This window comes from Galendromus occidentalis, unplaced genomic scaffold (assembly GCF_000255335.2).
Source record: "Galendromus occidentalis unplaced genomic scaffold, Mocc_1.1 scf7180000077419, whole genome shotgun sequence".
In the NCBI taxonomy this organism is placed as follows: domain Eukaryota; kingdom Metazoa; phylum Arthropoda; class Arachnida; order Mesostigmata; family Phytoseiidae; genus Galendromus; species Galendromus occidentalis.
In genome coordinates, this window is record NW_003805407.1 from 48,966 (window position 1) to 117,349 (window position 68,384).

The window sequence follows — 68,384 nt, forward strand, 5'->3', positions numbered from 1 at the left end:
GCGAGCGTTCTCGTAGGGATGCGTGGCACGAATCATTAATAGGTGACAACAACGGTCTTTCACAAAAGGTCACAATACTGAAATCTTCAAAGCGAGAAGAGAGGATCAAAGTTTCCATCTCGCGGGGCCCAGCGCTCACCCGGCAACGTCACTGATGGCATATCGTGGAATCGTGACAATTTGAGAGCGACTAAATTTAGTTCACGAGGTCGCGCTTCTATTACTTGTCCCTATTCTTCTGGGGGAGAAAGCGAGATCCCGTGAATTAGAGGAACTGTAATGATGGTTGTCCTCATTGTCGTGTTCGTCGTCATCGCTGTCCCCCATTAATTCATCGCTGTCGATGCTGGATTTCAACTTCGTCGCGACTCCGTCAAATCTGGGGGGCAGCTTCCGCGAGCTCCAAGAATCTGCGATTTCCGGAAGAAATTCCCCGGGTACGCCGGAGATCCTCCGCGAAGGAGTCGAGCGGTGAAGCTTCCCGAATTCGAACGCTTCGACGATCAAAACGGTTCGCGGAGATAGCGGTCGCCTGTGGTGACCGGCGACGTGATCGTGCGTTTTTGCGTCCAGCCACAATAATAACGATCACAGTCGATCTTATTCGTGTGGAACACTTTCTTTATTTGTACAGCGTGGGCGATGGCGGCTCGGGCGGCCGCTTCATCGCTTGGTCGCGACTTCCAAGCGACAGGACGACAGCTTCTAAAGCTGACGGAACCGATTCTCTCTCTCTCGTTGAGTTCCTGCTCGTCCCTCAGTCGGTTAGTCAGTCAGTCGATAGCGGTCGCTTCAATCGCCGCTCTCTACGATATCTTCCGAAGTCCCAGAGGTCTTTGATCCGAAGAACACTCCATAATCGGAGTGTTCGGCTGGTTCCGTCGTTTAGCGCACTTAATGAATGGCTTCTTACGCCGAACGACTCTGTTGTTGCCTTCGACATTGACTCTCTCAGAAGTGAGGCGCCCCTGGACTCATTTTACAATGAATCGACGAACGGAACAACGTTAAACGCTTCTACATACAGTACGCGACGTGATTCTCACTGCTGCCGCTGCTCACAGGATCGATCGCCGGCTATTTCTCGAATCACGTCGATACGATCATATTTATTTGAAACGGGTGTGCCAAACAGAATTCGAGCTGACGATGAGCGCGAAGCTACGACATGCGAGATAACCCAATGAGCGTCGACGTCGACTCGAGAGCAGAAAGAACGGCTTAGGGTGTGCTCGCTTAATCGCATTCGAACGCGGGTTTCCGCCGACCTGAGCGTGTACGTGGATTCGATCCCGAGCCGGAACTCCGAGATATCGGGGCAGCACAAGAGACAAGCGTCCGCCTCCCTTAAACGGAGAGCGAGCCAGAGTCGTATTCCGCGGATGATTATTTTTCCGAAGGATTTTGCCGCAGGACGCGATCTTGGAAGATGTCTAGCGGAATGGGAAATCGGCCGCGAATGACATTCCCGCGCCTGATGGCAGTTCACTGTGAACTGGTGGGCTCGTCGGGCGTTATTCCCATGGTTTCGAATTGCTCACTTCGTGAATCTGTCTTTGTGGATTGAGGAACTGACGACCTTTGAAGACCACGCGAAGGTCACAGGCATCATTTTAGCGGAAAATGATTATTTTCTTCTCTGCTTCCCGAATTGTGCAGAGTCAAGTCTCACCTTGCGCGGACGGAAAAGAACTAGACAAATGGAAAGAATCGTCGGAAAAAAAGCGCGATTGGTCACTCGAACGGAAGAGTGAACCGCGTCTTGCCAGTTAATGTCGAGCGACGTCACAGATGTCGAGAGTTCTGAGAATGTGTTCATGATAAAGATCGCTCATTCGTCACAATTGTTCCTGACGCTTGGGCAGACGGACTGACAGAGAGGCTGTCGAGCGATTCTGCGACCCCTCCGCGTAGAGAACAAATTTCGCGGCGCGGCACCCAGTCCCTAAGCTCGCAGTGCTCTTTTCGGGCCTAATTTCTTCGGGAGGAGTTCCCTAGCCTAAGAATCGGTCGTATATCGCGAGGCATCCGAGCGAGCATGGTGCCGTCTGCCGTGTCCGCAGATGAGAATCGGCTGAATGGAAACGTTTTCCCGGGAAACTCCTCGGACGGAAGGTTCCCTGGTCTCGGCTTGGTATCAGGCTAATCGAATTGTCCGGTGAGTCAGCCTGAAGATCGTTGAAAACGTTCTATCCCCCGCCCTTGCATGCCGAGGGAAAACCCGTCCGGAGGTGGAGCGGAATTGACTTCGGGACGCGTATACCCGGAACCTGAACTCCAACGCTCATGGTTTCCATTCGTTGGTCTCGACACTGCATAGTTCTTTGTGTCTGAATTCCGTATAGTCGTCGCTCTGGGATCTTCGTGAAGCGGCAAACAGGGCAACGGCACTGTGTTCAGGACTTTGTCGAGCTGTTGGTATTCTTCGGTGTATTCTCAGGTGTTTCTCGCTTTTCATGTTTTATTTCTTCCCGTTGGCTATATTTTGTGAAACGGTCGGACTCGCTCATACAATGAACGAATGAATCTGGCGGGATGATCTAACGCTATCGTAGCACCCATTTTTGATCAACGCACGCTTCTGACGTGGTGTCCATTCTTAAGAAGTCGTGAAGTTCCGTTTCTGCTACCGCGGACGGGAAGCGATTGAAGAGAGAGGTTCTCGCTCGAGCTAATCGGAAAGCTCGCTCGGACACGAAGAAGAGCTCTGTCGGGAAAATGTCCAAGTCCGTGATTTCCGTTTGAAGCATAAAAACACGAACGTTCGGCAATAGTGTAAAGTGAGCCAGCCTGCCTGAAGTTCGGGGGGAGCGAAGGGCTAGAAGATGGAGGAATTCCAAGTATAGCTGAGTACTGCCAAAGTTAATGCGACGTCAGAGCTTTTGAAGCGGAAATTGGGGGGATCGCGATTCGATGCAAAGTCGACAGCTACGCACCGCAGAAAGGCAATCACGGATAGAACGTATTGTGGGCCACCCCTGGTTGAAGGAGTCGGCGAGCCTGAAGCGACGTACGAACTTCGATTTTTCTTTTTCGGGATGCACCGTACACCGAGAGGAGATCCCTGGAAGAGAGGCGAGACGGGACGAAGAAATCTCTCGTGATTCGAACAAAGATTCGATGTCGGACCGAATATCTCAGCGTTTTCCGAAGATCTCGCTCTTCACGTGGCTCTTCTTGATCTCTCTATCAGGAAAGATGACGATGAAGCCCGAATAAGGAGGAACAGAGACAAAGACGCGGCGGACTGAAGAGGATAGCGGTGACAGAGATGATGCAGCGCAGAAATACGTGCACAGAATTTTTGTGTCAAAATAAATTTTGTCATAATCTGGGTCCGCATTCTCGTCGATGGTCTATTGGTACGCCTCGTTCACTTCGGCGTTCACACGAGGCGGCCGCTCCGAGATGAATTCGTTTCTCAGAGAACCTGTTCCGAACGGACCGATGATGATACGATGAAAGTCTCACTGAAAACATCACCGCCCGTATATCGACGAATCCCCGCTTTGCTCCGAGACGCACGGCCAAGATTTGCGGCCTTAGCGACATTCTGTCGCGTGGGCGGCCCCGTCGTCCACGTAGAACAAACGGTGCTGCCAATTTTCTCTCCCTGCCAAAGTTTGCGCTCGACAAATCCGGCGAAGCATCATCATCAAGTGCATTGTCGCATCTTCCATCCGATGAGGATTTCACCTCGCATCTTCACAAAACTCGCATCACGAGAGAGAACTGAGAACTGATCGGGGGAATTCCAATCTTTATCTTAAACACTGCATTCAGTCAGCCTTTGTCCGGCATTCGGCATCGAGTCGCGGATAGACGGAGGAGAAGACTCCTCATCCTCTCGTGGAATCCGTCCCTGTTGCTATCATCGCTGTTGTTGGCGCGGCGGATGAATAGTTGTAGAAAGCGATATTTCACTCCGATTTCGACGCGCGCTTCAACGCCTTGACCGTCGACAAGAGAAAGCCAAGCGAGAGCCCTGAATAATATTTTGCATGCCTTCTGGAACGCCGCCAGGCAGGCCGGGCATCGCCGTGGTACCCTTTCGTCGCTACCGTCACCGTTGCGGCCGCCATGCGAAGCTACGATGAGTAGACTAGAATACGAAACTCGGCTGTGTGCTCAGAGTGAGTCAATTCAGTACTTTATTGATGTCCTGACCGGCAGGCGAGCGGCCGTCGGTAAGTGAGTCGACGCGCAGCGAGTCGACCATATTTCCATCTGTTCTTGCACGTAGGTAACCGTCTACGGTCTACTCTACAAACCTGGGGATCGGGGAGCAGGGGAGCTCGGAGTCGCTGTAATCTGTTGATTTGATGCGCTGAAAACAACATCCGACGCTTCAATCAAATTTAGATGCACTCCTCGCTGTGGGCTTCTCCGAGATACATTCGATTCCTCGATTCACCGCTCTTCCAAATGTGAAAGTTCCATCCGGAAGTTGCTCCTGCCACGATTCGCGGCTTGGAGCCCCCACAGAAATTCCCGTTCGCAGACAATTTCGCATATCGGAGACATTTCCGCGGGATGGACCGCAGATCAATGAATCGGAGGAATCGCCTCATAGAACGAGCGCAGCAAGCAAGGGTAGGCAAGATTCACGCAACCATTTAATGGGAAGAATTGGATTCTCGGGTATCAAACGAATTATAAGAATCCCGGATTGGAAGATTTCTGATCTACGAATCAAATGGAGCGATCATCGATTCAGATTACGTTCCGCTGACATGGCCTAGGCCCAAGCTCTTATTAATAGCGTTTGTTGTGAGTTTTTCGTCGGCGACCGTAAACAGAGACTCTGGCGGGGATCGATGCGAGAGCGGCGACGATCATATCGCGTCTGTTTCCGAATTTTCGGAGATATTATTCGTGAAGGAATTAAGCCCCCGAATCCTCAGAAAAAAGAGCGGGGGAGGGGGACAATATAAACAAGGATAACATCGCCGCATGGATCATTGGGGAGCCGAGGGTATCGGACCATTCTCCGTTGCGTATAACTAATTCGTCTGCATGTGGAGAGAAAAATGTCGTTCTGATTCCCCGGAACGCCTGATACGGGACGGTGAGTGCGACGACGGAGCATCGACATGTCGGTGAGTCATCCTCCGTTTTTTCCCGGCGATATCACTCGACCTCGCGGAGAACAAGTGGTTTGTGAGTCGACAGTACTCGGGAAAACGCCAGAAACGCTCGAGTACTCACGCTCTCACCTAGAATCCCCGGTATCGTTGATCATCACGAGTCAGTGTCGAGTGATGTCACCGCGCGAACGTATCAACAATGATAAAATTCACATTTTTGGAAGTTCCGTGAATGTTTTCATTATCAGGCAACTGCTCCAGGGCTCATGTTACGCCGGGCCGACCAGCGGCCTCAGAGACGCACTATAGGTCTATGGGTCTATGCGTCATGGTTTCCTGGTAACAGGAGCATTTTGATCTGTATGTTCGGTCTCTTACCTAGCGACTGCGGCGAGCGTCGCAACGTTGACGGGAAAAGGAAGCGAAAAAATCGAGATTGCCATCGAGGGAATCGAGGAATTACCGCGCGAAGCACCGTCTTGGAACGGACTTGGATTTCTCTTGTCTCATCTGCCCTGAAGCTCCCGGACATCATACTCGTAGCCCCATTCGGAGAGCCGTCTTCAACGAGCTTTCCCCTGAGAATTAGCGGCGAGTTTACGTCTTTGGATGTTGCGTCACTAGTAAGCCCAAATCGAAGCATCATAGTACTCGACCGCGGATTGCCCATCGGTTCGCTGGCCGCAGTGTTATCGGGCTCTCGTTTTCTTTTCTGCTTTCTCGTCTCCAATTGCCTCTTACGCAGTCTTATCGTCCGCGCGCGTCGTTTGTGTAATAGCCACGATAATCTCTTGTCGAACAATGTAATCACACACTGGGTTTGGAATTTTCGCCATATGATTTCCACCACATCGCTTCGGGTGGATCTCCGCTTTTTTTCCTGCCCCCGTGGAGCATTATTCGAGAAGTTCCGCTTTGACGATTCCAGCAACGTTGACGCAGGGCTGAACTATCGAATGAGCTCTCCGTTTCCCTCGCTATTCGCCGCTAATAATCGTTAGCTCAAGTTTCGTACTCAGTGTCGTTTCTCGCTTCTGGTTCTCGTCGGGGCTGAAGTCCCGTGTGACTTTTCCGTCGAACCTCACTCATAATTCGGGCTTCCAAAGGGAGGCGTTTTGACACCCCAGCAGTCGATCGGGCGCTCCAACTTTTTTGGCACAGTGAGAATTCCCAGCATGACGGTATTTTCCGCGGAATCCTTGCGTAAACAACTCAATGTTTTTATTTCTCTGAGTTTTTTTCCCCTCCTCCTACGATTCGCTCCGCGGCGGGCTTCGCTTCCGTAGATTCGCGAGATCTCACCATATTCACTGGAGACGAGAAGTGACTTCGAAAAATGTTCTCCATGCTTTGCTATTGCTCTGTGTCCTCGAGCAGGGGCTGCGGGTTGGCCCTGTCTAGACACCTGTTGGTCCATTCCGACGCTTTCCCCGAACTTATCATTCGTCCAATAGGGAGCGTAAATTGAAGAGAAACCAAAAGAAACGGATATGCTATCTTCTGACGCGCGCATTGTGAGCATGAGCACTCATGCTATTTGCGGAGACAGCATGAGCTAACAAGCAGCAGCAGCAACAACGACAGCACCACAAGTAGCGGCATCGACCACCTCCTCTCTTCTCTGGACATGCAGACTGACAGATCTCTCTCCCGAGTCAGTCACCACCATGCGGTCCTCGTAGCACCGCCGGTGAAGCAGTCGTAGTCAAATCTTGGAAAGGGATACTTGTCGCTCGTGAGCTCACAACATGTTTTGAAGGTGCTTCCCGAGAAAAAGTGTTCCTCACAGATGCTCACTGACAGAACATTCCAAGAGACTTGCGCACGGAGTCTTTCCCCGGAAAGCATTCGGTCGTTCGGGAAACTCTCTCTAGAGAGAACTCTCAAGAAGATCGCTCGGGCGCGCACAGGGGAACTCGAGTGATTCCCTACATGTGACCCCGCAGTGTCGAGCGAACGGCGTACGGATTATGTGCAATCGTTAGGATTACCGAGGACGATGGTTCTGTGTGGAAGATTAGATTCGAGCCACAAGAACTGGCTGGAGAGAGTGGTGTGTTTCTTCAAGAAGAGAATCCACAACTCCAACAAGGAGGCGCTTGTCTACGATGCGAGTGACTATTTCATACGGAAATGTATGTACACACTGATTCTTGATCAGAAGTTTGTTTATTTTCAATTATTCGTCGAGAGATCGAGTATTCATCATGATCGGGTGCTCAATGACCCTCGCACAGCCGACTCGTGTCAGGGTCCTGACGGTCCGCGCGGGTCTGCGCGTCGAGACGAACACCGCCAGCGGAGACCTCGTCTCGCCGAAGGTGATTCACGTAGATGTAGAAAGATCGTCGAATGTTGCTGTTTGGCAGTGAATTCGTCGCGTTTCCACCGAAACGCTGAGATATCGCGACATTTGGAATCGACGAATTGTCGAGACAGAATCGACGGATCACGACGCTGTTCTTCTCATGGTCGGGAGGGTTCTGTGTTCTGTCCCGTTCGACGAGCGTCCGTGACGAAAATGGAAATGATTGTCGAGACCCTGTAGAATCGGAAACTAATGTTGTGCATACAGGGAAATCACATGTGTCCGACATGCAGACCCGACATCCAATAGAAAGAAATGTCCGAGATATTTAAGTCCGGCAACATTGAGAGGGGCGCGGAATTCTGACACGATGAAGAATGAAAAGATCGAGAGTTTTTCGTAGCGAGAGCGAATCACGACCCTGATACACGAGTTTCTGGCCGGACCTAACCGTACCGGACCCTTAGGACGCCGTACTTGGTTTTATTTACATAGCGAGGGTCGCATGCGCGACAGAGGTTCGAACTCCGGTCGAGTCGCCTGCTGACCCACTGCCAGGGCCGCTACCGGCTCGTCATGCAATGACGACAGCAGTCATTAGAGCGTCCGATCAGAAAGACGGACGGAACGAAGTCGGCCCGTATGGGGGCCTGGTCGACGGCTTGCGCAGCTAGAATTACATGTCAAAGAACACGGATCGCATCGTTCCAGGGCCCTCATCGGGCTTGACAAATCCACCAGCTTGTTAGTGCCGCTTGGTGTTCGTTCGTCGCGAGGAGGAAATATGAAAAAGCGGCTAAAGCGGAGCGTAAATTATAGACATGCAGCGACTTTATCTCGCCGAATGTCTCGCTGAAATTGGAGCGGCGTGCGGGCAATAGTGTCAATGATAATAATGATGATGATGACAATGCCGATGATGCCGAAGCGGCGACATTAATTGTCGTGATGCCCGAGGAGAAAGACGACGTCGCACAAGGCTCCAACGGGATAGGAACCCCAGGCTGGGGAAGCATAAGTCACACGCAAATGGCCCGGCATGGATCAGAGCACGCTAACTGTGTGCTCAACTTTCGTGCTTTCTTTCAATGACGCTGACGTCGGGGATTGACGTGTCCACGGCTCCATTAATAATCTCGCTCATTCGACGGCCGGAACGACTTGCCGCGTTTCCAGTTGTTCGCAGATGTTTTTTTCTTCTCACTAAACCCTCGGACTCTTGACGATCCAATCGAGAATCCGGGAAGTCTCCAAAAGGTCACAATGCGGAACTTCACGATTGAGGACGATCTCCCGATGTTGATCTCCCGCGTCGACCCTGCCGCGGAGAGCCATTCCTTCATGAGGCATCGGCCGTCAGTGATTCGACGTCGCGTGGACTCCGTGAGGCTGAGCCGACACCGTATCCGATTGAAGTCGTCCGCCACTGATCGCCGAATCGATTGCGGCTTGCGAATCTCTTTCAATCGCCTACTGATCCGCACTCGCGAATCCGAATTCGTGATCGGGATCCACAGCTCGAATTTGTGGGTAGGGATTCGCGCTTTCGTGCGAGGTCTTGCGACCTCGCCTAATCTGCAAGATGTTCCCGAGGGTTTTCGATTAAGCGCAGAATGAGGGTTCAATCAACTTCTATTGTTCTGAAGTGCGGCTTCAGAAGCGCGCCCGCTCGCTCTTAAGGTGGTAATCGCTTACGAAACGAGAGAACGCGAGTGAAAGCAACGCTAGAGAGCTCAACTCGCAACGATCAAAAGCGATGACACCAGATGTTTTGGAAGGGGTCACTCTTTGACAACCGTCACCACCTCTGGTACCGGCAACAATCACCAAGAGCGTTTGAACACATGGAGGAACGGTGTCACAATCTCTGACTGACTGACTCACTCACTCAGCGGCAGAGCGGAGGACCAGACGGCCGACAGCGAGTGAATGGCTGTGCCAAGTTTCAAAATATCGAAGATCCGAACAATATCTCCTGTAAACAGCGGGATGACGTTTACAGCTACCGCGTCCCCGGTCAGGACGTTGTTGATTTTGCTGCTGTGTTGTTGTGGTTGCTCTCATTGTTGCGCTATTGATTCCCGATGGTCCGAGGTAGACTATCAAGGGCTCATGGTTATTTGATTGAGATGGAAGGCAGCTGCTCGGAAAAGATTCGGGGCCCGGTAGAGTGAGGCATTTCGGAATTTTCTTCGAATGGTTCGAATATCTCCGGGGTTGAAAAATGAGCGTCAAGTCAGACTTCCTGACAAGCCAGCGCCAAAGACGTCCTCTCCTCGCCGGACTTTCTGGATTCTCGCTGATGGTTGCTCGGTGAGAAGAAGCGAATGGGGAAGGCGGTAGGAAACAATGATTTTTGCTACGATACATCTTTCCGATTTCGATCGTGGTCTCGTCCGGTGGAACCGTTTCATCTCTGGTTTTTTGGTCCTTTGGTCGACGACGAACGTCATGTCCATCCGCCGGTTCCGACGATGTCAACGGCAACATTTAGCGGTGTTTTTTTATCGGCCTCAGATGTCAACACGATGATTTGGGCTCGTATAAAATGTTGTTGCGGTGCCCGGTAATTCGGAGTTTTCCGTCTTCCGTTCCGCCGTTCCCCATTGAGAATCTCGGCCAATAAGCAGGGAAGGAATGACGACCGAGATGGGGATGGAGCCGAAAGTTGCGTCGATATTTTGGACGACGATCGGGTTGATGACGAATGCGTCGTCGATGACTTCCAGCGGACGATCCCCTTGGACCTCGAGTCGGTGACCAGGGACAACAAACAGTGTGGACGGCGCCGAGGAGAGAATACTGACTGGGATCGAGGAGAAGGAGAATTCCATATTCCCAACACAACGTCAAATTTGTGCGAAAACGAAATTCCGACCGGTGAGCTTCATTTCCGCCGTCACGTAGCTCCAGCCCGGCGTCAAGGAAGTTCGAAAATTTGAGCGAGATTAAGATATACACACTTGCGCGCACACACACAAAGACGGTGTTGCTGACTGGCCGACTGACTGTCCGTCAGTCAGGCCGTCAGTCCGTCAAACCACTGTCAGATGGAGCGGTAACCGCACACACAAAACGTTTCTGTTCATGATTTGTTTGGTGCAACGGTTTCGCTTCCTCTTGAGTTGCGCCGTTCCCCGATCACGATAGCGACAACGGTGTGGGTCAATCAAACTTTCGGCAGAAAGAAACATCCAGAACGGGATGTGCTCCTTCGTCCCTGTCCGCTGAGCCGTAAGGGAGCACGTACGGATGATTCCTGCGTTAATTACTTATTTTCCTCTGCCCCCTGTTGCTCCACCGCAAAGAGCTTCTTGCGCGAGGTTCGGGTACCAGATCCTGGCTGGCCGTGGCCCTTGACCTCCTTGAATTTTCGTGCGAGGAGAATGGCAAGCATCCTCGATTCCAGACGGAGGCAGAGACTCGCTGAATTAAATCATGCCACCCTCTACAAACACGACGAAACGTCCTTGCAGTTATTGTAAATCGTCGTATCATGGGCTAGCTGCTGACGCCTCTACGATATACGTCTGGTTGCTCGCCTTGGAGATTTGGAGACTGATGGGAAAAAACTGGATAATATCAGTTTTCGCGAACCGTCGTGCCTTCCGGCGTCGCAGCTGAGAAGAAATATTCATTCGCAATTTCAGTGTTTTCATGAAGATTGAATCACGGGATTCGGGGAGGAGAGGCTTGGGAGCTCGGCGTAATTACCGCCAGACGCCAGATTGACATTAGCCTCTATCGAAGAATAAATTGACCGCAAGGGGGAAAGTGGGAATTACAAGATCCTTCCGGACGTATTTCTGGTAAAGCTGCTATCAGAATTTACTGCTCCTGCCCTTCCAGAAGAAGTCGAATTAGAAATCGTTCCGTTAGCACTCGGTTAGATCGGACGGAGAACAAGCCAAGCGGAAAGCGTTCGAAGCCACCATAAATCAAGAACCGAAATTAATCTCAAGTTCCCCGTTCTGAGATTCGGAGGCGGCGTTCGCATGGTGAATCGATCCATCGCTCGTTCTCTCAATCGATGTCTCGACGGAACGGATCGACGTGGCCGAGAACTCGAATTCGGGATTTCCGTCAACGCTACTGCGAGCTGCATTGTTGGAAATCCAAAGGTGATCGCCTGATGAACTGATCAGATTGACGCGATGATCGATACGTCGAGTGGAAGAATGTTAACACCGATCTCCCGAGACGACAACGTTGATCCAGCGTCGGAGCACGAGCGGCGAAGACAGCGGACAGAATCATTGCCCCGAAACTTTCGAAGTGCCTTTGCGGCTCGATGCGAAGAGCGTGAGTCCATTGTTTTTCGAGGAACAGGAGACTGACTGACTGACACATCGACCAACCAATAAACCGATGGAATGTTATAATAACAATGATAGCCCCCGACTCCTTGGACGTAGAAAAATCCCGATACGTTGACCCCTTCTAAAATTCCCACGATATCACTGACAATATCACAATCAACATCAACAACTGCGACGACAAAGGTGCTCTCACTGTTTGCTGGCAGCAGTGCATGATGCCTCCGACGTGGAATGGCGAGTGAACCTTTTACGGTGCTTTCGCTACCGACGACGCTGAGAATCCTGTCGAACTGACGAAGTACCTCTTCGCCATCGCAAGCGAGATTTTGGTTCTGGTCACTTTCGAAGCAGGAGCGGGTTTTCCTTCCTGGAAGCGAAGGACAAAAAGTGACTTCCACCCAAGCATCGTCGAAGACCATAAAGCAACCGGAGCGGAAAAATGCAGAAATGGGGGAAAGACCAGATGCGATGAGTAACTTGCAGCCGAAGACGTTCGAGTTGCGGGTCGCTTCGAGCAAACTATTCCACTCATGGATAATCCCCGACGGAGAGATGCGGAGCCCGATCTAAGGAGGAAAAATGACGCCGAAAATCGGTTCATGGACGGATCTTGGCGAGTGAGAAGGGAAAGAAAATCTTCCATAGGCTTCGTGTCTTGGCTGGCGCTATGGCACTGATTCGTGAGGAATACGCGACGATTCATACGGGGGAAAATTAGTTTGGAGGAGGGAGTGACACGTAAGGAAAGATTCCGATCTTTCAAGAGCCGTGCATGGAACGAGGACATACGCATTTCTGGTCGTTAACACGCGATCAGACACATTTCCGTATGTGGTTCGCCTGGAAAAAAACGAGGAGAATGACGAGGAGATCGAGGAAACGAAAAACACATTGGTCGCGGAACGACTCGGTGGTTCGCACGGGGTAAGACAGCAGAGCGCTCGATGTCGATTTGCTCCGGAGACATTTAGGCAATCGATTGTTTGCCAGAATTCGTTCTCTACTTCGACGCCAGCGTTCAGGCTATTTGTATTGACCGCCAAGAAAGCGCCTTGAGCCATGCTTCATTTACGACTCCATCATATCTTCCATTAGACCGATCTATCATCCCGTTATTGCTGTCGCTCTCTGTGGAAGTCTCTGACGTGATTTCGCGAGTCCCTCGAGGGACTCCGAGGCATAGATTCACTCCACTCGAACACCGTGGGAATTGGGCTATCACTTTTCCACGGGAAGTCCACTGGGTTCATCATCGTTCCGATTGATATCGTTAGCGATAGAAGCGGATGGGAGTCACATCCCGAATCACCTCGTTTCAGTCGAGCTCAGCTGTTGCGGAACTCCATTCCATCGCCGATTCTCGAGTTTGAGGGGTCAAGAATCTTGACTGTATCCCTTCGGTGGCTCAGTTCGTCCATGGATGGAGAAGTTATCCCAATCGACGCCCGAAAGCGACCCTGGGTACACCGGCGGCAGAACACGTTACGAACTTCGGAAGACAACCTTCAACCGCTCAAATTGTGACCAACTGCGTGCGTTGTGTTTGCGCGTGAATGTGCGTTCGTCCGGGTGTTTGTATGCGAGCAACGGTTTTCAGTGGATGAGGTAACGCGACAAACGGCGGCGACTGTGTTTTAGTCCTTCCAAAGAGCTGTTCGAAACCTAAGCGGGCACTTTGACCACCGAAACGTGCACCAGTCGTCGGGCGGGCGGGCGAGCGCGTGTCCAGGTAGGCAGACGGTCGCGCGAGAAGACCGATGGAACGCAGCCCCACAATTCAATACAGTGTCTCACACTTATGAATGGGAATGTCTTTGTGCCGAGGTCGAGAAGTGAAGGCTACTGAAGATTGATACCCGAGCTAGCGATAGAGAAAAGTGAAGAAAAAAAGATCTTAAACAAAAGCCTCAATTCTTATTCTCAACTTGGTGGACGGCAGGGAGCCGAAGACAGAAATCATGCCGAAGAAACCACGGATGGCAAGCGGTCGGAAATTCGGTGATCAGCCTCGAATAATTGAATAGAAATCTGGATGTGCTGGATTGAAGGGATAGGTGGATGTTCGTACAGAAATGGATTGAGCCCCCGAATGGTTTCTGTTTCCTCGAATGTGGAAGAATGAAAGGCCGTCCTCGCGGAAAATTCGATTTCTTTGCTCCTTTTCCCGAATGCCAGCTGTGATCCGGGTACACGCAGAGACGATTCGTTCGCGGCGACTGTGGATTCTGCAACGACGGATCAAGAACCCAAAACTGCTCGGCTTTTTCGGTGACCATTGCCGAGTGTTGACACCTTTCAATGCATCCGTAAAAAACGACGACTTCTTCCCGCCCTTATTAACGATTTGTATTTGTAAAGCGCGACTCGGTTGTCATTATCGCGGAGCTGTGAAGTTTTTCTCACAAATTCTATTCCCCGCAACAAATGCGAGACTTCCCATGCAATATGTAGCTGTAACGTGTTGCATGTTCAAAAGGAATGACAGCACCCGTGCTCCAACGATTTATTGTTACGTTTGAGCGAATAGAAGAAATCGCGGGGACCGAGATTGCTGAGGGGAACTACCTTCTACTAAATCCATTCAAAACAATTGAGTCAGATGATCTTCACGGGAGGGAGTCGAGAAAAAGAAATCAAGCGACGCGACTGCCCATGTTTAATCAATGTTTGTTTCTGGTCGTCCACTGCGGCGGTAGAATCACACAGTCTGACGACTCGCGTCGTTGGTTTTTCTCTTCCTCTCGTGTCAAAGGTCTCGACCAGGGGAGTGTCGCTCGCCCTTGACGTGACCAGTTCTTACAAAACGTTCCTTCGCTAGAGGCTTCCGTTGTATTCCCCCGTTCGAAACTTGGTTACCTCGTGTGTGTATCTATCTTTCTCCCTAATAGGCTACCCCTCTGTGTCTTCCTCTGATCGCTCCTCACTTGATTCTGTGCTCCGTTTTTCTCAGGCAGTCACGATAAACGAACCATCAGCTCATTGAGAGGAGGGAGAAGCCTCAATTCAAGCAAACGCCGATAGCATTGAACATATTATCTTGATATTTTTTTCTATGATTCCCTATGCCCCCTGTGCTCCTCTCGGAGGTAATCTGCTGCTCTCACGATCAGACAGACCCCCGCATTTCGAGGGTACTGTTAGGAATCAAAATCATCGCTCAATCTTCCAGTCGTCTACGCGCATGCCTCTAATTCACAATCATCCGCATCATCAGAGCCCAGTTCATCCTGGCTTTCGGGGAACATGAAGTCATTATGGGCGTTGGTGTTCCTCGGGCCGTGGCTCATCCCTTCTTTTCCATCTTGTGCCTTTCCAGCGTTTCTTGTTTTGTGCAATCTTTTTCTGTTTCGATGAAACGATGTCGGATTCCGCCTAAATCAATTACATGGATATCAACAGACGACCTGGACAGCGCTGGCACGGCGGATCCGCTTGGATGACTGTGCGCGATTAACAAACTTCCATTAGAGCTCAGAATCATTATACAGAACGACTTGAGACATGCGGGGGGATATTTAAGACTACGTTTCCGTCAGATCCGAAGCAGACATGCCGGAACGGCATCGGGGCTCCTGACGGAGAGTCCAACAGGATGTGTATCGGAAGGGCTGGGCAGACGCGGCGGACAAATGAACCAGATGACTTTCCAGAAATCACGGAAATCGGCTAGTTTTTTTCTCCGCTTGTAAATGAGCTTGCTTCGAGTTCTCACCGACTCAGAGACTCGTTCGGCGTCGGAGAAAAACATGAAGGGCACCTTCCAGAGCCCCGGTCTTCGAAGCTGAATGGTAATGACCGACGACTTCGGCGTCGCGTCCTTTGGCTTCACAAGTTCTTTCGAATTACCTTCACGCAGAAGATGCTCGCTCCTTCTCTGTCGTGGACCGCAGCAAAATTATTTCCCCCTACTTCGGCTACCCGGCCGCTGCAAGGGTGAGCCATCGTAATTTGGAATCTGAACCCACAATCGTATCGCGTATCGCTTGAATTTCCGCGGAATCACCGATCGATCTCGCTCATTGAGCGAAATTCTCTTCCAAATCGTTTGATCGAATCTTCACTGTCTGACCGAGACGTCACTACTACAAAACACGGAGAGTATCCCGGGCGAAAAGACGAATCTTTGATGCCGTCAGGGAAAATCAAAAATGAGAGGGAACAGATGCTCGTGGGTTGGAGAGCGATCGGATTGCCGCAGAAAGTATCCGGAGGCGACACGAAAGACCTTCTGCCGTGTGGTTTGCAGCCGCCGTACGCTGTCATAGATGATCGTAGACGACCGTACGAATAAGTCGATTTCGGGTATCGTTCTCATACCAAGCCCAAAATCTAACTCACTGGCTGAGCGCTTCGGCAACGCTTTCCGAATGGGCGCTGCCGAACTGAGCAACACTGACTGAGTTAAGTCTGATTACCGACAAGTTCACCTGCTCGAGCTGCTTTTGTGACTGGCTCTGCTCGCTCGATGGAACGATAAGCGAACGTTTCAATTAATTTCGTTCGGATATTTTCCTCTCCTACCGCTTGTTCTTGCTTCACCTCTATGGCGAGCCTCACACGGCACCGAGAAGATAGACGCCGACAACGACAACAGACGATCGATAAATTGGCGAAATTTGCCAGCAATTTTTCATCGGAATCGCATGATATTTTTCGCCTTCTCTCCCCCTCATTTTCTCTGGCATGATCGGCCAGATAACGAGATATCTGCTCGCGCCCAGGTCTCGTGGGTGCTTCGATGATAGAGCCGGCGGCCGGATCCGATATTCGCCGATATCAGAGAACTCGATTTCGTTTAATTTGTTTTCTCGCTTCTAATTCGTCCAGTGTTCCGCTCGGCGAATCCATTTATCGCGCTCGTTCTCCTTGTGGCACATGACGTTGATCCGGCTCATGATTGGAAAACAAATACGCAGCGTCGCGTCGTGCTTCAGCTCAATCCTGTTTGAAACAAGTATACTTCTCGATGGATGAATCACGTTCGCTCAATTAGGCATGATCTTCTTCTGAGACGATCAATATTTGGAACGGCGGGAGCTCACACCATATGCCGTATCCCATTCGGAGTCCCTCAGAGAACCCGGCAAAGAAAATGTGTCTCTAGATAGCGACGAGGAATGAAGGATATCGGGGAGGCTTCACGAGTGATAAGCTTTGAGATGGAGTTTTTGATCCCCGCCCCGCCTTTCCCACCGAGTTCCCAATAAATACCTCCCGAGGATGATATGTTGCTTGAGACCCCGCTCCGATAACAGCTCGAGTAGGATTCGGCCGATGCGCCGCCTTTTTCTTGGACAAATATCATATTCTGAATCTCATCGAAGTGAGACGGACGATTCCGGAGGAAGCCATCCGAACCGAAATCCGAGTATTCGCGAAGCCCCTGATAAATGTAATCTCTCACGTCTCATGGAAATTACAAAAAGGATAGCGTGTCAACAGCACAATCCTTCTCTCGGAATTTCTCCATTTCGTAGAATTTATTCCCGATGATGTCTCGTTTACGATACTTCTCGTGTCGGACATTGCCTCGTTTCCGTTTGAAACCTAAAGTCAGCCCATCTGCGCAAGCAGCATTAATTTGCGAATGCGGAGTTATTAAGACCGGTCACGTACGAACGGATCGGGTGTGGCGTGTTTTACCCAATTTTCCCACCGAGAAATTTCTCCCCAGGCGGTCCCTCTGCCGCAAACTTGTTCGTCCATCTGATGTTGATCGGGCGCTCGAAAAAGGCTTGAGAAAGGTCGCCTAATCGCTTTTCCCCGGCTGTGTACCAACTCTTCAACGGGCAACAATTGGCACCGACAATAGCCATTCGAAGCGACGAATAAAGCGCACGATTGCGCGTGGGCGTCACCTGCGAACGAAGTGATGAAACCGATCCAAACATATCTCGTTACAGCGCTTCCCATCGGATTCTGTAGTTCAAAAGGTGCCTCCACGTCGAGGAAACAAGAAACAGAGATCGCGGTGGATCGGAAACACGGACGACGCATGCCAAAACTAGATCTTGCGTGGAACTCGTTCCCGGAATCACGTCCGAGCCTTCGACGGGCTTTTCCAAGAACCCGACGAGTGCTCCGAATATGTCCGATGCGTCGCTGACATTTTTTCATTCTAAACTATCCCGATGCTTTGCCGATACCTCCTTGGAATTCGTCTGGTTCGTTGGTTCTTTATTTAATGGCTAATCAGCTCCCACGTTCCACAGATCGAGACCCGGGCCTCGTCGAGGCCTCTCGTGTTTAGAATTTTTTTTCCAGTAGCTCCGTTTCTCAACACTTCGCGCCAGGGAGAATCGGAGAAACAAGCGCCGGCCACATTTTGCCAAAATATACCGACGTTCATTCGGAGGGGGAAAAGCCAGATGATGCTTTTCTGGCGAAGTCGCAGCGGATACGACCGATTTCCGAGGATCTCATGATGTCGATCCGCGTTCGATCCGTAGCCTCGTTCAGTCCTGCCATATTTCTGTCTCATCATACAAACAGTCGAGAACGGAATTTCCCCGAAGTGTTCCCGATGTCGCTTGTGCTCCAGCAGGAACGGAAATAGAGGCTCAGCAAAACTGTTCTGAAGATGAGCTACAGAGGATCGGTCGGACTCGGTGTACGTCATACCACTCCGTGATCGTGTCACTCACAGTCTCGAAAGTCTGCGCGAAAATCAATGGGAGACTCTTGAGTGGGACGAGTGCACTGCTCGGTCGGGCGTCGCACACGATGCGAGAAACATCTTCTTTCAATCGATTCCGGCTCTGACTGTGTGAGACCTTGTGCAGCTATTTTTGCCTTGACTCCTGACTAGTACGTCCGACCACACAATCGGAAACTTGTCAAATCCACCAGAGATAGCTCGATAGCTCTTGACAGCACTCTTTGAACGTGCGTGCATTGGTGTGGGTCGAAGCAATAAAGTGAGCGGTCGCTGGCGTGAGGTCTTCTTGGAAAACCCTTAGATTCCGCCTCATTCTGTTTCGCCGTTCAGTTGTCGCGCGAAGCCATCTGCGAAATCCGACATTAAACGATAGAGGAAACGATGGTCTTGTCGCATTCCATGCTAGTGATTTCTTGGCTCATCGAGCCGGATTCGTTGTCCAATACCGGCATACGGGTCGCGTAGAATGTAATCGCCCGTGTGCGTATGCGCGTCTGTCGCAATCGGAGTTCGATATCGATACCGGTTTCTGACGATCAGCTGTCGGAAGTGTCGGTATTTTCAGACCGTCTAATTCATTCAGTGGAGTGTTTCTGCATCCATGCGGCTCCGGGATGATTCGGGCAATTCTGGCTGCTTCTCGATCGGAGGAGCAGCTGAGAATAAGAATCGCGGCTATAATGATCGACGCCAAAGCCTTGCGGACTGAAGACAGTTTACAACCTCAAATTAGCGGGGACAGGGACAAAATGAAAGCATCGGGAGAATCGATTACAGTGACACTCAATTCCTTCATCTCGAATCGCTGTCGACGAGATCATGGAGTTTGTCGGTCCGCAGTTGGTGTCGAAATCCGGTACGGTAGACGGCTATCGGATGACCGAGATCAAAACTCGAGGAAATTTCGACGAATCCCTTCAATATTGTTTATTTCAACATATTTTTGTGAACAAGCTCAGAGAAACTCGATTCTTCCGAAGATTCATAGGAAGTTGATTCGCTCTGGTGAACTTCCACCCCGCGCTTCTCCTTTTCCTCCAGCGGGTTCTTCCACGAGCATGACCAGCTCCACTGATCGACTCGACTAGTATTGCCAGAACTACTAAGAACAAGCGAGCGCAGTCAATCGACGGTCCGCGACACGAAACCATCCTCGAGCGGAGGAAAACGTGGCTTAGCGCGAAAACAGATGATCGTAGTCATACGTATCGACATCTGATGCTGGAGCGCGTCTGGTCCTTTCTATGCGAGCATACATGCGTCAAACGACCGGAGGAACGGTGAACCGAGACGGGGGGCTGGTAAAGCATGCACCAGACAGTCGAGCGAGAAACCCGCCGATTTGGAGACGACAGATGTTCCGCCCGATGACCGACTGAGAGAAAGAAACCGAGCGCGTGTCTGACCGGTTCGCGTGGATTCGGTGAACGGACTACTGGCTACAACTGAGCACCCAGGCGGACGAGCGAACGGACTATGCAAGAGGTTCGAAGTGACTTCGTCTTCTGGCTCTCTCTTCGCGATCGGCTCGGGCTCACTTACAGGTCATGAGCGAGTCCGCCGGTCGTTCAGTCAGTGAGTCGGACAGATGTTGAGGCCGCCTTACGTCTCGATGCCCCACCTTGGTGCACATCTCGTTACCCCATTCTTCGGCTGTTGTTCTTCGATGATACGGAAAGACCAGTTGACTCTGTTCGCTCTTTCTCGGAAAAGCTTCAGCTGCTTCGCTTATCGCACGAATAAATCCTCGGCACCTTACCCCCAACTATATCTGGGCCTCGACGGCCGAGCAACAACGCATCTCGCCACGATGTCTCGTTCGGTCGGACCACGTATCCAGAGGAAAAATTCACTGTGCGTAGATCTGAAGCCTGGAAGGTCTACCGAACCCCATTCGACAACGGAATGATCGAGCTCCTTCTGTGATCGCTCCGCATCGGTATTCCGGACGGAGAGAGCAAGTCACTCGACTCTCGTTCCACTTGAGTAACGACGTTGACGGTGGTCGAGGGCTCGAACCCTACGAAAATGGTTGAAGAATACTTCCCGAACCATTCGCCCGCTGGTTTACTTTTTGGTTTGTTGGATTGCCTGTCTGACTGCCGGTTCCAGAATAAAATGTGAAAATACAAAGACACTCCACTGAACCGCCCTCCAGAAAACGCCGAACAGGCATTGTGTAGAACGAGCAACGTCACGAAGTCGTCGTTGTCGTCGTTATCGTATGATTGTCGTTAGAAACCCTTACCGCGCTGCTCGCTTTCTTACTCACTTCGACGGGCTGACTGACTGCCTACCTGTCTTTTTTCGGTTCTGACTTCCTTTTCGTTTGACCGGTTTCTGACTAAAGCAAAGTCGTGAATGCGTCTCGGTCGCGTGTTTTCCAGGGAATTTTCCCGTCCGTCTCACTCTTGCCTGACTCGCTCGGGGTGGTTTCCATAGTATATTCCGGTGAACCCAGTCTCTTCTGTATTCGCTTCGTCGTCTTCTGCTTCGTCATCCCCTTAATTGTATCCGCTGACGCATACTTCGCCCGCTCCGGCACGAGTCCGTGAAAGCGGACTGAAAGCGCGGACCCAGCGTCAGGTTTCCGAAAACGACAGCTCCGAAGGGCGCGAGTCTAATTTTATAACCTTTGATTTAGCGAGGTGATCTCTCCACTTGAGATGCTATCGTTCGCTGACACAGGTTTCCACACAGCTGGAAAAGCTCTCCTCTTATCAGATGGTGGGGAGCGGCACCAATTCGGCTCCGCACATATGGCATTTAGGGGCGAAATGTAACACCTCGAGAAGACATTCCACGAATTCTTTTTCGGGTGGGAGGCCGAGGCACTCGTCCTTTGTCTCTCTGTCGTTTTGGCAGGCGATCACGCGCCGCGACTCGTGGATCATGATTTCTCTTGAATCTCCGTGCTCCTCTCTCGCTTTCTCCATCCCCTCAGGAATCCCCGTTTGTTTTCGCGTCTGGACCTGTCATACGGACGGGGCGCGGGCATCGGACGAAACCGATCAATAAACATCGAATTACGAGGAGTCGTAAACACTGTTTAATATTCAGGTGTTTTGTTGATGATTTCGTAATTAACGGCGATTTTCTGTTCTTCCAGGGGCGTTCACGCAACAGCCGGCACGATGCAACAGCGAGAGCAACTTGGCGAACATCGGAAGAGCCACGCCGCAAGCTATCACGGATTACAGGGTTCAACACAGCCAGGATGACTTGCAGGTTTGTACGACGAACAATGCCCTGCACTGTGGGAATCTCAGAGTCCTCGGAGCGTGAATTTCCACCGATCTCTTCAATTACCTACAATCAGAAGGAAAACAAAGGGAATTGATTCGGAGCAACTTGGATCGACTGCCGCATTGTCGCGTGACTGTGCGACTGCTCGGAGCGGCTTCGATCCGAGTCGGAACGTCAGATCGTTTCGACGTGCTTTTCGGATCGTTTTCCGAGGAGCAGAAGAAGTGCTCGATGCATCGGTTTTCAGCCCGACATCGTCCTGCTGAATGGCCGACCGACGTTATCAGATCTCAAGTGAACCATTAAAGCCGTCGATCCGTCACCGACTCAGTGGACAACACTAGTGAGCTCAGTCTCCTGCGGCTCCAGCGCCGCCGTTTCCCGATCGGAACAGCTCGGTTCTCGAGCGGGCGCAGGCTGGACAGCTCCTCGTTGATGTATGTGCTCATCAGACGAAATACAAAGCTGCCTTCGCTTCGCTAAAACTCGCTCTTGGAAGCTCGACACGATTGGCTCCGTTGTGACCGGTCGCCCGGTCCGTTGGTTTGTCGGCGGATAGGCTGGACGTGACGTGTGATTCGCCTCGTTCCGGAAAGCCCACCAACGAACTAGGTTATCGTTTTGTTGTATCTCGGCGAACACGGGTGAAGTTTGACGACTTGCGACCGACCATGCTGAGACCCTCTCCGATTAGAACGAACTCTTCGTGATTCGCAACCGCACGGAGTCATCGCGAAACGCAACGCGATTCGACAGAGAGACTATACGCGGATCCTCTGGGGAAAAAATGCGGATCCTCTCGGGAAGAAAAATGCGGATCCTCTGGGGGAAAAATGCAGATATCGTGGATAAGCTCCGGTGAGGATCATCCTTGAGAGCGCGAGTGTTTACCTCGGGGAGCGATTATAATCGCTAAGGATAATTATTATTCTTATCGCGGAGACGGTCTCCCCCAAGCGGAAATCCAGGATGATTAGAATATTCATAGTTGCTCGTGGATATTTCCCTGGTCTTGTTACGCGGAGTGGATCTTTCGGGACTTTTCCCGTTGACTAAGTTCGACTCCGACGCTATATCTCCAATGCGTCGGTAATCGGTGAATGTCACTGTTCTACCTGAATCGGCGTGGAATGAACTCGCGAGTAGAACAGATCGTGAGTTCCAGTTTCTGGGGATCTCCACCGAGAGTCCCCCATGGTTTCCGGTGCTTTCCTCGCTCAGAAACATTGCCCGGCCAGCTGTGACGGCTCTCCCGGTATATCGAGCAAAGAGCCATCTAATGAGGCGGATAATTTATCATTCTCGACTTTGTTTCTCTATGGAGTAAATATTCATCTACTTGTTCCCCAATTGTGGTTCATTCGACGACTGACATTCCCCTCTATCGCTTGGCGTTTCGCCTCCCTTTTCGCGAACCACAGGAAATTGTGTACACAAAGCATGGTACTTGCGAAAATATTATGGTTACGTGGACGGCGGAGATTCGACATAAGTGTTAAATTGATCACCCCAGAGCGTATTCTGATGACTGATGAGTCTTCGTTTCAACAGAATCATTTTCTCTACCATTCCAGGTAACGATATGTGATGAGTACCAAGATCCTGTGGATCTGATCGCTGAGCTGAAAACCTCGCACGCCTTGACGGGTAGCGATGGATGTCTTGAAGATATGTATTCGACTCCCTACGCCTCAATGAATTTGGGTGAGTGTCTCCGAAGCATTGTCTCATGTCACATCGCCCGTGAGTCAAGTCACGTTAGTCACGTCGTCTCTTCGCTCCGGCAAGTTTTCTGAGCGGACGGATCGCCGGTTCTGACGGTAGTCAGCTTTCTCAGAAGTTCTTTCCATAGAATGACTGCTCATTTTCTCCGGAGCCGAGATCTGTTGTGAAGCGAAATTCGAATCAGAGTGTAAGGTTGAGGAAGCGACATGGAGGGAGATCGAAAATCGCGATCGGCTTCCACCGTTTTTCTCAGTCAGAACTCCGCTACGGGGCGACTATTTCAACGGGAGGCTTGCTCCGCCCGGGGAGACGGCGAAGGAACGCGAGTTTGCGCGCCGCTAACAATTTGATTACCGAGGGTCGTTGAATTCTCTCGGTGTCCGAATCCTAAAATGCGAGATGAATTGAGTCTTCTCTCTGCCGGATGATCGCACGATCTAAAACAGGTGTCCGAATTTTCAGCTGCGTCAGCCAAAATCGCTGCCGCGGTCGCACGCAACGGCAACGTCGTACCTCCGAGACCTCCGCACATTCGACGAGCGAATTCCACGAGAGCACCTGCTGCGAAACCGGCTCTGAGCCCGCCAAGACAAGCTCCGCAAGCCCCGATTTCTCGGCAAGTGCAACCCGTGTCTGCCAGAGAAGCTCCGTCTCAGAAGTCGGTGTCGCCACCTGGACCTCCGGTTCCAGCTCCAAGACATCCCCGACTGGGCACGACGTATCAGAACCTCCCACCCGCCGAAACTCAAATCACACCGCCTCGTACAACTTCTAGACAAGCTTTCCCTCTTCCTGTCGACAAGAAGGACAAGGTACGGTCCCGTTCCGATCAAAACCTTCGAAGAGCTTCTCTGCTTCGATTCCTCAGTCACTCGCTGAGCCAGCGTAACGATCGATTTAAGAGTTCGTTCCGCTTCCAGGTGGTTCAGCAAAGCCCATCATGTGATAATCGACCAGAAGAGGATTACGACTCCCCTTGGGATCTTCCCAAGAGCGGACAGCCCTCAGCTGTCAATGCACCGTCGCGACCACCAAAGACTAGCACCTCGTCGGCAAGCTCGACGAAAAGTAGTGATGCCTCGCCGAAAATGGCTCCGAAAGTTCCCGCTCATAGATCCGCTTCAGCGGCCGGCGATAGACCGAAGCTCTCGGAGAGATCGCAGGATCTTAGCAGTGAGTAGACCGCCCACAGATAAAGTGCGAATTAATAACTCCAAAGATTGATGGAGGAACCGTGTAATGTTCTCTGAGATAAACTATTCTAGTCATCTCCAGTGTGGGACATGTTTGTGGGCTCCTACCTCGGAATATCGTCATGCATATTGTTAACTGGATTTTGTTTTATTCTTCCCAATCAGGTGCAGGCGAGCAGAGCTCTGCCGCTTCACGACCATGTCTTCCATTGAACCTTAATGGATCGCCAAAACGTAGTCGACAGAATATGGCTTTGAATTTCGGGTGTTCGTCTCTCTTGCCTAGCGGCGAGAGCGTCGATCCGAAACTTAGTTTGGAAAAGCAGGGCTGGTATCACGGCGCGATCGCCCGTCTCGACGCAGAAAATCTCCTCAGAGCTCAGAAAGAAGGCAGTTATCTCGTTCGGATAAGCGAAAGCAGCAAACAGGACTATTCCCTGTCTATCAAGTGCGTGAAGCGAATCCAATAGCTGAAATGAATTCTGGAACGAATCCTTGTGCTATGCGGAGTCTGCCCCTGTTGTGAGAAAATAACAGAAGGTTTCTTTCCAGGAGCGCTCGAGGGTTCATGCACATGAAGATTGTCCACAAGCCAGAGGGACGATATGTGCTCGGTCAATTCAGCAAGCCATTCGAATCAATACCGGAAATGATCCATCATTACTCACTGAACAAACTTCCTATCAAGGGCGCTGAGCACATGAGTCTCCTCCATCCCGTCATAGCCCAACTCCTATGAAATGCCAATGTCACATCCCAAAGCATTGTCCCTTTTCTTGTCATTCCTGTGTCCGCCCCTATCTCCTGCATCGAGTTATCCCCATTATTTCCCCACGTGAGGCGCTCCGCATTCTTCCGTGGTTCCAATTCGTCTTATATCCTGCTTTTCCTCCTCCTGTCCTCCACCACAAACTCCCCTCAGAGATTTCGGAAAGCTTTTGTTGGCGATGATACGAGTTGTAGTGTAGTCGCCAACGTAGAGTCGGATGTCGCCGTCTCCTTGTTGCCATCGCTATCGGCGGCATCGCACCAGCAACAAAAACTGAGAAGCCACAGCTTCGATAATTGTATGTATATACGAGTCGAAATAGTCAGTCTCCCCCAGAGTAGACGGAGCGTGAACTTAGCATGTGACTCTTTGAGGACAGAAAACGAACGAGAACCCAGTCCACGGGCAGAGAGGTAATTGCTCAACTACGCTGAGGAGACCAAACACTCACACAGACAATGGAAGCATGAATGAATGATCGAACAAACAAGCAGACGAAAAAACACAGATTGGGAGTCGGTCAAACAGAAGTAGACATATTTCGACGAGGGAACGTAGAAATGTACGTTGGAAAACGTGAATCGCAATCGAGTGTCGCTCGACACCCACAAACCAAATAGGGTTAATGTATTGTAGAATGTCCAACACGGTCCCATTCGACGGGGCCTGATGTTGACGGTGGGGAAGGAATAATGAATTTTTGGGCATTTTGCTAATATATGTATCTTCGAGGACGACGTCGAAGGGAGAAGCAGCATAAGGTACTCGAACTGAATGATGAGGACCGTCTAGGCACTGCTGGAAAGGGAAGCAGAAAACTGAGAACCCCGAGTCGACCAAATGCGAATTTTCCAAAGGAGAACCCCGTAGCGATCGATTTCGTATCAGGCAGTCAGTCACGACGTGGAGTAATAAATGATGGTGTATTTCGGAAATCCATGTCTGTTTCTTAAGAGAATCGAATCTCTCATCTCGTCATCGCATAATTTATTTCGATAAGATCAAGGTTTGCATCTTCCCACGAAGCGAGGGTACAGCACGACGTCCCGGATGTGATGGCGACCCAACATCCAAGTCAGGAAGCGCTCAAACCCGAGACCGAAGCCTCCGTGGGGGCAGGTTCCGAATCGACGCTGATCGATATACCTTGAAGGAGGCGAATCAGGCTGTCAATGTGCTTCCAACAAGGAGGATGAAAGTGAAACTTCATGAGGAATAGGACTCCGTTCCCTGGCACCGCCGACTCACCAATCATAGTTAGCGGGGTCGATGTTTTCCCGTTTGAAGCCGGCCATTAGCTCGTCGATTTTCCAAATCCTCATCGATCCCCCGACGATTTCCCCTACTCCAGGCATGAGCACGTCGACGCTCTCGGTCACCCTGTTGTCTTCAACGTCTCGCTGTAGATGCAAAAACCTACGTCATCAACGATCCTATTCCAGCTCCGCGATCATCAGCAAAGAGCTCAACCCGAATGGGAGCGAGTATGAGTCTGCATCGAGAACGGGTCCAGTATCGTACCGGCATGTAGAAACTCTTGATTTCCGCGGGGAATCTGTTCAACATGATCGGCTCGTTGATTTGGTCGGTCATTTTCCTCTCTGGCATCTCGGGAATATCGTCGCCAAACTCAAACTGAGTGCCATCTTCCTTCATGATCGCATTCTGTCTACAGTACTCGATGGCTTCGGTGTACTTCATTCGTCTGAAAGGTTTCTTCGGTGGGACGAAGCTCGGGTTGATCTCCCGAATAATATCACCCGCTGGTGAGTCCATGGCGCGTTGCGACACGTCTACGATCATGTCTTCAATCCTACAAAAAAGAAATTCCGAGTTCCTTAGGATATCGGGAAACACGACCCGTCCTACGCTGATCGCTCAGACGGATAACTTCTCGGAAGTACCCATGTATAACTTCGAGACTACCGATTCGCGGGAGCCTTACCGGTCGAGCAGGTCGTCAAAAGAAATATTCACGAACTCGGCTTCGACGTGGGTGTACTCAGCGAGATGTCGTCGCGTTCTCGATTGCTCTGCCCGGTAGGATTGTGCGACGCAGAAGACATCACCTAGAACGAGGAATACATGCATAAATTTAAGGAAATTGAACGAATTATTCTTTGATTGATTGATTGATTCAGATGGCTCGGGAAATGTAGGCACACCTAACACAGGGAGCATGGTTTCGAGATAAAGCTGTGAGCTCTGGGTGAGGTAAGCTTCCTCGCCGAAATAATCGAATTTGAAAAGGGTCGACCCGCCCTCCACTTGGCATTGGATCATGGTGGGAGGAGTGACTTCGACGTAATATTTGCTGAAGAAGTGGTCGCGGAAACACTGCATGATGAACTGAAAGGGAGGGCATGAGTTCATTGAGCACATCCTCAAGATGTCTCGACTCGACCTAAATCGCATTGCGTGACGATGTCGAATCCGATATCATTCCCTCCGAGGACTCACCGAGCGTGCCCTCATGATCTTGCTGAGAGTTTCTCCTCGGAGGGCGAGATGTCTGTTGTCGAGCAGAACATCGACATGGCTCTCCTCGTTCAGAACATTATCCATGCCCCCCGCCGGTGAATCTCCGACCAACTCCCAGTAATCGGCGGTCAATTCGATACCTCCTGGCGCTGTCTTGCCCGCGAGGACATCCTTCACAACTCCCGTGATCAGTATCTTGAAGAGAAACACGCCTCCGTACGGATACTTTGCTCCATCGAATCACCGATTCCAACAGAACGTCGAGGAGCCGTCGCTCAATCGGATATCAATTGATCAATCATAGGTCCTACTTAAAATCCAGGAAATTCATGGTCGAGCAAAAATCGGGGAACATACCGTGCTCTCCGTCGTGAGTTTCAACGCGTCCAGAGTCAAGCAGAGCTTGTCGTTCATCACACATTGGAGGAAACCGGTACCGTCTCGAAGGACGATGAAGAACATCGCTTTGCTCTGTCGTCTCAGATGATGAATCCAACCGAAAACTCGAACTCTCCGGTCCTTATGTCCTTGGAGCTCTCGGATTTTAACTTGCTGAAATGATTCCAAATAATGAACATGAGCTGGAGCTAGTGACTCTGGATTCCGAGCCCCCTGCTCCCTGTTCCCTCCCCCTGGTGTCCCGGGGGCCCGAGAGCATCTCATGATGGGAGACGTCGCACGCTAGGAAATCTGGGTGGGGATCGAGAGCTCACCTTCGCCGCTGGTAATGATTTGTCTTCCTCGATGGTGATCTTCTTGGCTTCCTCGAAGTTCTTCTCGCGGCGTTCGGCGTCTTCAGCCTCACGTTTCTCCCTGTCAGCGTTCTTGAAACCTTCACGAGTCCAGGCTTTCTTGATTTTCTTCAGTTGGGCAGAACTGATAGGCTCGTACTTGACGTCATCCTTTTTTCCATCGACGAATATTGGAGGGAACGGCTCTTGCTTCGCGGATCGCATCGCCTGCAGAACCGTTTTGAAAGGGTTCTCCTGAGATCCTGGGGGGAGAAGCCTATTCAATGCGAAATATTTTGCTCCATCGAAATCGGAATGAAAAAAAAGGTTTGGTCATCTTGTCGATGCTGTGATCAACTCCAGAATGGAGCGGGAAGATTTTGATGGGGTTCGAGCAGCAAGAGTTCCGAATGATCATGGAGTGAATGAGATAGGATGCTCACTACGAAAAGAACATGAGTCAGATAGGAAGGATGGAAACTCAACGCGTGGTATTGTTTACGGCGTGTACGTCGACTACTGCGTCGCCGTCATCCCCATGACGTAGGGACATGCTCGAAACTTATCGAGATTCGCTCATCCGCGCTCAGCGCTGGAGCGCGATCTCATTCCTCTAATGAACTTGGGAAAAATTCGAATCGTTCCCTCCTGGTCTCGACAGACGCGAATTCTCCGTTACTTCTCGAGGATCCAAATCCTCGCCCTCTCCGGATCGAAGTCCTACCTATACCTCGAGACCCTCTGATAATTTGCACGAGAGGGGAAAGTCCAGATCGCGACTCGGGATGGACGTAACAGCGTTCAGCCGGCGGTCGACACCCGGCTGTTGCGTCAGCCGTGTTCCCGATCCGGCGCGGAATATCTGCTCACTGTGAGCGGGAACCTCTTCATAATCCGTGATCTTTAGGAGCGCAGATTCGAGAGCGAGAGATACAGACTCCGTGCCAACTACGGATATGGTTTCACTTATGGTCATGTTCCCGCGAGCGCTACCGGAGTCTAAATGGACGAATAGGTAGCCGGGGAGCAAATAATTCCCGCGCGGGTCGATGATTAAACGACAACATTGAAGACTTCCAGGCGAAACGGCATCCCTGATCTTAGTCTCACTCTTAGACGTCGTTCTCACCAATGGAATAAACGCTCACCATCGCCGGTTTCATCGTTGCCATTCTTCTCTGAAGTGTATATCGGCGCCGCGTCCCCGCTCATGTTGACAGCTGTTGAAAAGTTGGGAATCAGAAATGCGCACTCCTGAGCGATCTCCGTTGGCGGCTCGAGCCTCTGAAGATCTCCTCGGGTAACGTGTGTTCTGCGGGCTGCTTTTCTGCTAGCTTTTGGGGACCTCCTGCACTCACGACTCACGACTACCGGCTGCTGTTGTGGTTTGGTGGTGAGAGGAGAGTCCCCACGTTGCATCGGGTGTTACGATGAACGCATTCCTGTTATTCGTTCCACTTGGGTATGACTGTCAAAGTATTTGGTTCGACGCGTACGCTGGAGCTAGGGGAAGACAGGGGGGAAAATTGCAGTTGACGGCAAGGACTCCTTGAACTTGTGAATCAAGAATTTCCCGACGAAGCCTCTCCCTTCCAGATTCGATTTCCCTGTCCATCGAGGCCCCACATCGGTGTTCTGTGGGGGGAAATCAAATAGGAGCCATTCTTCGTCGATCCGTCGGCTAGGAACTCCGTTCATCTGACTTGAGTCGAAACGAGTGCTCGTAGGAAAGACTCGATCTTTCGCGGTATCCACAGTAAATCGGGATCTCGGTTCGCTCCAGCAAGTCTCCCGGGCCATTTCCACGCGCCGCTCTTTTGACGAAACGAGAGGGTGTCCTGTGTTGTTTGAGTGGTGCATGCTTGGGACTGGGTACGTGTGTCTCGGCTTCTCATTCAAGAGCACCGATCAATAAGCAGAGCAGCCTACGTTGATCGCCTGCTTGCCTGCTGCAGTACGTCCGTTCGAACAGAGTACTGACTGAGTGGACATCTAACAGTCCATCATGGTGGGGCGACTTCCGGCAATAGTGATCGACAACGGCACAGGGTTAGTTTCACGACTCTTTTCTCCCAGCCAGATTCCAACCCCGAGCTTCAGCCAATCCGCCGGTCAGGTTTCTCGTCGAAGTGACACATGCCCACCGAAGTTTCGAATCCCGGTTCCGACGTGACATTTCGCCAGTGATGATCAGTCGAGGGAGTTGGGAGTTTGAAACAGGGCCAGAGCCCCTCGAGTGTTTGTTAGGAGCTCACCTCTAAGGAGCGGCACCGGAGTCACTGAAGGCATGCCTCGATTTGGGAATTGGGCGGAGCTGTCATTCCATTGAGCGGGGTTATGAGAATGCCGCTTCCGAATGTATTCTTCTTCGAGACTCGCCTCATGTTCGAAATGATCTCTCTCGATATTCTGGAGACGTCCCGTCGGGAGCTTAGAAACCCTGAATTGTCAAAAGTTCGTTTTTTGTCAAGAAACTCGGACGATGGCTCAACACTGTTGTGACAGTTCACACCTCCGAGCCGAATAATGACAGTAAGCTCAGTGGTCCAAGGTGCCGACTAATGCAGAGTCAACATAGTGCTCGGAGAGTTCGAGTTACGCTTTGCCTCAGGCTCCGTCGGCCTCAAGTAGTACTGGATTCGTGGTCAGAGTGGCTGAACTCCATCAGACGGAGCAGCGTCTCGTACGATGACTAACAATAGGGTCGTATGGCAGGGATTAGTCACTGCGACAAGCATTCTATCGAGCCCTTTACAGCGAGAGTGTTCAATGCTTGATCTGAATGAAATCGACCAAGATCTGGACTCCGCGAGGTTATTTCTCGAAGGATTTGGGGTCAGTGAGGAATTCACTTCGGTCTGTCCCATCCGTTTTAATTTCGGAAGGACTTCGGCCGCGACAATTTTTTCCCCTCTTGCAGCCGAACTGATCGAACCAAGAATGGAATTGACTACAGCGATATTCGATCCTCTGTCATTGCTGATCATCAGTGCTCGGAATCGGTCCGACAGTTCGGTGGGGAGCTTCGAAGAGACGGAAGCTGGGATAAGGGAAGAGCTCGAGATTTGAGAAGCCGGCTTCCGCCACCTGGAGGAAGTCCAAACGGGGCATACATTTGTCGAGGACTCCATTCTCTCCATAAATTACCCAGCGTTCCAACAATATTCCCATCGATCACTCAGACGTCAGCTGTCTACAAGCGACTCAATAAGATCAAGAGTGTCGCCTATGAAGCATGTTGCCATATCGGAAGCTGGCTGCTCCATGACGGCACTCGGTACGCATCGCTGAATCGTCGGATAAACGAACGCCTTGTTCGTATTGAAGTGTTCACGCACGCCCAACTTCGAATCGAAGTTAAAGTTGAAGTCCACTCAATCGAAAAGTCCCGCTTTCACACTTGGGTGTCACACAGGCCTCATCGGGGCTGAGGTCGATGCGAAGCATCGAATCTTGCGGGATACCGGAGAAACTACCTTGGTCTCTGATATCGAAATGGTCAGATTACTCAGTTTCCGGGTCCGGTGCATCGAGCTTCGGAGCCCAAGAGGACGATAGCGAATCGAAAAAATTCGGCACCCTTCAGATACTCATTAAAGCATCGAAACGAGAATCGAGCCTGACTTTGTATTCCAGCTATACCAAACTTGGCTACGCTGGTAACAAGGAGCCTCAGTTCATCATTCCATCATGTGAGTGGTTTTCCCAGTCGCGATGATATTGTCCGGTCTCGTGCCGTCCCTCCTCTCATCTCTTCTAGAGAACAAGACGATCAATCAATCGATAAATTTCCCCAGCAATCGCCATCAGAGAAAATTCAAAAGTCGGAGACACAGCCACGCGGCGATTGACGCGAGGTGTCGAAGATCTAGATTTCTACATCGGAGACGAAGCAAATGAAGCCTCTGGCTATGCAGTCAAGTACCCCATCCGACACGGCATGGTCGAAGACTGGGATCTCATGGAAAAGTAAGTTCGCACCATCATCAGGGAGAATCACGCATCGCAACCCACGATCGGTTAGGACAAGCTCTCGATTGCTGCTCTCGATTCGAGATTCTTAATCCCGCCGATTCGCAGGTTCTGGGAGCAAAGTATATTCAAGTACCTCCGAGCAGAACCAGAAGATCACCACTTTTTGCTGACCGAACCGCCGCTGAACACGCCAGAAAACCGGGAATACATGGCAGAGATCATGTTCGAGACATTCAATGTACCTGGCCTCTATATCGCCGTGCAGGCGGTTCTAGCTCTGGCGGCGAGTTGGAACAGCAAACAAGGCAAACGAGTGATGACCGGCATGGTGATCGACAGCGGCGATGGAGTTACTCATTGCATCCCGGTGGCCGACGGTTACGTTGTCGGCAGCTGTATCAAACATATTCCGATCGCGGGACGGAACATCACCTACTTTATCCAGAGTCTCCTCCGAGAACGAGAGACGGGCATACCACCCGAACAATCGCTCGAAACTGCCAAAGTGAGTCTCGCTCCCACGATCTTGATAGACGCCATGATGCATAAGAATTGAGGTGATCATGTTGAAGATTACACGTGAAGTTCTATTACTCACTTGCGAAGCGAGCGATCACTCGTGCTGATAACGCTGAGAGTCGGGTACTCATCCCATCCCCCTTCCAGGCTATCAAAGAGAGGTATTGCTACATATGCCCCGACATCGCGAGAGAATTCGCGAAATACGACAAGGAGCCCGATAAGTGGTTCTTGCAATATCAGAGTACCAACCACGTTACGAAACAGCCATTCGGCGTCGATGTCGGCTACGAACGCTTCCTGGGTCCCGAGATCTTCTTCCATCCCGAGTTCGCGAATCCCGATTTCACCACTCCGATCTCGGAAATCGTAGACACTTGCATACAGTCGTGTCCGATCGACGTCCGGCGACCCTTGTATAACGTAGGTCTCGGGGATGCCGGATTCTGTGCTCTAGACTCACCTCTCTCGCCCTCGAGATTTGAGCTCTCTGAAGCATTCTGGCATATCGCAGGCGCTTCGGGGAGTCTCCTCTGTGATCCCGATACGGAGTGAGAGTATATTCAGAGTATATCAGAAATCGTTTCATTGCAGAATATCGTTCTGTCCGGTGGGTCAACAATGTTCCGCGACTTCGGACGACGGCTCCAGAGAGACGTGAAGCGCGTGGTCGACGCGAGGCTGAAGCAGTCGGTCAAGTTGAGCGGCGGACGAATCACTCCTAAACCCATCGATGTCACTGTTGTATCTCATCACATGCAAAGATATGCCGTCTGGTTCGGAGGCTCCATGTTGGCTTCTATGGTGAGTGTCTCGCTCAGAAAGTAAGAGGCATAAAGAGGATTTCATCGCTCCACAATGGAGATTCCCACGCGGTAGAGCAAACGATCGGCTCGATATCTGAGGAAAATTCTGAATTTCAGCCCGAATTTTACACGGTGTGCCACACGAAAGCCCAATACGAGGAGTGTGGACCTAGCATATGTCGTCACAACGCGGTCTTCACAGCCATGTCATAGAATAGTGGACAACATTCTTCGCTCTATCAATTCTAGTGAATCGTTAGCAATCTTTAGATGGACTTCTTGCGTTGAACACACTTTCAAGGTCACCTTGAATTTCGTACCCATATGCACGTCATTAAACGATTGCTCAAACCTTTCCAATCTTCCCTCTCACCCAGACTGAAAGCTACTTACTACGATAATATAACAGAGACAGATGGAGAGAGCTGCCATTAGAGTCAGGTTGGGCGACCCATCATCAAGCAGCTGGTGGCGTTCGAAATCGTTCGAGAATCCGGCGAATCTATGGAGGGAAACTCGCTCTGCGACATGCAGCGGGTATGTGCCGCCAACTGGATCCGAACATTCCAAGGTCATTCCGAGGCTCCTCTTCTCCTTCACACGCACTGAGCGTTACATCGGAACCCATTCAGCTCTTCGCGAAGCTTCTTCAATCCCAAATTTCTCACTTCCACACTTCATTCACACCCCATCCGTCGGTCCCGCCTGATTGAATGTGGCATCAATCGGGTCTATCTGCCATTGTGTGGTCATTATTCGAGGGATACGAGGAATGTGAAAGTCTTTAGTCGACTGTAAAAACAACTTTTTGAAACAATGTAGTGATATTGAAAGTATGCTGCCACCGAAGCAGACGGATGAGCGTTCGAATACCCATTCAGCGTTTCTTGAGAAAATGAGCTATGCGTAAAGAGACCAGCTCGGCCTGCTACGAGCTTCGAATCGAAGGACTTCTTCTCGGATGAATCCTTCTGCTATTGGATTGAATGTTCTGGCTCCGGAGCGGATATGGTCGCAAAAACCCTACGACGACTCGCCGTACTCCGGTGCATAGTACAATGATTGACGAAACGGAACAGAAGCAAATGTGCTTGACTAAGGAATGCATAGTTGAATGAGATCCTCGGAATTATGAATAAAAGAAAACAATGTCGAATCGGTGTGTTTTAGTTTTAATAAGTTGATTCGATGAGCTTGTAGGCCTCCTTGTATAATTTTCTGCTCAAGCACCACTCCGACGAGAGTGTCCTGGAGCCTGAATCGGTGTTTCTCGTGGCGTGTGCGACGGTGACGGAGCGAATGAGTCCCCATCCTCGATAGGGAAGGGAATGAGTCCCTATCCGGAATCTATCTATCTTGACAGAACGCATACATGGATATGAAGTCGTGCGGGATCAGTTTACAGTCAATGTGATGAGAAGTCGTCCATATGGTCCTGATTCACGGTCAATCGCGAACGAGTCTACCGAGCAAAAATTTATCCATCATCCTATACGCGTTCTTCGAATGTCCGGCACCGATGAAAGCAAAGGTCGCATCATGGCCGAGGTGCTCCCAGAGAATTTCGGATCCTCCCGGATGCTGCATCAAAGAGAAAAAAATTCGGTGCGGTCAGCATGGCGGAGCTCCGCGACGAGAACGAATGCATCGGCTCCAACAAGTTATTTAGACAGTGGCTTTGAATCTAGATTCCGTTGCGGCACTCACTTTCTGCATAAAGTCGGTGATATCGTAAACTAATTCATTCACTATGACCCAGCAGTCTTGGGGGGTCCCATGGAGTCGGACTTCTTGCTCGGTGATCTCGGGGAGCGCGGCCAGAGAATTGAGATCGTCGGCTTGGCTCTTGAAGGAGGCGACAGCATATAATCGGTCGAGCACGCTGAAAGCACTGTCCCCGATCAGTTCCGATCAGTGGACTCCGGAAGAATTGCGGGCTGAGCTCCCCTCCTCTTGAATGAGAATCACTTCGACGAGCGTTCTACGAGGAGGAGGTCTCGCTTCTTCAGAGGCTCTTCTCAGCAAAAGCAATGTACAAGGCTCGCCTAGCCCTTGAATCCAAAGATTAGCGGAATTTCAAAATTGAATGGGAAAAAACCAACCTTATTTTCCTTTTTGGAGGGTCTAGGGGCGCCTCACCCGACGGGCCTTTTCCGCTTTCGGCTACTAAATCCTTCATAGTCTGTCGCACTCGATCCCGCACCGAGCCTACTTTGAATAGTTGCTTCGCTTCCGAACCCTCGGTCAAGCGGTTTTGAGCAGGATTCAATTCTGGTATTCCTCGTCTCTAGGCGAGAAGGTTAGACCGTCTGTCATTTACAACGACATCGTATAATAGATTGCGGACGATTGACTAGTCTGGGATCCCCGAGATGACACTAGAAGAGAACTTTACTGTCATTACCTCAGGCGTATTCCTAAGGTCATCTCGCATGCCATTGAACAGGATCGAAAGTGAGAGCGCTCGCCTCTCGAAGGCTCCGAGAGCTCCGTAGGTGTGACGGATAATTTTTTTTATCTCGCACGATTAATCAGGGTGCGATTATTATTGATGCAGAGGTGGAGCAGCTCCGATTTTTATGACTGCAAGACCAAAATCTCTTCTTTCGGTCGAAAGTGAGACTGTTGGAAAGGGAACGTTTTAAATGTTCGTTACTCAAACGTGAAGACCGATTGAAACCGCGTCTCTCATTGCTCGACTTGGCTAGTCCCTCGTTCGAAGGCTTCCGCCCCACAGATATTTCTCGAAAATCGGTATGAACAGATCAACAGAGCGTGGAGAATCGTTGTGCTTCCCCACTGCGGAGCCCATGACGATCTCCGAGCCGTTCTTGAATATTCCAGAGCGTATCTTATCGTCTGGGACCGACCATTATTCAAAGCTTCGTCGAAATATTCGAGCTTGGGTCTGAAATTTTGAAGGTCTCGTCTTTAACGACTCGAGAGACGTCCGCGAGGGTCCTCAACGATATCTCGAACAGACTTGACTGTCGTCGATCAGCCACAATTGGCAGCCTTGTAGGATAAGCATGCATGAAAACAAACGTCTCGGGCGCAAGCTAATTCCTCGAGTGGATGCGAGCGTGAATTTTCTCGAAGCTTATTATAGAGAGCTCGAGGAGCTTCTCCGTCGCGAGCTATTGTGTCGAAGCGGTGAATCGTAAGGATGTCGCACCGCTCTGGGATTCTGTACCCCATTCGCTACATTATTTGGTGAAAAGTGGAGGAATGGGATTCGCGCGAGCTTACCTCTGAGAACTTGCGAGAATCACTGGCTTTGCTCGGAGAGAATCCTGCCAACTTCGATGCAGGTTTTCGCGCTGAGACGAATGTAGATGGTGCCAGGTTTTCGTGCCGCGTATCTCACTGCTATCGAAACTTAGATACCTTTCCCTATCGAGCCAAATCGCTTCCGCGTCGAGATCTGTTGGTCCATCACGGCTCCAGTCGGAGGAATCGCAGCCCGGTGTCTGAAAATCGTCGGATTCCTCCGGGGATCGGCGCGTTCGGCTGATATCGACTCGAATCTTGGCGTTGGATCACGCGGTACCTCGATAGCCTCGCTTTCCCGGGCCCTAGAGGATCGAATTTCTGCAAGGGAGCGAGCCTTCGAGATAACCTCCTCGATAGCTTCTGGAGAATTTCGTCCTCGAAGTCTTCCCCAATAAAGCAGCGATCAATCAGCGTAAGGGATTGATTGGACAAAAGTAGCATTCCGCCTCGTCTGATTTGCTATCAGGCTCTGAGTATCCCATGAGTGAAATACTCATCGAAGAGATTCATGAACTTTGTACGATCCACGGAAATCACCGAATCACCCCGTTCAGCCCTCTCTCGAGTAAGACGTATCCAAACGATTCCGTTAAGATTTGGTATTGGAGAAATCTGAACTAATCAGTGGCGTATTATGGCAATCCAGCACCCGGAGCGGAACCGAGTTGATAAATTCAGGTTCACGAATTCATATAAGTGGGCCCCGGCTCTGCTGTATGGGAACGTTTTCTCTGCTGATCTTCTCAGAATGTTGTTGACTCGCTTAGCGGTAGAGCGAGGGATGTCATCTAGACTCTAGAGAGGCTGCTCTCTGTAAAATCCAAAGCCACCTTAGAGTTCCCTTTTTGAGTAGGGAATTTAATTCCCGCGACAGGTTCTGCTGTTGGTCGATGTTCTCGTCCCGTGCTCGTGTGCACTCCCAATAAGAGAGGAGAGAGGCTCTCCGAACTGATTGAAGTTCAACGACTGTATCGCCTGCTTCCTCCCCTTTGAACGGATGCCTCAGGATCCTCAGGCCCGCCTTGCACGTAGATTCAGATTTCTCCAACTTGGAAACCTTTGAAGCGGGAAGAGTCTGAAACTGTTTCCTTCCGTGAGCCGCGCCACGGCGCGATTTATTACAAAGTTTGCTGTTTCCGTCTTTTAGGCGACTCGTCCGAGTTTTAAGATGAGGCTTGAAAGTTGCGTTGCAAGAAGTCCGTGATGATTATATCGCGAAAGCTTCACCTCTCTGAGAGACAAAGGCAGTAGTTGTCAGTGTTAGCTACCGGAAGTCCTGAACGGGTGAGTAATTGAGTTGCTTGTCATAGCGGAATCTCCGCATAGAAAAACTGCCGAAATCTCGCCCAGCTGACTGTTGTGAGGTGAACAGCAAGTCCGGACATGGGCTTTGCGTATTCCTCGAAACCTTCTTGCTCCGGTAATTTTCCATCCCATCCTTGGACGCTCGGTGCTTTGGCTTGACGAAAATGTCATCGAAGCAATGGTGCTCGAAATAAGCGTCCGGTACTCACAGAAACTCGTCGTTCGAGCAGCGTCAAGCTGTTCGGAATCAATCCTTGGTGCGAGTCCTGACATGTGTACAATCCCGAGAATCATAAGGATCTCGGGAAGGCATGATGTATAGACCATTCAAGAAGAAGCGCCATTTCATTATCTGAGAGCCCACAGGGGGGCTCTGAAACCTCGCGCTTCAATAAGCCCGCCCAAGAGCGCCTCTTCAGTGCTGGTATATTGATAATTTCTTCGCTGAGTACTCTCAGGTCCTGAACCGACACGTATTCTACATTCATCCGTTGATCCTATCCAGGTATCCTCGGAGGAAGCATGAACTCATTCGGAGTTTCGGAATTCGCTGGGCGCGTCGGAGAATTAGTGAAGAAAACGCTGACTGGTGATGACCCTCGGAAGGATTCGCCATCCCCACCAGGTATGAGATTCGCCCTCTGACACCCAGGCTCATACCTAGAAATCGTTCACCCCTGTCAATATTCCCCTGCTCAAATTCCATACTACGATCGACGAGACTCTGATAACAGGGAGCCCCTTATTTAATTACAGCTGTCCGACCTCGGAGTCTTTCGATCATAAATGAACAATATTTCGCTGGATTGGACTCGACGTTCTCTTCGATGAGTTCCGCATCAGAACTCGAGTTGGCGATAGATAAATGTAAACAGATGATACTGGAGTCGGAGGAGAAATCCGACAGGAGATACAATCTCATACGGAAACTGGTGGAGTTACGATGGAACCTACAGGAGATCAGAGTAAGATACGCGGTATCGAAGGAATCTTGGAGGAGTTGCCGGAGGAGTACAATGCTCCCTATCTCATGACAATCATTATTTCCTTCAATAGAACGGGCCGCAGACTCCTATCCTAGAACAATCCTTTACCGTGATGGGCCACGTTTTCGTGTCGGGGAAACTAGATGAGACTGATTCGTATTGTGAAAAATGCTGCACAAGGATTTGGGATTTCGTCAATATGGGACTCAATCAATACTACACCTGTGATAGTGAGTAGCACGTTGGCCATCGCGGAAACGGGTCTCGACCCTGATTCACGTACATGGATTCCACTACGATCCTCATCCGCTCCTTCGTTGAGAGATAGGCAGCCAGTTTCATCATCATTGAATTCAAAATTTTCCAGAGTGTCGATATAAATGCCACCAGAAGTGCCTCAACTCGATAACAAGGAGCTGTGCATACCTGAAATCACACGATTACGAGTTTGAAATCTGCCCGGAAATGGGACTCTCAGTGCAACAATTTAAATGTTTCGAATGCCGATCCCCTCTCTTCTCCCCGGGTTTGAAACTTTTGCCGCAAATGGAGGCGGCCAGGCGGTTGTGCGACTCCTGCGGGCGATGGTTCTGCTCGTACTGCCATTGGAACACGGAGATGGTGATTCCGGCGAGGGTGATCCACAACTGGGACTTCGTACCAAGAAAGGTATTCCCTCGATGTGATGACTATCTCGACACCTGGATGGATTTTTCTGTCGACAGGACTTCTGAGCGACCTTTCTCCCATCCTCTGTCTGGTCGCGGAGTTTCTCGACATGATACTGATTCCGGCTTTTTGGTAGGTATGTCGTGGATGCGTCCAGTTCTTACGCCTCATGCTCAAGCGACCGGTGCTCGACGTGGAGAAACTGAACCCGTACCTGTTTACGCACGTTGAAGAGCTCCCAGCTGTGAAGGTAGAACACTGAATTTCGATTGAGTTCCGATGATAAATTTTGTTCAAGGACCTCTCGGGTCGGGTCCGGGGAAGTTTTCGATTTTTTTTTCCAATTTGAGACGCTACTGGGAAAACTCAATAGTTCCTCAACTCTCCCAGATCCTGCGGGAAGATCTACAACAAATGAAGCAGTACCTAACGAGCTGCCACATCGCCCGATCGAAGAAGCTCCTGTGGCTGCTGAACAAACGGCATCATTTCGTCGAAAACTCACAGATTTACTCGATGCAAGACCTCCAGGACCTCGAGGCGGGAACCCTCATCCGATATCTCCAGCAAGTGGCGAAAGTCTACGAGGCTCACATCACAAAAGAGTGTGAGGTAAGTCGCCGGGTGGATCCGGCGGGGACCTTCTTTCCCGATTCGAGGCATCCAAACGAACGATGGTAACAGCCCGTCGTGTATTGCAGAGCTGCATGGGGAAAGGATATCATTGTGAGTTGTGTTCGTCGAAGGAACTTATTTTCCCTCTGAGCAGAGAGCTGACCTCGCGATGTCCGGACTGTCTGGCAGTCTATCACAGGGAATGCTACCGCAACCGCAAAGCGTTCTGTCCACGCTGCGATAGAATGGCTCAGAGATCATCATCACCGTGAGCGTGACATAACCGTGAAGGAATGATCACATGCTGGAGAATCGGTGCGCAATCGTGGGGGTCCACACCGAGAGTTGCGAGTCGTCCCCAGAATAGCGACGGAGGGTTCTCTCGGAATCAGAGAAATTCTGAAGATCTTCCTCATCGAGAGGAAAATGTACCAAGTGAAGTACGGTCCGTAATCCTCGCCGGGTACGTCGCCGGGATACCACCTTGCGAACTTTGCCGCCGTCGGAAGGGCGGTTTTGATCGATTGGGATTCCTGGAATTTCTGGAGAGAAAGCTTTAAGAAGGCGATGTGATTTTGTAAAAACATGTTGAAGTAAAGGCGTCCCGCAGCATATCCCCCGCAGTCCTTGATTGGAAACGATGCCAAATCGCGATTAATGTTAAACGTACCGAGATAGTGCCGGGACGGGTGCTTTGTTGTTCTGAATGCTTGTAAGATGGAATAAATTCCCAACGTTTCCAACTGTGTATATTGCTGACTGAATTTTCATTTGTTTATCGCGATCGTGGGGCGGAGTTCGATGGTGGATCGAATCCCCTGAGACCGCAAACTCCTTCTCTCCAAAGAATATTCAGGGCGTCCTTGAAGTAATGACGTCGGAGTACGCCCCCAAGATTCTCGGGACTGCAGAGACCATCGCGAAAGAATTTATTTTCTGATCAGACCAGCTCGGCGTATCTCTCAGCTGATCCAGACTCGCAACGACCACATGCAGCTGCCGAGCGCCCCGTGAGACCCTGCGTCTTGAGGAATTTCGCGGAAGAGTTTTTTTAGCAGCGACGCTCTCTCCACTCCGACGCAAAGATTCATTCGCGACGGATAGCACATGGATTCGGACATAGCCTTGAGCTACTCCGTTACAACTCTGACATTGTTGTTCCTCATAATCGGTCTAGTGCTGAATGCGGTCGCCTTGGTGGTGTTTTATGATGTGCCTAAGTTGCTGAGATCAACCATCAACACTCTGGTCAGGAACCTTTTCGTGGTTCATTTATGGACCGTGTTAGTTTTAGGGCCACTGGTTTCGTTCGATTGTCAGGCTCATACACGTGAGTTTCCTCAGCTCAGGGAGCACAACAATGGGGACCGACAGAATGCCCCAGAGAAGGCTCGACTTACGCTCTGGTTGAATTATTCGAGGGAAATTTACAGAGCAAAGGCTTGGAAGGAACAACTTCTCTGCTTTTGAGACGTATCCGTCCACTTGTTCTCTCTTCTGTACTTCGGTGCGCTTCCTGCGAGAGTTCTTCACGACCAGCGTCTCCGCCATCCTGTGGATCATGGTGCTCGATCGCACCATGACGATCGTTCTTCCGAAGAGTCCGAGTACCCTGTACTTAAAACGGTGAGTTTCATTCCCGAGCCGAGTTTCACTGCAGGATAATGATATCAATATGGATGGATCGACGCGGTTGAGCACCGGGAGACTCCTCGCATTTTTCCTTTCAAAGAAACCCGACCCTGTGCACGCTCGTGGCGTGCCTGTTGGCGGCTGTGGGTCAAGCTCACAGCTTCTTCGGTCTTTTTTTCGAGGAGGGATCGCGAGTGTGTGAGGTGGCGCTCCACCAGACGTTATGGAGGTAAAATTCGACAATCCCCGCGGAGATTGGTTCCGGATTTATGTATAGAGACTTCGTACCGATTTTGATGATTCACCTCCCCAGTTACCTTCCGGAGTCATTCTTCTTGACCCAAGTCAGTGCTCTCGTCCTTGTGTCTTTGATTCTTTTGATCAAACTGCGGTCAGCACCTCCGAAGTACGCCACGGGCTCCATGAAACGCATTGTGCTTCTCGTTGTGATTCTGATCGCTTCCTACATCATGTGCACGACGCCGCAGAAGGTGAGCGTAGTCTGGTTTCCGAGAGACAGTCAAAGAGGGAAGATCCTCCGATCTTGAGCCAGATCGATGGGTCGATAGCGTTCTCAGATTCTCCGGGAACCTCTCCAGATGTCACGATTCCTCCGCGACAGCGCCGTGCAACCCAAAATTTTGGAAACTATGAGCTTGATGTCGATTTTCGCCCATCCGTTGATCTACTACATGATCAGCGTAAACTTTCGTAAAGCGTTGAGGTAAGTGAACGTGGGAGCCGTAGCTGATATCTGTGGATTCGATGGATATTCAGCCGCGTCGATTAGCAAAATTTCCCGGTGTCTATGATTTCCTTTTTATAATGCAGACGAAGCATTCGTCGAAGGGCTTCTGCGCTCACCAGTCGGCACGCTTCACGCAGCCCTGAAAACGTGAACGCGGCTCTCAGCGTGACAGCTTTCTCTATAACATCGGAAACGACTGCGCGACAATCGAGCTCCAACACCCACAGGGGGGTCGCATGTGCTTGTGAGAAGTGAAAGGCACCATGCATTCTAGCCGTGCTGCGAGCCTAGACATCGACCATCGCCCGAAGACTGCGGGAGCTCTCGAACTTGGACGAATTTCCTCCCGTGAAGATCAGCTCTCGTCCCAAGAAGGGGAATCTTCTTACGACCTCCACATGCAATTTTCCAATCGATCAGCCTCTAAGAAGCTCATCTTCAACATCAGCAAAATCTTCAAATTCTCAGTACTGACAACATTTTCATTCGAAATATACGTATTACACTTCAGAGCATGGAGCTCGACGACCAGGAGACGCGGAAACTCGCATGAATAGCAAAACATACAAAAGTGAAAACCTCAATGCTAATGGTCCAAGTAGTTTCATGAGCTCTTCCCTCCAATCGATCGGGGAAAATCCCGAGTGAGATCACATAATTACAGAAAGCTTCTGATATGAGGTTTGATAACATCCCGCACGTACACTCTCATATAATCCCTGAATAGGACCTTGATCGCTGCTATCGTCTGAGCTCTCGACGGCATCCAGAATTGCCATTTCCATGGTACGCCTTCGCACTCAGACTCCGGCAAGGGCTGCAACTGTGAGCGAGAGACATGCATATGGCGCTCACTTGGTAGCCGAGCGAATCCCGCCCTCCTACGAGATGCAGTCATGAAGAAAGTCTCGGAGCTCACGTGAAGACTCAGGAATGTCAGCTTGGCTCCCGGGGACGTTGGGAGCTCCACTCTCAACAGAAGTGTCACTGGCGCATTGAACCAGCAATCGAACCCATCGTATTTGAGCCATCTTTTGTATCCTCCGTGTAAGAGCGTGTATCTCAAGTAAATCAAGCATGAAGCCTTCAACCCGTTCCCTGTGTGGCGAAAATCTCGTTCATACGAATCCAGGGATTATTCGCTCTCAGAAAGACCTTGTGAACAGCTGACGAGATCTCACCGTGGAAGACACGAGTTGAATTCGGTTCTAATTCCAAAACACTGGCTCTATCCATCTTCAGACGCACATTATATACGCTGTAGATGTCATACAATCGGCTTTCGAGCTCGCTATTCCAATAAACTTGGCGGACATCTAGATATGCCTTCGAGATATTTGAGAAAGATTCCTCGATCATCATTCGGATCTCTTCGTCTGCCGCGGAAGAGTCTGGAACGGATCACACAATTATTACGGGTGGCGTTCTTCTGGATTTTTTTTTCGTTGAGTATGACGTCAATTGATTGAGGAGTCACCTTCATCCCCAGACTGGCCCCCCGATTCGATGTCTCCTGTAAGGTAGAAGTTCAAAGCATGCCGACGATTTTCCAATGCGAGATTCTCGCGCCAGGATTTTCATGTTTGAGCATTAATTTCAGTCAGTATGTCCAGAGATCTTCGAGCGGAAGAGTCGACGAAGCATACCCGTTTGCGCAGGTTGGCTGCTTACGAAGGGTCTTTCTATGCCGGATTTATCCATAATGAACTTCGCTGAGTAAGCAACTATGGAGAGCACGGCGATGCAGAATAAAAGCTTCCGGCACGATGACGATTTGGCAGGTTGGAGTTTGAGCGGATCACCCAAGTCGCGGTTCGCTTTGAAATTATCTGTGTGTCAGGCGCTGTATTCGGAGGACGAAATTTTCCGGCGGTATCCGATACGGCGCAATCTATTATCACCTCCTTCATCCTGAACGGTGGAACCTTCTCCCTCTTGGAGGTTTGAAGCTTCTTCCCCCTGGATGTTGGAAGCGTCTTGACCTTGGATGTTGTAAGCTTCTTCACCCCAGTAGTTGTAGTCTTGAGGTTGGTAAGGGGCATAGGGGTTGCTAGCGTAATATCGACCTCCCATAACCGTAGCTTCTCCTGGACCCCGAAAACACCCGACGTCGTTGTTTGAAGTCAATGTCGATACGCTAGAGATCGGGAATGGGAACACCCGGGCAGAGGCGAGTGGCAAGGATTTTTGTTCGTTCGGGGATCCGTTCTCGAATCCCGTCAGTACGGTCCGCGATACCGGTCATCAGTCATGATTCATGCAGATCGTACGTCGTCGCGGCATGAAGTTACGGCTCGGGAAGCGAAGATATGGGTAGGAAACGAACGACGGAAAGAGAACGATTGTGGTAAAAACCTGGGTGGGGTCAATCCTGCTTGATTTGGGCAAATCAATAATAATCTCAACGCGTCCCTTCTTCGCTCTCGCTGTGATCTCTCCGGGGAATCTCCGTACAGGATCGCTGCGATGGGGAGTCCGATGGTAGCTCCCCGGAATATTGGCCTGTCGGATAGTAATCGGGAGGGGATGCACTCCGGGGGATCTCTCAAGCAGCCTTCTCAGCGAGATATCGACAAGTTATTGGAATGAAGAGAAGGCCAGTGGTCGCCGCGGATGTCAACAATGTCGAGTTCGGCATTTGAAGATTACGGGGAAGAATCGCGGGAAATCATGTCCCTCGGACTGTACGCTTCCGCATTCCACACGCGACAGCATGATGCCCCCACAGCCTCGATAACCGGCCAGGCAGGTACCCACGGTAAGCCACCGCCGGATAGGTCTTTGTGCGTAGAACCCAAAGGGAGCGCATGAAGCTATCCCTCGAGCCGTCCGAATATCAGAGGATTCAAGGTGGTGTCAATTGACTCGGTCAATGAGGGCCGGATCCCGGATCGTACGTCGGCAAGGAGCTCCATCTTCTGATTCTGACGCCAAAATAATCAGTGGGGAGTCGGAGCTACCTACCGTAGCACAACGATTGCGAATTCCTGCTATAGCGGAATATTCTAAGAGGAGGGGAGCGATCATATGATCCATCAGTGGATAGTTAAGGACGCTCATATTTTCCGTCAGCGAAACCTTGAAGTCATCCATTTATTCGAAACTGAAATCTTTTATGATGTCCGGCAGCTTCTTCTCGACAACCGTCCGAACTCCGTATTCGACGGTTCTCCTGATTATCGGGGTCAGGATGTTCACGGCTGGAGCGATGAGGAGGCTGGTGGCCCAAGTTAAGGGACCCAGACCGGTGAACTTGACCTTGAGTTTCTCGAAGTCCCTGTAATTTCCAATGAACATTAATCGGTACCACCAAGTGGTTCCCTCGCACGAGGTATCCTGAGTCCTTTCCCGCGTCCGGGGAAGGAGGGGAATCCCCGCACCCTCCCCGACTATCGGTCTCCGCCGTGGTCAAGAATCTTTGTCACGAAGATTGCCGGTGGATTAAGAATGCCCGCACTGCTGCTCCTCCTTCACTCTCCATCGTTGCATTCTCGTAGACAGCTGTGGGAAGATCTCGGAAGAGGAGATCGGGACTCACCGGACATTGAATTCAGTGACTTTCACGGTCCCGTTGGCGGCGCGCTGAACTTCTGCTTTCACCGTCACGTATCCAGTGTGGGTCAGCATGCTGATACTCGGTCCGAGCCCCATGAAGCTCACAGTACCCTTGTAGTTGAAAATTATCACACCCATGCCGAGAGTGCATCTGATCACGACGCTTCCGTCCTTGCGGGTGATTATCTGCGCGTCGTCTTAAGAACGGATTCCAGAATCAGTATCCGCTCGGATCAGGGTGCAGAATTCTACTCTCCGATTCAGCTAAACTCCAATAATTCAGCCGCTCGTGGTACCTATCCTCTCAGCGGTGTCCAGTCCTGTCACGGTACCGTCGTACAATTTGGCCTCTCCGTGAACCGTCAAGAGAGCAACCTGAAAAGGATTGCGCGCTCGCAGTCGGATCGGAAGTGGGGTTCCCGGAGCGATACGGAATGGGAAGCACCCTTGATTTGTCCGATCGGCGTCTCAAAATTCTGAATTTGAACTGACCTTCCGACTGAAACCGATGGTCAGATCATCCAGGGTCATCACACGTATGTCGTCGGCGTCACGGAGCTCGTCCAGGAGCTCATCGAAAAATTCATTGCCTTCAATTATCAGCTGCCGTCACATTCGGCGATCGAGACTATAAGGAGCACTCCCAATCGGAAGACCATGCTTTGGCTCGGAACTCTGCTCCGAAAGTTACTCACCGTGAACCTTACCGCCGAGAGCCTGGTAGAACACGGCGAGCAAAATGCACAAAGAGATCAGGAACTTCATCGTTGAAGTCAGGGTCTGGAACCCGTTGCGAAATTCTGCAGCGAGCCCGTGGTTTTGAATTGGATAAAACAGCAGACCGAGAGTCACCTTAGGAGCTAGAGAGAAATGCCAACGGATTGAGTTACCTGCCGTGATCGATATCGGTAAAGTTGTACAGTGAAAGAGATTTCCTAGATAATCCTTCAAAGCGTGTGAATCCAGCAAAGTGACGCGTCTGAGGGTCTGCAAGGAGATGCCGCGCGGTCCGGAGAACCACCTCCCAGAAGTAACAATGATGGGGCTCTTCCAAAAATGTCGCTCAGAGCCGACTCGATCCGACTCCATATCTACCCTGGGGAAAGTCCGGAGGAGTTCGAGATCTCGCTCGATTCCCGCCTATGGTTTCTCCCGGGCATTACCGGAGAGTCTGCAGCTCTCTCCGCGCTGAGTCCTAGGAATAGCCAGTTCCGAACCCTCCATCAGAACTTCGAAGGTACTGGGTGATACTGTACAGGCGAAAGACGAGATGTGCCCACTCGGGATACCCGGATAGACCTGCACCGTTTCCGGCGTATCCTGGCTGCTGCCTCAGTTTCTGGGGACGCATCAGACACGACCCTCTTCAGCGCTTAGGGAGCGCGGGAAAGCCACGCCACCCCTTCTGAATACATTTCCCCGTAACTGAGTCAAAGACGCGAGCTTTGCGCGGTCGAATTCTCAAAACCGTTCCGTGGAGATTAGCATGGCCAAGGTAGGAAATCCCGCAGTCGACTTACGTGTGACCACCGACCACCCTCACCTCCGCTCTATTACGCATCGAGACACGGGCGTTCGAGCTGCAGTATGCAAATCTCCAGGCAAAGCCGCAATTGTGTTCGGTAATACCTGAGGATTAGAGAAATGTGGCCACACGGTGATCCAGGAGAAATATTTAGTGAGCTCATGGAGCTAGGACTCGAGGAGTCCGAGTCTTTGCATCTACATACATTCGAGCCACAAACGGGAGGGCTGTTCGATCTGATCGAGAAATGAGCGGCGCAGGGGTGGGCGAAAACGAGGGGAAGCCGCGGAGGCCGCAGCATAAAAAATAAGGGATTCAGGTCCCGTCGGGAAATTCCGTTCTCCCGGAGCAGCTCACGGCACTCGAATGAGTCGATCCAGGCTCGACGCTCTCTCCGAAGAATAAACGTTTGTCGGGGGTCCTCCATTCCTGTGGAAAAATTTTCTGAGCGCAACGTCGGTGCCGCCGAAGCTGATCACGAAAATCCAACCTTAACTGCCGACTTTATTTCGGGCGTGGGGTTCATATTCTCATATTCGAGTCTGCGCATTGTGGAGAGCGCATTATTATTATTAGACTACCGACGTCGTGATTGCCTCGGGAAGCGATCTTTTTACGGCATCGACGCTCTCGCTGAGGATTATGTGTGTTACTTTCTTGTGTAGATCTTCTTGATTCATTCACTAGCGCGGGGAGAGACGTCGAACAATCGCTACTTGGAGAACAGATTCAATCAAAGCTCCGAGACGGTGCGGGATGCTCCGACGAAAGAGTGATCTGTGACGGCGACCACGATGAGCGTGGCACATGACCCGACCGATGATGAGGGTACGTTCCATCTGCTTCCACCTGCACCGACTGCCCCTCGGAGATCTCAATATTTCTCGCTGTGGAGTTCGCGGACAACTGGGACAAGAAATGTTCGTGACGGCCGCGATTGACTCCGTGGCTTTTTCGCAGATTATCTCGGCCTCGCCGACTTCGTATACGACGTAACGTTCTATTACAAAATCCATCATGTGGTGTGCGTCTTCGGTCTCGTCAACAGCATTCTCACCCTGTTCGTTCTCCGGGCATCGTACGCGATGCCCAACCCGGACTCTCCAGCCCTCGTTCTTCTTCGGCACTCAGCCGTGGCAAACATGCTGACATTCATGTTCGAACGGAGCTTTCTCGACTTCGAGTATTACTTCGGTGAGTGGCACCCTGTTGCTCGTCCCATCCGCATGGATGCACTCCACGCATTTCGGTGACCGATCGAACGGTGGATATTCGCCCGATTTATATTAACTGGTTCTCAATCGAGGCAGGCCTCTACATCTCATCCGCATTGGAGGGCCCCTTGTGTCATGCTTTAGTTCACATCAGTCAGACGGGACTGATCGTCCATTATCTTCTGGCCGGCTTATTTTCCCTTCATCAATATCTGTGCGCCATGCACAGCTCCTCAAAATGGACACGGTTCATGCGGAAACGGTTCTCGCGCCTCTGTGAATGGGTTTGGTGCATCGGATTGCTGCTTGCTCTGCCCTCGTGTTGGACAGTTACCATGAGTGAGTGAAGAACGCAATTTGAGCATATTCTTTCCAGCAGATGATGCCGTTCCGGGAGTTCTCAATACGCATTGTGCAATTATGTACGCAGGTGGTAACGGTCACTGCTTCGGAGTTCCCCTCGGTGTTTGGTACCGCTCGATACTGATCGATATCGGAGTATTTTGCCTACTGGCGGTTCCAGTCCTCTTGCAACTTCGGTGGCTTGTGCGATCGAACACCCTCCTGTCAGCGATGCTCACGATCTGGAGATCGAACCGGTTGTCTATGTATTTTGTGTTGAAAAGTGTATGCTGGGTGTTCCCGTGTTGGGTGAGTACCGATAATCGCTCGAGGTACTTCCTCGTTCCACGCCCATCATTTGGTCTCTGAGGATCTCAGAGAACCCATTGGTCCCCCGCGTCTGCGATTCTCCGATAAGCCCAATCTCATTCTCGGATTCGCGCAGCTCATCATCGAATTCCACGCGAGATTCTACAAAGGTAAAACCCTCCTCCCCGACTTCGTCCTGATGGCCTGCGAAACGTACTTGATGAGCTTCGGCGTAGATTTTATCTTCTTCTGTGTGTTCGCCGAAGAATTCAGACTTCTCCTCCCGTGAGTCTCGAATTATTCGCTTATTCATTATTTATTTTCCTGAAACCCGAATCTACTCGATTCGCCAAAGCGAGCCTGGGGAGCCCGAAAACAGCGGCTCCCGCGTTTGATGAAGGGAGAGACTCTTAGCAGCAGATACCATTACAGACTCGCGTTCCCGTGGTTCCCGTCCGCACGCTTGTCCCGGGAAATAGAGCCCCAAACGTACCCAAATAGCTCCACAAGCTCACTCTCGGACTCGGACCTGACAGCAGCCGAGCAAGGAACGCAAGCCCAATCGAATGTAAATAATGTGCCTTTCGGTCAAAGCTCACTCACCCTGGTGCAAATATGAACCTACACGGGGAGGCATGTGGAGGGGAATAAATCGGAGCGAGATATCGGTCATGGGATCAGATGAATTCTCGGACTCGCGCTGTGTTTCCGGAGCCCGTCTAGGGGCAGGCGGAGTCGTTTTTTCCCGGAGACCATTCTCCTTCCGTGGGTGGATTTTTTTGCAAGTCAGAGAATGGTGCTACACCAGTTATCCGATCTTGGGAGCGCGGTCAGGCCATCGTCGAATTCTCACTGCCGTGAGCAGACGAGGCCCGTTTAGAAAAAAACCGACTATTTGCTCCTATGACTATGCGATTTATTTCAGGAAGATCAACTAGATTACAGATTCAGCTAGCGCCTTTCGGAAAAATCATCATCATTCTATTTACAATTTTATGTACAGAACATGCATTAGGAACAACTGTCGGATAACAGTCGCACTTTCGTTGAGTAGCAGGTCGCAGGAGTTTTCCCCGTTCGTGGGGAAAAGGCGGTGCGCAGCAATTAGCTATCGAGCGATATCGACGGAACCTCCCCGTCTCATCCGTCGCTCCCGATTAATTGATTCTATTCGCTACTTTTCGTGAACAGCTCTTGAGTAGAGGACGAATCCGATCGGCGTCTCATCGAACGCATCGGAACAGTTTGCAATCCTTGCATCCATCACTCAATCAATCCACCAGCCAGTCAATCAATCGCTCGAGCGGAAGATTTTCGATCGAATCCTGATGTACAGCCACTCCTCTCATTCATCATCAGAAGAATAAATACCCTATTGTCCTATTTACGTCTCTTGCTGCTTGGCGGGAGCGTCGGAGGATGAGAACTTTGAAGTTGTTTGTGGCTTCAATTTTTGTACTCGCTCCAAGAGGCGGAACTACCAGTGAGCGTTGAACACAGGTCTCATGCTCCGAGTCGTTCCCGGATTTCGGTATGAACCAAATAGAGAAGCCTGTTTGTTCGGGTCGAATTCATAGGGGCTTGCGAGGGACTGTAAGGAAATGAATCGATTGAGTCCGACGTTCGCAATCGTAGCGGGATTCAAATGGAAGGTGTGAACTCTACCGAGGCCGTAGAGGACCGAAATCTGAATCCACCCACCGCTGGACCGAAGTGTGTCATTGCTCCTCTCGATTTCGGCCGAGCTGGCAAGTGGCCGTACGGGTTTTCCAACTCCATAGCGGGAGAGTGCGACCTCATGTGACGTTGAGTTGCGTAAATTGATTGAGCCCGCGGCATTGAATGTAGGGCTGAAAATTCGAGGAAACATTGAAAGTCAGGAGGCTTCGCCTTCGCAATATTTTGGGTGGATTGTTCGCCCTCGGGGAGCAGAGGCGGGATGGTCTCGGCATCATTTTCGAATGACTCGCTCGGTCTCTGATTGCGAGCTCGAAACGCATTCAGAATCAGGGGAGTATAACGCTCCGGGTCGGGCGATACCACGCTTTATAGGTCTGTTGTCTGGGCGGGGAATTTCCACTCACGCGATGAGTCTGGCTGGACGTATATGTTCGGTAGGCTGTCGAGATGCGAGGACCATCGGAACCGGTCGTCCTGAGCGGCACTTTGGTGCATCCGGTAGCCTATCGAGTTCGTTTTATTCAAATATCCGGCCATGCTGGCGACCGACATCACTTCAGCCTTCGCCTGTTCCCTCTTCCATCGTCGACTGAAAGCGAGCGGAGGATGCATTGATTTAGACACTGCTCCAAATCGAGAGATTCCATCCTCTGTCGAGACCTCAGCTGACTGTCACTGAATGCTCCCAAGGCCAAACGGGAGATGAGTAGGGATATAAAACAAATTCGACTGATCTTCTGAGAATGCGGGGAGGACCATCTCAGATACTTACTTCCAGAGGCAGAGACACACGAGCGTCAGTATGATGATGACCACGGCCGTTACCGAAGCGCCCAGGGCGACCGCGAGCACTTCTCCATCGATATCGCATCGAGGTCCCATAAATTTCCCCTTGCAGGCACAACTCCGCTCACCGTCGACGATCGAACACTCGCCTCGGTTATTGCAGAAATCAGGTCCGCATCCGGCGCAAACCCTCCCAGCTCTCCGAGTATCCGGATTCTTGTCGGTGTAGCCCGGCTTACAAACGCATTTAAAGTTTCCGAAGCTGTTCTCACAGCTGGCATGGGGCGAGCAGTCGTGGAGCTCAACATCTCGGCATTCATTGACGTCCTCGACAGTCAAGGCCGAGTTGAGAAGCGGCTCTACGAAAAGCCTCGAGTCCCCTGCGGAAGTCGGGAAGAAAATTTGTCATGGAACTTTCAAGTCGTCCCCTCGAGGAAATTGTTATTGAGACGCAGCCCGTATCGCTTCGGAATCCATGATTGGTGTTTTCGGAGTCGAGACAACTATTTCGAGCCCTCGAGCTGAAATACGCACGGCTTGGATTCCTCGGCGGACCCGACCGGACACACGAAGCACAATGAATGCATCATAGGAAGAAACGATATCTCACCAAGGTTACTTTTGCCGCGTGAGATCAAATTGACCATTTCGTGTTGCACGACTCGTTTTACCGATGAAACTCGGGTGATGTCGTTCTCCTCGAATTCGACGGTAGCGTTCACGAGCACCTTAGAGCCGGATCCTTTGAAACCGTTCACTTTGGAGTCCATGAACACTCGCGAAAACGTCGATTTCGCGAATAGGCTCCGAAGCTGTGAAGAAGGTTGTTCGTTGATGATTAAGATTCATCTATTTACTCATTTCCCCGAAAATTTCCTCGTCACACGTTTTTTTCGTGCCGTCGAGACCTTCCATATATACGAGACGATGCTGCTCGGGGTAGTCTATGCCTCGCCCGAGCAGTTGTCATCAGTATGCCGGACCGATTTGGGTAATAGAAGAACGTTATCTCATCAGCAGTCGTCCCGGCAACGGCTCATGAACACACATTCAGTCTCTGACTAACAGTGTTGCCGGCATCGCGACGTCGGCGCGCCGCACCGCCGATCGTCATTGTTAGTCGCATCTTTCTGGTCGAGGCGTTCAGTTCGGCAAGCGTTCTCAAGCGTCGAAGCGCAAATAAACAGCGATTCGTGAGCGCTGCTGGTCTTCGGCTCTCGCGCTCTTCTCAATAATTGTGTTCTCCGTTCCCACGCAGTGATTCCTAGATCCGATCGAAGCATAACTTCCGCGCGGACAGCGGACACTTCTCTGAGCTCAATTTGGTAACCTCGTTCATACGCGGGTTTTTCTTCCTCAGAAGTGCGAAAACTCTGGCCTGCTTTCGCGGGATTCCTTCGGATTGGACCTGCGGGAATTTCCCTCAGGTTTCCCCGAGAAGTGGCCGGCTGCTTGGTGTCGAGCGAGGTCCAATAACAATTCTTAAAAGCTTCGATGCGATTTCCCTTGTAACGTGCATTTCGCTCTGACCGGCTGGCTGTCCGCCGCGTCGGCGTCGGTTCAAAGTCGCAGCCTCCCTTCCGACCGCGAAAAGCTGCTTCGGAATGGGCCCACAGCCGAGAAGATTTCGAATGTCTTGAGTCGCCAATTGGGTTAGGAGTCGATTTAAGTGAGCCGTGCGTAAGCATATAAGTTATCTAGGACGACCTGACCCAGAAGTTCGACTTCCGATGCCACGCCCCAACCCGGAGGGCTTTCGCCCTATTTTTGAATTTGATGCCGATCAATTATATCACACGGCTCTGAGACGCAGAGCCAATGGGAGATGTTCAACTCGATACTGACAGGGGAAAATTCTACTCTTAGTTAGACGGCCGAGATTTTTACAATCCGCCGATTCCGTAAACGACCCCGAAACGACCGGAGCCTCCAAATCGGGTCGAGTCAAAGACTCGACAGTCTAAGATTCGACAGTTTCGGTGACGTCGGACAGAGGAATGATTAGTCTTATTTACGGTTGCAAGATTTATGGAGTCGATGATGCTCTAATCGACGTCGAGGTTTCCGCTGTCCGTCGTGGTAGACTGTAATCGCTTCTCGACAAAATTCTATCGTGAACGGGGTAAAACTCACCGCTTGCCGTGTCTCGAACGCTAGAACCTGGTACTCTTCGGAATCCGGGTTGAGGTAGTTGGTATTGTAGTGCAATTTCTTCTCTCCCATTCTGTCCAATTTGAAAGTCAGCTGCATTGAAATTGTGGCTGGAAGATGCGAAAATTTTTAGCATGATTCCAGGGAGCGAATTGAGGTACCAGAGCGTCCGTCTCCGTTCGGAAAGGAAGTCGTGAGAAAAAGTCCAAGTCAAGAGTGTCAGCGATTTAGGTGCTCGAATGAAGGCTGATTGCCGCGTGTTTAATGCCGCTTACCCAAACAAGGTCCCCGCGGCTGTGTCCTGGCGTATCCAGGCCTGCACGTGCAGGTGCTGATTCCCTGATCGGTTTTACACCATTCGTTGACGTTGGCGTCACACGTCGAATCGTCGCCGACAATACAAGTGTCGATCCTGACCAGGGTGGCATTAGTTTTCGTTTTAAATGTCGGCCGTTTCGCTTTCTGTTTGATGTTCGGCAGGGGCGTCGCGTTTCTCGAAGCCTGTTTGATGTGCCCAAACCCGCTCTGCTGAACAGAGGGTCGAACGGGATCTACGTCTACGGGCACGACATATGGTTTCCCGATACCATGAGTTTTAGTGAGCAGTGCTGGCGTCGATGACGTACTTGTCGGATTCGGCTTCTCCGACGACGATGACGCTGTCGTCGAGTTTACCCTGGTGTCGCCTGAAGAGCTTTTTCCATAAACGACGACGTCTGAGGAGCTCGTCGGACTGATCGTAGGCGTTGGCAGAAACACCGGAAACGCTTCTGACGAGGGCTCCGAATACGTTATTGTCGTCGTGGACGCCAAGTCGGTCGTCGGCGTCGCCATGATCGCTTGAGATGGCGTCGGCTTGACATTGGTAAAGGTTTCGGTGATGATTTCTGGGGGAGGACCCAGATCTTTTGTGTTGCTGATCGTCGGATTCAAGTCACCTACCACGGTGACGTCGAAGATTGAAGGCTCCGCGACCTGGGTGATGATATCGGGCTCGTTATGGGGATCGTATTTGATATTAACCCTTGAGGTATCGTCGGCTCCGACAGGCAACCAAATATTCGAAGGCCGATTCGTTTGAATTGACGGTCGCTGCGTCGCCACGGGTTCCACAACCTCGATCACGGGCGTTCCTTTCTCCGACTGGATGTTGCCGTAAGCCTCATCGGGCAGAGTTTTCGTCGCGGTTGTGGTCGGGGCAGCCGAGGGATTCATGGTTGCGGACGGCAGAAGGCTCGGAGGGGCTTCATGGATGAACACGATTGTGTTCCGAGAAGAAGACCCTCGCACCGGGAGAGTTTCGTCATCGATCTCGACCGGCACCGTGACTGTGGGAGCCAAGTCCGGGGTTTTCAATTCGAAACGCTGAACCGGTCTCTCGGTGGCCTCGTCAACGCCGAGGATGTTGCTGACATCCGAAGGTGACGGATAGTAGAAGCCGGGGGGCTGCTGAGGAGGCAAGTGCGGTCCGATCGAGGGGTTCAAGGAGGGAATGTAGGCCGGGATATTCGGTTTATTCGGGAATTGTTGCGCGATTTCGAACGGGGGCCTCCGATGTTGGTGAGGGGGGAGCGGATGCAAGAACTGCGGGGGAGGATGAGGCGGTCCCATTAAAGCGTTCTGCGGAGGATGGAAGTTGAAGTTCGGATGCATAACTTGAGGAGGAGGTGGGGTCGGGGGAGGCGTCGCTCGACGTCTGACATCACCGCCTAGCAGCTGAATGAGCCCCGTGAGGATTTCTATGGTTGGATTCCGAGACGGATTTTTTGACTTCGAGGTGTCCGAGGGCCGGATCAGATTAGGGGCCACATCCTGGCGTCTCTCCGGGGCTGCTTGAGGTGACTCGGTTACTTCATCGCTTTCTTCGCGGAACGCCGCTGTCATCGAAGCTTCCTCGACGGTGGGGGACGTAATGAAATTGAAAGACCCCGCCGAACCCTCCCCGTATGGCACCGTATAAGCAACAGTGGAGGCCTCCGCGACTTCGAGAGTGTCCGTAGGGGAAGAAGCCGTCGATGGAGGAGGAGGAGGAGGGATATTTGATGTCATGAGGGGAGTTTTCCCACTCAAGGAACTCTGGAGTTCTACGCTGAAAGATCTCGACAGCCCTGGATCGTCCCCCAGAGGTTTCTGTGATCCCCTCTGCTCCTTCCTGGATCGGCTTTCTGAATCTTCGACATCTTCCTGGGTGAGGGGACGGCTCGTTGTGACAATCTCTTCGACGTCTACAATCCGCTCCTCGGAATCGTCAGGACTAAGGTCTGTCGCACCAGCGGCCGCAGGAGCGTTTTTTCCAGAACGAGTTCCTTCGAAACGGTCGTCCGCATTCGTTTCACCGACATTTGGAGCGGGAGCTCCGTGTGGAGATGGAGATGAGTGATCTCTTCGAGTATCTCGGTTTTCGCGTTTAAGGCTATCCGGAACTGTTCTTGAAACACCTGCAATTGGAGAGATATGCAACAATTACTGATCAGGATTCGAAAAATCTTCCCTCAAAGTCCGACGTCTCGTCCCGGTGGAGCTTACACCCGACATACCCATATTAAAATGATTCAACATATCAAGAGGAGTCCGGACGAACACTCCGGCTAGTCGCATGACTTCTTCACCCTCGATCGGCAAACAGTTCTTCTTTTCCTCAGTTTTTGATCCGCACGAAAAAAAGAGAACATTCTGCAACCGACCGCAGCTCGTGGAAGGGACAGACCAGCAGAGAGACTCTTGAGAAACTGGATGTGCCGAATATCGGGAGGTGATATCTCTAACTTGAATTCCGGTCGTTGACAGCTCGAGTCTTTCCACTGATCGCTTTCGGATCGGAGTTCTTGAATGCGGGAGCGTCATCCGCTTTTTGCCATCGAAGGATCTGTGAACGTGGACGCGGAAGCATCGCAGGCGTTGCTCGACTGATTGTGAGCTGAGAGACAATCCAGGTTTGTGATCGAATTTCCCGCATGGAAACCAAGCGTGTCTGCTCGTCCGGCATCAGCTCTTTCGAAGATTAACCGCGCGCTTCAGCTGGGGGATTGAGGAGGTTCCGATCGGAACTAGCTCTCATCGCAGACTCCCACCAGCCAGATCCAGCATGAGATTTTCCGACGGATTCGAATGCTCCGAGGATTTCTCACGCTTCCTGTGGAAGCACTGTCCTCGCAAGATTAAAACAAACCAGAAATGTTCATCGTCCTGATAAACGAACGCAAATCAAGCCGCATAAGCAGAAAAAAAAACAAATCAATTGAGCGTCGAATCCCCGCTTTTCGTCACCATGCTCTTTATCTCACAGAAGTAAATTCAATTAAACTATTCGATGCGAAGTTGCGCACTTTCCAATCAGGCGGTCTGAAGAGACGCCGCGCCGGCCCCGACGCGACGGTGACGATGTTTCCGCTTGTGATTGTAGGCCCGACGACGAAAGGTCTCGCAATCGCTCGCGGGATTCTGAATAACAGACAGCCCTACCTCTGTGTTGCGATAATTCCATGATTGTGAGTTTTTTAAGTCCCAATTTTTGGTTTCCCCGCTTATCTAACTGCTTTTGTTTCCCAGACAGACTCGGTAAGGCTCCGTTGACAGCTCGAGTCGATTTTCGGGGTATTGGGAAAATTCTCGCCTGCGCTATCGCTCCGGAATGTATAGGACTCATCTTCTCCGATGAGCTCGCCATCGTGACTCGCGCGGAAGATGGCAGCGATAGACTCGTGCAACGGAAGCTTGAGTTCGATTATAGAAGACTTCGAAACTTCTGCGTGACATCGCCCGACCGAAGAGTAGGTTAAGGCTGAAGACAAGGTTCCAGACGAGTGCCTTTCGGCTGGCTGGCTGACTGACTGACTGGCTCGCTTGCTCACCGCCCGCTCGATGGGCTGCCTGAGCAGCCGACCAGATGGATGATAAGCACTGCGGTGAGTGAATGATGCGAAATTCGAATTGTTTCGTGGGAGTCTGTGCGATTTGCCTCCCGACGTTCGAATTTTTCTGCGCATTTCCTGACTATCGGCGGAGCTAGACGGCATCGTCCCCCGATCAAAACTTGCGAAATAATTTTTATAGATCACGAGATCGAAACAAAAGAGGAGGGACCTTCCGAGCAGGTTCAAGCAAAATCCCAGGAGAACGATATGCGGACTTGATCTGAATTATATCGGCATGAGGAGGGAGCGATTCTGCGCGGTGGAGTTCTCAATTTACATGACGCCCCCCAAGCTGGAGCGCGGTCCCCCTCTAACCATAATGCCGTTTGCGAGAAAACGGGTTCCGACCCATAATCAGATCCCAGGTTCCTCTTCCACATACAGTGGCAGTCAAAATAATAGAGCCACCTAAAAACATCGTCTTCTTTTTTCGGAGGTCCGTAACTTTTCAGAAACTCCGCCGAATCGGACGTTTTTTTTTTGAAATTGAAGAGAATCGGATGAGCTTTCCAATGAACACGTCACTTCTGACATTTGAATGCGTTTTGGGGGACTTACAGCCATCTCAATATCGCTTAGTTTCGAAATTTTCTATCTCATTTTAAAACCCTCATAAGTCGGGACGAGGGTATCGCATCGGTTCGGTGTGGTCGGCATCTTGTAGCGCGGGAAAAGAGCTGTCGATTCGTCTATTCACTTTCAAAAATCGGTTCACTTGGAGCTGAGAAAAAGTTCGTCTGCTATGTGGAAGTAACGGTCAAAATAATAGAGCCACCCCCCCCCCATAATAGAGCTGGAAGGCAAAAGGTCGTCTCTTTGATCCGTGCATAACTCCACGGAAACTGGTCCGATCTGAGAAATAAAAAAGCAATTCCGCGCTACGGAAGACGGGCTTTCGGATGCGCATGCCATTCCCACTTGACTTATGCACGGATCAAAGAGACGACCTTTTGCCGTCCAGCTCTATTATGGGGGGGGGGTGGCTCTATTATTTTGACCGTTACTTCCACGTAGCAGACGAACTTTTTCTCAGCTCCAGGTGAACCGATTTTTGAAAGTGAATAGACGAATCGACAGCTCTTTTCCCGCGCTACAAGATGCCGACCACACCGAACCGATGCGATACCCTCGTCCCGACTTATGAGGGTTTTAAAATGAGATAGAAAATTTCGAAAATAAGCGATATTGAGATGGCTGAAAGTCCCTCAAAACGCATTCAAATGTCAAAATAGACGAGTTCATTGGAAAGCTCATCAAATTCTCTTCGATTTCAAAAAAAAAACGTCCGATTCGGTCGATTTTCTGAAAAGTTACGGACCTCCGAAAAAGAAGACGAAGTTTTTAGGTGGCTCTATTATTTTGACCGCCACTGTATGTCCTTCCTGAGCTGATTGAACCCAGAAAAATTCTCGGGCGGACGATGGTCGAGTTATGCCACAGACTTTTTCCCCGGCTCTCGTGACGTTGAGTCGCTCACCCTTCCGTCGGATCACTTAGCGGACCTTGGAAAACTCGATCGTTGTCGGCATTCTCAGCATGGTGAAAATGGGTGGATTCCCATATGATCACGCGTGGAATCTTCAGGAAGCTTGAGCTCGGCCAATAACTGGTTGTTATTGCGGCAAAAACTCCGTCTCCGAAAAATCCCTCGCTTAGCTCCCAGCGATCTTTTTTTGCCCGAGGATCGGGTTCACGTATTTTTTCAGTCGTTCGTTCGAGTTTCATATTTCCAGATTTATTAATTTAATGAGTGATTCGCAGCCACCGTCGATAGACGCCGCCGCTGATAATGTGTTCCACATTCATCTGCTGTTCCACTTGGACGAAAGTGTCCCGGTGTGGGAGTCGTTTACTTTCACTAAATGTCTGCTCGAGCGCCGCGTTCGGCCTGTGGATGACCGGATAGCGAGAGAGTTCTCAGAATATTCGCCAGGCCGTACCAGAACCCACTCGGGGCGTCTGAATTCATTGCTGCGGATGGACTTTGAAGATTTTCGGGATTGAATAGAGCGATAGGAGGAACCTAACGATGAAGCGAAGCTTGGGGGACCGAAGGAAACGGGACGTCGCATCCGCATGGATCATCTTCACAGAGAGTCGTTCTTCACTCATGCCATCGCTGTTCACAATGTTGCTCGGAGTGTGCTCTTAGCGGTGGTCGCGTGCGTAACTCCGTGGTCAGAAAAGAACCGCTGCGAGAAGCAACGGAATCCACACGATTTGCCGAGCGACCCAAAAACAAAGCTCCGCCGGTCAGGTGATTCGAGAGGAATCCCGGATGACCCGAAGCGGCTGCTGGCGCAGTTAAAGATTCATGGAGCGTCTGAGGAACCCTGACGGAACTAGAAGACACTCGCAGTAGGTCCCGCAAGTCTCATGAGCCGGCAAGCGAGACACGTTATCAGCAAAATGAGCGGTCAACTCAATGCTCAGGTGTTCCACGAGCAGAAACTCGTTCATTCAATGAATTTCTCATCCGAATATTATCCGATGGATCACGGTCAACAGGAGTTACGAATGCTTGTTGCTTGGCTGGCCTAGTATGATGAATTATAATAATAATGATAATTATTATTGTGATTATTGTTCTCATTGGGCGGACTGTTCGAATGCCCGACTGCTTGTTCCGGATCAGTAACGAGGGGAATATCCCATGAGGAGGAAGACGGGGGGAAGAAGATAAAATCGATGGTAGCGCATGAAAGCGACCGATGAAAACGAGAAGGCACGCCACGGCCCACATTCCATGGCCCTCTATGCAGATCAAGCGTGAGACGACCGCAGGCTCAACCGCAGCGACAGCAGCACTTGGAGCTGTGGCACCAAGAACAACATTCACTGAAACAAGTGAAGCTGCGACGGAAGTCTAAAATCGGAAAAGCGAGCGATATCGCTCGCACGCGATTCAGTCCCAGGAGTCTCGTGCTTCCGGTGTTCCACGTATCTTCCTAGACCACAGAGGAAAGTCATTAACAAGAAGCGGAATTTTCCATTGACAGCGATTTTCTGCATTCCTTAGCATCCGTATTGAAATTATCTACGGTAACCGAAAAGCTTTCCGAATTTCGGATGTGTCGTAGATGGATGAGTGCAGTCCGTTAAACATGCCGTCTTTTATGGCTCACTGGCAATAGTTTGTGAGATTTCGATACTTCAGGATGTCGACACCCCACAGGGTAAGGCGTGGAGCCATGCGCCTGCTCCCGGGCGAGACACCGCCCGCAGACGCGCGAGATATGTACACCTCATCCGGCGCCGCACTCAGAAGAAGTCTGGTGAGCTATACTCGACCATTCCTTCTGAGATGAAGGATCCTCAGGCACCACGCCGAGCTTAGCGGCCTGCGCAGTGCAGGTGTCGTCGCGGCTGAGCTCGAAGTGGTCGCTGGCACCGTCAGTTGTCAAGCTGGAGACCAGAAGGGCACTCTTGAGCATCGAGGAGGGGATCCCTGGACCCGCGCTTCGGGCGGCGTCGGGTATGCCAAACCCATCCAGCGCGACCGGGAGTAGGGCCCGGGACCTTGCACTCCATGAGGATCCTGTTTCGCTCTCGCAGGTATACGATGCGTGGACAGTTCGCAGAGCCGTCTGCGTGAGCGCCTCGACAGTTGACACAAGTCGTGCAGGTGACGGCCAGGTGGCCGGTCTCTCCGCACTTCCGACATGCCTTCGGGAGAGTATACCGGTAGGCAAAGTGACCTATTCGCTGGCACTTTTGACACGCAGGCGTGCGGTCAGCTTCTAGAGTTACCACGTGAGACCTGCAGCCCAGGAAAACGGACGTCGGCGGCCGCCGATCGAAAACGCGTATTACCTTCGTTCGGTAGAGGCCGTTTGTCTGCCATGAGGAGACTTCGAGCCTGATAAACACCTACGGAACGCAGCTTCTCCACGTTTTCTGCCTCTTTGAAGGCGGTACCGACACCCGTGATCTGAGCCCTGTGACCGCCCGGTAGTGCGGAGCACGTCGGAACCACCGGTTCTCCCGCAAGACTCGTTATCGAGCGAGCCTTCAACGCGGTCTCCAGCGTCGGAGCCTACAGCAGGATGCCGTCTTGGTCATCCGTTACCCTACACTCCGGGACGGAGCCATGAATTTCTTTGAGCAGTGTGCCTTCTCTGAAGCGCTGGTCTGGCAGTCCTGAGTGCGTGACGACCTTGTAGATGCCAACAGAGTTCGCCTTGACTCCAGCTTTGAGCTTCTCTGAGTCCCGTGTTTCCCGGAATACATGCCGCTTTCCTCTCCGACCCCTATAAACTGTGAAGTCATCGTCTCCTTCCGGTGAGGCTGTGCAGTCATTAACCGGTCGCGCTTTCGACGACCGTGTTCCACCTTCCAAGAAAAGTTCTTGGAAGCGCCGTACCACGACCGTCGCATTCCGGGAGTCGATCATTGGTCCACCTTTGATGATCTTCGATCTCAGAAATCCTCGAAAACCAGGAATCGATTCTCAGTATTCCTCTTCCATGGTTCGAATCGAATGTCGTAAATTACAGAGCGTAGATCCGGTGTGTCATCGGAACCATGTGTCATGAATTTCTATCTACCCCCTGAAGAAACTCGGGTCGCTTCACGAAAAGATTTCCACATCGCGTGGATTCGTGCTCTGACGAACAGGACTTCTAAAGCGACTCCATTTAGAGGTTCCATGGAGTGAAGGCCTGGAAAGATTTCGGTCACAAAGCCAAGATAAACTGAAGAGTTCTCTACCTCGACCAGGACCCGAGAAAGTCGATGGACCCGAGACAATATCGCTCACCTCTATCCCCTCTAGCAACCTCAATCCGATTCCCGACGCCCGAATGACGCCCATATTTATTTCCCAAGGAAAGTGTCTCGCAATTCTTGACGCTCTCCCTAATTCGTACATCCCCTCCCGTCTACCGTTTCCCATCACCTCTTCCAATTTGCGTTCCCGCACTCCAGAAAAGTCCAGTTTCCTCGAGCTTCGTGCTGCCGTTGCAACCCTCAATAGACCCGGGTTGCCTCTGGACAAACAGAGCTGCCTCGGAAACGAGGTGTCGGCTCTTCCAGTCGCACACGTTCCAAAATGACAAGCTTCTCGCGTTCCTCCGGAGGCGGCAAAGCCAGAAATTCCCCTGTCAAATTGAGGTCGATGATCTTCCCTTGCGGTCGCGACGGCTACGAGGTGTGGTGTTCGTCCACCTTCATTCATCAATCCGATGCTCGTCATTTCATCCACCGCCGATCCATTCCTCTCATTCCGCTCGATCCGTCGCGGCCGTCAGTCCCTGATTTCGTTCAGACCTCTGTTTCCAGGTTATCTTCACACTGACGCCAAGTAGACGAGGAGAATCTTCGGAAACATTTCGATGAAGGATCAGGTTCCGGGAAATTTTCCTCTTCTTTATGAAGAGGAAGCAAGTCCGGAGAACGAACGGATGAGGAGGAGCGCGGGGCATCACGAAAGCCAGGGCAGGAACGAAGCATAGGAAGGGCCTTACGCAAGCATCAGCTCTGAGTATTCATGGTTTCTGATTGTTTTATTACAATTTGATTGTTGCCACGTTGCGTGGAACCCATCGGCACTCACGATCGAAGCGAGATTTTCCCGTCCATGAAGGCCGGCGCTGACCTCTGGAACTTGGGGTCACGACTTGAGCGAGTGAGCGGCTTCAAACGCAGCAGCGACAGCTACCATCGAAAATTCCAACGAAACAGCCGACGAAATAATCTGTTCTGTGTTCGTCAGCCGACCGACCAACGGAGCGACCGCTTGCTAGCTTGTTCGCTCGTCTCGTACCGCCGTTCACCGACTTGTCCGATGTCTTGTCTGACATTTCGTCGTCGCCGTCGTCGTTATGTACCTACTTGCCAGCTCCGGGAGCAGCCCGTCGATTGCCGCTCTTCGGCAGAAAACCAGTCTGATGACAATTTCCATCAAGTTCACAGGTGCCTCACTCTTACGGGTCTAAAAGCTCTAGTCTGCAGAAGACGGCACTAGCTTCGCCCGCCACTCCAGAATCAGCTCACGAAGAGGAGCTCCTCACGAGAGCTCGCGCGCGGCCAACAGTTCTTCGAAAGCTGCTTGCCGAAAAGGAAGCGTGCGGAGCTGACGACAACTTTCCGTGAAGGTTACAGACTCCCGGATTCCCGTTGTAGCGCTCTATCTCTATTTTTCGGAAACCCTCTTCTCACTGAGAGGAAATCAGGGCTGAGGAAGTCCGAGTTTCTCGCATCGCGGCATTTGTGAGATCGCGACGCTCGGGGGAAGGGACACGACTCATTCAAAAATTTCTGTGGTGACCTCATGCTTGTTCGGGCCTTTTCCTCCATGCCAAGGATATTCGTCGCACGAAAGCCCACCATTCGGGGCTCCTTTCACTTCCCTCGGTGACCTTACCGTTGTGCTCTCAGCTGTCGGGAAGCGATAGCGTGTGTTACTCATTTCGAGTGAAAAAAAAATGAAGAAACGCATTATCGTTTCTGTTTCGTGATAAATAATGGATGCGCTCGGAGCGTCGACACATGATTTACGATCACGAGTGAGACATGCACGCTCGCTGTGTTTTTTTGAACTTCTTGCGGCTGATTTTGATCAGCGATTTCTGCACGTAACAGGATCCTATTCTACTCGCGACAGACTCCAACTCGGTGTGAGCGGTCAAATGATGCTTCCCGCCCAGTCGAAGAATGACTCGCTTACATTTTGTTTGTGAATCATCACAAAAGAGTGTCCCTCGACGAATGCCTCCGAAATGTCGATGGCTTCTACACTCGACAGAGCAACTTTATTGTTCGATCAAGTCCCTCTTCCGTCGGGGACCTTCGGGGAAAAGGGTTCCAACAGAGTCAGATTCGAGATGCGTCAAGATCAGCATCGCCTTGATCAAACATCTCAGAGCTGCAAATTTGGTTCTCTGCCCCGAACGCTGTCGCCGTAGTCGGCTCGACCAGCTTTCGACGCAATGTGGGGCGGAACTATTTGAATATGAGACCGAAAAATCCAGCGTCTGCGGATTCCGAATGAAGGCGAAGGGAAGAAGAAATATTCGTCCCAAAGGTAAATAGCATTTGATGACAGAACGTTCGGTGCTGTGAGGTTCACGCCTCCTCGGGGCCTCATCAGTATGGAACGAATCTTTACCTCTCAACTCTAGCCAGCCATCCGGCTGGCCTGGCGAATCATCCACTAAAACGCTGCTGACACACAGATCCCTCGGCAGGAAAGCTGAACGGAGATTCTTTCTCGAGGAAGTGTTCCGGACCATACTGAGAAGGGGAACATTGAACATTGCGCCGTGATGAGCCCGTCGTTGGGTGTCTCCATTCTGGAGGCAGTGTCTGGTCCTTCCGAATGACGCCGTAAAATGTGTCGAGAGTTTAATGACAGCTCTTCGAAATACTCAGTTCAGCATAATATCCAAACGGCAGAGGTTCTCTTCGGTACTGCGGTGTGACGATCGCAGCCGCAAGCTATTCAAGGTGCCGAGGATGCCGCTGCCGAAAGCTCGAGGATTTCTTCAATGCAATTGTCCGCAGACGAGCTCTCACTCTACACCGATGTTCTGAGAATGTCCGCTGCGCTGAATGGGACTCATTCCGACTTGGGCGATGATCCGAGGGATGATGTATCGTAGGCAATTTTCGAAGCGAGTGAAGAATACTTTTTGCCGGAGATTTTCGGATCATGCGGGCGGGCGCTCCTTTGGCCACGAGAGCATACACGTAAGCAACGACTGTGAACTGAGGATGGTTTTCCAGCGTCGATTGGGAAATTCAATTGAGCTATGAATAAATTTCTCGATACATCCGTGGCGCGAGCAGAGAGCTCGATATACCCCCTTGCCCCACCTCCACCCGAGGGTCATAGTGGTCTGAGTTGCGGGATCCGGATACAAGACCTTCGTCGGACATTACGTCATGGGAACAAGAGTAAACAGACGATTTCTGATAAATGTTTGACTCTTGGTTCCCCACCAGTGACCGTATAACGTTTCGGTTTCCCACAGATTCCCCGTAGGCTCTCTAGAGGTTTCGCGCGGGTGGTCTGATGTAGCTCGCCGCTGGGTTCTAATTGACGCTCTCCCTAAGGAAGAACGACATTGCGCTCGGAGCTGCTCTGTATTCTGTGTGAGATTCATTCTGACTATCTGACTATCCGTCGTTCCTATATACTTCCGAGCTTCAATGGACAGCGCTCGTGAATTCTGCACCTGCACGGATCGAGTGTGCGGACATTATCGCATGTGGGCAGACTCGGAAGATGACTATTGGACTATTGGGACGATCGGAGCTTCCAGTGGAAGAGAAAGTATGCGACTCCATCCGCGATCCGTCTGCTTCGAACGTGGATCGTTCGGCCTCTCGCTTCAGTGTAGCTGGCTGGCCATCTTCAGCTGTGATGCTAATCGGGACGGAACCAAGGGGCCGGCCGCCAAAAGCGTGCCTGTGCCGCATCTCTTAAGCAGCATCGCAGTCGATAACGAATAGACAAACGAACGTATTCGCCTCAGGCCTAGGTCGATAGTCGCGCTGATAACACGCTCGGCTCCAGTGTTTCGCTGACTCCGAGGGCCGAAAGCTGACAAGCGAACCACGGCGCGAAATCCAAGGAGGGTGAGTTTATTCGAATACGAGTCAGCACCCTATTCTCTGGATGTTCCAATGCACCCACCCATCTCGATAGAAAGGTTCGAGCACTGAGTGCTCGCCCTCGACTCGTGATCGACGATTCACAATGTCGATATTTCTGCCCCCCTAGGGAGGGGGACAGCCTGCGTAGGAGCCCGAAGCCGGAGCAGACGTTCACAGAAATCCGGATGCATTCAGGGAAAATGTTCTTCCCCCTTTCTCTGTTAGTCAGCAAGATTCACTCACTCATCCGCCGAATTCACGCGGTGAAATGCATCAAGCTCAACAACAAATGGATAGAAGGTTTTCGTCGACAACTGACCGAAAGGAAAAGCTTTCCCCCGACGATTCCCCTGTCGAGAAGTTTCGCTTTCTCTAGGCGCTAGGAGTTGCTCTTGAATGTACAGGGAAATTCCCCCCTCAATTTTTTTTATCTTTCTCGCTTCTAGCAGCGGTGCCTTTTATCGCTTAAGCTCCCTTTTATGTAGTGCATTCGGTCGTGCGAGGCTCTGTGTAAACGATAGAAAATCCTCGCAGCTCGTTTCCCATCGAGTTGTAACTCTCACTTCTGTCTGTCATGGGAGATTTGATGCTGTGAATAGTTGCGAGGTGCACGAGGCTCGAAGATAGATGGCGGCGGTGGCACCGACGTCAAAAGCCACATCGGCGTCATTATTCGTGGCGATTCGCCCGATCGGTGGAGCATCCCGCAGTTGCACAATTAAAATCAATCTTCAGCGCCGTGGTTCTTTTTTCCGAGTAATTTGTGTTTCCGTTAGGGTTTGCGACTTCGAGAGCTCGTTGCGTGACCGACTAGCTGTACGGCCGACTGCGATTTTTTTTTCAACGAGCATCCGTCAACGTTCAAAGCTTGTCCTTCCCTCCGCCGATTTTCTCGCGCATCCGATGCAAAACGCTGGCGAGACATCTGTCTGAGTCAAATGCTTCAGGAGCGCCGAAACGAAGGAAGAGAGCATCGAGAAAAAAAGAGGAAATCGTAGGTATGATAGCGGGATTCCATCGTTTCATCAAATCCGCTGACTGCGACGACGACATGCAACACGCACTGCCGGTCGTAGTAACTGGCCGGAAGGGATTCCGTCGCGACCGATGAAGAAAAAATGGTACATCATGATATAAACAAATAATTAAATTAAATGGACGCGAAACCAGAGAAAGCGCTACCCAGACAGAGAAGACGGAACCGCGCCTCTGTTTCTCCGCATATTCCTTCAATTTATGATCGTCGACGGCAAGTCGCTGCTCCT

At 51.1% G+C, this 68,384-nt stretch overlaps 7 protein-coding genes across 7 annotated transcripts; 3 read left to right on the forward strand and 4 right to left on the reverse strand.

Annotated features, from left to right (window-relative positions):
* The first annotated feature begins 6,788 nt into the window (after positions 1–6,788).
* hwt (SH2 domain-containing adapter heavyweight) lies at positions 6,789–26,141 on the forward strand. The gene is made up of 7 exons (XM_029111225.1): positions 6,789–7,222; positions 21,482–21,600; positions 23,193–23,322; positions 23,806–24,155; positions 24,264–24,516; positions 24,702–24,984; positions 25,089–26,141. The coding sequence occupies exons 1-7, from the start codon at positions 7,087–7,089 to the stop codon at positions 25,273–25,275; spliced, it is 1,458 nt and encodes a 485-aa protein (XP_028967058.1). The 5' UTR covers positions 6,789–7,086; the 3' UTR covers positions 25,276–26,141.
* A 142-nt stretch (positions 26,142–26,283) lies between these two features.
* On the reverse strand, positions 26,284–29,893 carry AsnRS (asparagine--tRNA ligase). Its single transcript, XM_003742500.2, has 9 exons — positions 29,666–29,893; positions 28,500–28,780; positions 28,144–28,338; positions 27,766–27,981; positions 27,471–27,654; positions 27,251–27,374; positions 26,827–27,118; positions 26,554–26,705; positions 26,284–26,451 (listed from the first exon to the last, which is right to left on the reverse strand). The coding sequence occupies exons 1-9, from the start codon at positions 29,727–29,729 to the stop codon at positions 26,307–26,309; spliced, it is 1,653 nt and encodes a 550-aa protein (XP_003742548.1). The 5' UTR covers positions 29,730–29,893; the 3' UTR covers positions 26,284–26,306.
* Positions 29,894–30,393: 500 nt separating this feature from the next.
* Positions 30,394–34,961, forward strand: Arp3 (Actin-related protein 3). Its single transcript, XM_003742501.2, has 7 exons — positions 30,394–30,566; positions 32,154–32,209; positions 32,315–32,486; positions 32,598–32,997; positions 33,159–33,434; positions 33,606–33,815; positions 33,935–34,961. Exons 1-7 carry the CDS (start codon positions 30,523–30,525, stop codon positions 34,028–34,030), a joined length of 1,254 nt encoding a protein of 417 aa, XP_003742549.1. The 5' UTR covers positions 30,394–30,522; the 3' UTR covers positions 34,031–34,961.
* An 18-nt stretch (positions 34,962–34,979) lies between these two features.
* On the reverse strand, positions 34,980–36,059 carry LOC100904899 (cytochrome B5-like protein). Its single transcript, XM_003742502.2, has 3 exons — positions 35,920–36,059; positions 35,525–35,699; positions 34,980–35,398 (listed from the first exon to the last, which is right to left on the reverse strand). The coding sequence occupies exons 1-3, from the start codon at positions 35,994–35,996 to the stop codon at positions 35,264–35,266; spliced, it is 387 nt and encodes a 128-aa protein (XP_003742550.1). The 5' UTR covers positions 35,997–36,059; the 3' UTR covers positions 34,980–35,263.
* Positions 36,060–38,268: 2,209 nt separating this feature from the next.
* LOC100906698 (differentially expressed in FDCP 8 homolog) lies at positions 38,269–41,103 on the forward strand. The gene is made up of 8 exons (XM_029111226.1): positions 38,269–38,374; positions 38,901–39,020; positions 39,134–39,360; positions 39,452–39,611; positions 39,749–40,050; positions 40,187–40,300; positions 40,441–40,662; positions 40,752–41,103. Exons 2-8 carry the CDS (start codon positions 38,918–38,920, stop codon positions 40,935–40,937), a joined length of 1,314 nt encoding a protein of 437 aa, XP_028967059.1. The 5' UTR covers positions 38,269–38,374; positions 38,901–38,917; the 3' UTR covers positions 40,938–41,103.
* A 5,003-nt stretch (positions 41,104–46,106) lies between these two features.
* Positions 46,107–47,517, reverse strand: LOC100905044 (uncharacterized). Its single transcript, XM_003742503.2, has 6 exons — positions 47,491–47,517; positions 47,296–47,400; positions 47,093–47,190; positions 46,897–46,975; positions 46,584–46,797; positions 46,107–46,322 (listed from the first exon to the last, which is right to left on the reverse strand). The coding sequence occupies exons 2-6, from the start codon at positions 47,363–47,365 to the stop codon at positions 46,139–46,141; spliced, it is 645 nt and encodes a 214-aa protein (XP_003742551.1). The 5' UTR covers positions 47,366–47,400; positions 47,491–47,517; the 3' UTR covers positions 46,107–46,138.
* Positions 47,518–51,467: 3,950 nt separating this feature from the next.
* Positions 51,468–57,148, reverse strand: LOC108864160 (uncharacterized). Its single transcript, XM_018639211.1, has 9 exons — positions 57,134–57,148; positions 56,878–57,045; positions 54,883–56,791; positions 54,590–54,717; positions 53,067–53,268; positions 52,443–52,836; positions 52,075–52,259; positions 51,692–51,840; positions 51,468–51,581 (listed from the first exon to the last, which is right to left on the reverse strand). The coding sequence occupies exons 1-9, from the start codon at positions 57,146–57,148 to the stop codon at positions 51,468–51,470; spliced, it is 3,264 nt and encodes a 1,087-aa protein (XP_018494727.1).
* Between the last annotated feature and the right edge of the window lie 11,236 nt (positions 57,149–68,384).

Excerpts from the sequence above, each read along its gene's own strand:
- hwt (XM_029111225.1), top strand. The coding sequence starts at position 7,087 with ATGGTTCTGTGTGGAAGATTAGATTCGAGCCACAAGAACTGGCTGGAG. Across the intron at positions 7,223-21,481 it reads TGACTATTTCATACGGAAAT|GGGCGTTCACGCAACAGCCG; the intron begins GTATGTACACAC and ends CTGTTCTTCCAG. Across the intron at positions 23,323-23,805 it reads CTACGCCTCAATGAATTTGG|CTGCGTCAGCCAAAATCGCT; the intron begins GTGAGTGTCTCC and ends CCGAATTTTCAG.
- AsnRS (XM_003742500.2), bottom strand. The coding sequence starts at position 29,729 with ATGAGCGGGGACGCGGCGCCGATATACACTTCAGAGAAGAATGGCAAC. Across the intron at positions 27,375-27,470 it reads AACCATGCTCCCTGTGTTAG|GTGATGTCTTCTGCGTCGCA; the intron begins GTGTGCCTACAT and ends TCCTCGTTCTAG. Across the intron at positions 26,706-26,826 it reads TCAAGAGTTTCTACATGCCG|CGAGACGTTGAAGACAACAG; the intron begins GTACGATACTGG and ends TTGCATCTACAG.
- Arp3 (XM_003742501.2), top strand. The coding sequence starts at position 30,523 with ATGGTGGGGCGACTTCCGGCAATAGTGATCGACAACGGCACAGG. Across the intron at positions 30,567-32,153 it reads GTGATCGACAACGGCACAGG|CTATACCAAACTTGGCTACG; the intron begins GTTAGTTTCACG and ends TTTGTATTCCAG. Across the intron at positions 32,998-33,158 it reads AATCGCTCGAAACTGCCAAA|GCTATCAAAGAGAGGTATTG; the intron begins GTGAGTCTCGCT and ends TCCCCCTTCCAG.
- LOC100904899 (XM_003742502.2), bottom strand. The coding sequence starts at position 35,996 with ATGAAGGATTTAGTAGCCGAAAGCGGAAAAGGCCCGTCGGGTGAGGCG. Across the intron at positions 35,700-35,919 it reads CCTCCAAAAAGGAAAATAAG|CGTGCTCGACCGATTATATG; the intron begins GTTGGTTTTTTC and ends CAGTGCTTTCAG. Across the intron at positions 35,399-35,524 it reads TCACCGACTTTATGCAGAAA|CATCCGGGAGGATCCGAAAT; the intron begins GTGAGTGCCGCA and ends TCTTTGATGCAG.
- LOC100906698 (XM_029111226.1), top strand. The coding sequence starts at position 38,918 with ATGAACTCATTCGGAGTTTCGGAATTCGCTGGGCGCGTCGGAGAATTA. Across the intron at positions 39,021-39,133 it reads GGATTCGCCATCCCCACCAG|CCCCTTATTTAATTACAGCT; the intron begins GTATGAGATTCG and ends GATAACAGGGAG. Across the intron at positions 40,663-40,751 it reads ACATCACAAAAGAGTGTGAG|AGCTGCATGGGGAAAGGATA; the intron begins GTAAGTCGCCGG and ends CGTGTATTGCAG.
- LOC100905044 (XM_003742503.2), bottom strand. The coding sequence starts at position 47,365 with ATGAAGTTCCTGATCTCTTTGTGCATTTTGCTCGCCGTGTTCTACCAG. Across the intron at positions 46,798-46,896 it reads GGACACCGCTGAGAGGATAG|ACGACGCGCAGATAATCACC; the intron begins GTACCACGAGCG and ends TCCGTTCTTAAG. Across the intron at positions 46,323-46,583 it reads GTCACTGAATTCAATGTCCG|GGACTTCGAGAAACTCAAGG; the intron begins GTGAGTCCCGAT and ends TGGAAATTACAG.
- LOC108864160 (XM_018639211.1), bottom strand. Across the intron at positions 53,269-54,589 it reads CGTTCGAGACACGGCAAGCG|CTTCGGAGCCTATTCGCGAA; the intron begins GTGAGTTTTACC and ends CCTTCTTCACAG. Across the intron at positions 51,841-52,074 it reads CGTCCAGCCAGACTCATCGC|CCCTACATTCAATGCCGCGG; the intron begins GTGAGTGGAAAT and ends TCGAATTTTCAG.